At 31.8% G+C, this 53,826-nt stretch overlaps 2 protein-coding genes, 2 long non-coding RNA genes and 1 other non-coding gene across 19 annotated transcripts; 3 read left to right on the top strand and 2 right to left on the bottom strand.

The window, feature by feature from the left end:
* The first annotated feature begins 14,838 nt into the window (after positions 1–14,838).
* On the top strand, positions 14,839–17,168 carry LOC105780736 (uncharacterized). Of its 15 annotated transcripts, none has more exons than XR_008195342.1 (7): positions 14,841–15,108; positions 15,201–15,293; positions 15,411–15,570; positions 16,117–16,208; positions 16,556–16,616; positions 16,725–16,853; positions 16,976–17,168. It is a non-coding gene; the product is annotated as an uncharacterized LOC105780736 (long non-coding RNA). The 15 variants fall into 15 exon arrangements; XR_008195343.1 differs by having other exon boundaries at positions 16,556–16,621; XR_008195344.1 differs by having other exon boundaries at positions 14,843–15,108; positions 16,767–16,853; positions 16,965–17,168.
* Positions 17,169–22,453: 5,285 nt separating this feature from the next.
* LOC105780923 (uncharacterized) lies at positions 22,454–23,290 on the top strand. The gene is made up of 3 exons (XR_008195058.1): positions 22,454–22,573; positions 22,682–22,767; positions 23,227–23,290. It is a non-coding gene; the product is annotated as an uncharacterized LOC105780923 (transcript).
* Positions 23,291–35,282: 11,992 nt separating this feature from the next.
* LOC105781052 (uncharacterized) lies at positions 35,283–36,752 on the top strand. The gene is made up of 5 exons (XM_012605626.2): positions 35,283–35,544; positions 35,840–35,875; positions 36,074–36,275; positions 36,363–36,441; positions 36,518–36,752. Exons 1-5 carry the CDS (start codon positions 35,384–35,386, stop codon positions 36,637–36,639), a joined length of 600 nt encoding a protein of 199 aa, XP_012461080.1. The 5' UTR covers positions 35,283–35,383; the 3' UTR covers positions 36,640–36,752.
* A 114-nt stretch (positions 36,753–36,866) lies between these two features.
* Positions 36,867–37,660, bottom strand: LOC105781053 (uncharacterized). The gene is made up of 2 exons (XR_001129473.2): positions 37,404–37,660; positions 36,867–37,143 (listed from the first exon to the last, which is right to left on the bottom strand). It is a non-coding gene; the product is annotated as an uncharacterized LOC105781053 (long non-coding RNA).
* Positions 37,661–48,729: 11,069 nt separating this feature from the next.
* Positions 48,730–49,038, bottom strand: LOC128040502 (uncharacterized mitochondrial protein AtMg00820-like). Its single transcript, XM_052629271.1, has one exon. The coding sequence runs from the start codon at positions 49,036–49,038 to the stop codon at positions 48,730–48,732; it is 309 nt and encodes a 102-aa protein (XP_052485231.1).
* Between the last annotated feature and the right edge of the window lie 4,788 nt (positions 49,039–53,826).

Raw genomic sequence — 53,826 nt, 5'->3', positions numbered from 1 at the left:
AAAGCCTAAAAATTGGGTTTTTTGGTGTATTTGGATAGCAGGGTGCGAAATCGACACAGGATGGCACATAGGCGTGTGGCTAGCCCGTATGGTTCACACGGGTGTGTGGCCAGCCCGTGTTGAAATTCCCAGGCCGCGTGGATCCTAAAAACATCTCTATTTGTCTGATTTTGGCTCCTTTTTTTATCCTTTCGCTCCCAAATGCTCTCCTAAGTATAGAAACATAAATTTAAAGGATTAGGAGCATCAAATTCACTAATTTGCATAATTAATCATCCAAAAATGCATTAACAATGGGATTAAAATACGTTACTTTTAATGTTTATCAAATATCCCCACACTTAAGCGTTTGTTTGTCCTCAAGCAAAATCCTCAACTCCCATTAAAATTAATATTTCTCAACTTGTAATTCCCATCAATAATGTCTCAAAGTAATTCACAAAGAGTTATGCATTGACAATTTAACCAAAAGAGCACTAAAGTCTCAAACAATCCAAGCTAACATTTTTAAATACGAAAACGTAAGTGTCTCCCATTATTTAAGTAGTTACATTTAATTCAAGATTTACAAGAATCGACATCCTTACTAAAGATTCACTCAAATCACTCAAAGTGTTTAAGGTTCACGAATAAGCACTCAATAGTCAAACAAGAAAGTAATTACCATAGGCTTGCATTAAAATCAAATCTCCACCACTATAAAATGAGATGATACACCAATCAAAAGGTCTTTAAGAGGTTGTAATGGGGCTTAGGTTAAGGGTGTGGAGAAAGGCCAAAAAATATGGTTAAAATCGAGATCGAATGGATAAATTACCAAACTAGAAAACTCACAAGTGCTGAATTTAAAACAAGTGCATAAATCAAGAACTATTCAAGAATAAGAAAATGAGTTTCTTCTCAAAATATGAATTTAACTGTTCAAGCTCAATCATAGAACTAAAATAATAATCAATATATGTATGTATATATATATTTCAATTTTCTTGTTCTTTTTTTATATAATAAGAAATAATTCAACAAATTAAACAAAATAGCATAGTTGGGCAACTAACCAAATCAAATCTTGACAAAAAGAGAGTCAATAAAACAGGAAAAATTCTCAACGAATAAAAAAATGAGTTATGGGTTAATAGTAATGGGTAAATTAAGAAACAGTGTGTTAGGCTCAACGGGGTTCACTAAGGGTTAATTAAAAAGGTAGGCTTTTTATGAGGTAAATAGGTTAAAACCTTAGTGTATTTATCATCTTAGTATATCAAATCAAAGGTGTGGTCTCGACATGTATAATCGAAGCAAGTTCTAGAATAACAAATCAAATTGGCGCACTCATAACCAATAATAAAATGAGTAAGATAAATGTATGCTCTAAAGGCTCAAAATCTCACAAAAATTTATGGATTTTGATGTCAAACTTGCAAATCTCAAATTTCAAGGTAATACTTCAATTTAGGGAAAAAACCTAAAAATTTTAATTTTTGAAAAATAGCTTATCATGTTTGATTCTCTCATGTCTTTAATTTAAAATCAACCAATACACAATGCAAATTCATCTAAAACACATCAAAAAAGTTCCAAATCGACAAAATTTCATTCTAATGGAAGTATAAGAAAACTACTTAAATACAAGACATAATTCAGGGATTTTCTAATAATTATATAAATAACCTCTCCACACTTAAGATGTACATTATCCTCAATGTACAAACATATATAATCATAGTATAAACAAAATATCATAAGAGAGGAGAAAAGCTGAAATATCCACGACTATTGGATGAAATTGTCAAAATGGTGAAAAACAAAATTGTAGACAAATATAGATGTAGTGCATTATTCCGAGCAAACTAATAATAAAATAAACACAAATAGTGAAGAAGATTAAAAGGTTACTAACTCGATTAGAAAAACCATAAAACTAAAAATATAGTTCAAAAGATAAGAAACAAAATAATTTTAAGAAAATAATAATAAAAAGAACTGAAAATAACAATAAACATAAAAATAAAAATAAAAGGAAAAGGAAAACAAATAAACTCAATGGTCCTCGTCATCAGAAGCATCGGTGTCGTGAGTCCTTGGTGCTAACGAAAAGATATGGAGATGCTGACAGATTTGCTGCAATGTCGCGTCAATACTATTGAACCTTTGAAAGCAGTGTTGCTCGAAGCGAGTAAACCGCTCGAAGAGGTCCTCTAATGTAGCAGTAGAAGAAATAGGACGGTGACTCGAAAGTGGAGGATGAGGTGGGTCCCCGTGATGGAAAGGGACATTATCAGTGAAGTCCTCGGGTTCATTCTAAGAGTCAAAATAATATAGTCGGTGCTGAGGAGGATCTACTCCATGAAGCCGTTTGATCATCCTCATATGGGTCATGTTCGATATTCCCTGTGGGGACATTTGGTCGGTGAGTGTAAGCATAGAGAACTGCTCCGGTTTGTTGAGGAGATCGAAGTGTCGAGCTAGTCGAGTCACATAAGGGCCTCAATAGATAGGACCCTTCCTGTTGCAGTCTGTCTGATGGCGAAAGGCAAGGGCGATGAAGTAGGCTAAATAAAAAATATTCTCTGTGGCCATGATCCATGAAAAATATGCATTGATGGTACTGGCGACTTCGGTGCTCTCCCTCCTACCAGTCAATGTGTGAGCTGAGAGAGCATGAATATACCGTAAGGTACAAGGAAGAGAAGTCACCTTCGAGCGACTCGCATCATAAGGTGTCGTACTCGCCTTAAGATCTACCCAACAACTAGATGATGAGTAGTGGATGTGCCGATATAGGCAGAGGAAGTTCTCGGCACTCATAAACTCCTCAATGTATAGTCCCAAAGCAGTGCCGAACTTAGGGACACTCATATGGCGCACCAAGCCACCGAGTCGAAAAGTGATGGTGCCTCGCTCGTCATGAGTCATCATCATATGTTAGAGTGTAAATATAGAGCAGAACTCCAAAGTCAGCTCCGTGTATGTGGGTTCGATGATAGAAAAGAACCGGTCCCACGGGGTTGTGGTAATAAAGGCTTGAACATGATAAGTTAAAAGAACCTGCTCTAAAGCGGTCCAATCAATACATCGGTCTAAGCCAAGTGGTTGCAGTCGAAGTAACTGAAAATCATATTTAGGGTGGCGGGCCTCGGCGAAAGCGCTTGAGGAAGAGGTCGTGCCAGGGGTTTTCTGCTTTTTCAAAGCAGGGACGCCGACCTTAGACTTGCTGCGAGTGATCGTCATGGTGGGCCTGAAAAACAAAAAACAAAGCATTACCAAATACGCAAACAAAGGCCAATAAGGTAAAAATCCAAGTAGTCCAAATAGCAAATTACTCCTAAAACAGTATGTACGAATACCTAAACATGCAAAAACCATATAGTGAAGCTATTATGAATCAAAGTAATGAAAACAATAAAGAATAATAAATAAAATATCAAAATCGAACTTAAAGACAAAGAATGACATACTTAAAATAAGAATAATAACAAAAGTAATAAGAAGAATAAAAGAATAATAAAATATATAGTAACCTAAATAGACTAACCATATTAAAAATAAAAGCAATAAACAATATTATAACAACAATTTAAGGGAGCAGTGAAGAAAAACATAAGCAAACTATAAAAATAAAAATACGAAATGGACTAAATAGTTAACACAAAAAGAAGCAGAATAATAAATAAAATAAATTAAGAAAGAAACTAAAGAAAATAATAATAAAAAATATAAAATAACAAAATAATAATAATAAAGAACTAAAAATGGGAAAATAGGGAGGATCGACAGAGAGTGGTGGTCAAAGTTGCGGGTTGGCAGTTGACGCTGGAGGAGGCACGATGGAGAAGGGTTGGGGAGAGGCTTGTGGCGCCAAGGTGGAACGGTGGTAGAACGAGGGTGAGAGGGGGAAAGATAAGAGAGAAGTGGGGGTGGTTGTATGGTGGTGCAGGGATCAAAGGCTGAGACTATGGGGTTCGGGTGTGATGGAGGAATGTGTGACGATGGAGAGGAGAGGGGAGGGAGGAGAGAAATAAGGGGGAAAAGATAGGGGGTGGCTCGAGTGAGAGTGCTTAACGAGAGAGAAGGGGGAGGATTTCGGTTGGGGCTGAGACGGCAGGAAAAGAACGACAGTCGGAGTAGGGGAAGAAAGTAGGAGCGGCAGCTAAGGGTAGGGGTAGTTGAAGAAGAAGACAAAACAAAGAAAAAGAAAGTGCGTTGGTTTAAAAGGGTACACGGTCGTGTGAGGCCCGTGTTGGGCTACATGGCCGTGTCACACGCCTGAGTGGTTCCTTCTCAGCTCGTGTGCAGGTTTTAAAAACGAGCCTAGTTTTTACACGGCCGTGGACACACCCGTGTGTCCAGGCTGTGTGTGCGTTCCTTCCCTTCTTCCACGCCCGTGTGGCTCGACTGTGTCTTGCATAGGGCCGTGTCTCTAGCCCGTGTAACTCTCTACCTTATAAAAAAATTAAAAAAATTAGCTCTCTAGGCCATGTGCGCCACACAGCCATGTGGACTATTTTAGGCCATGTAACTGTCGAATTTAAAAAAATAAGTCCTAAGATCTAGACGGCCACGAACACGCCCATGTGTCTAGGTCGTGTAGGTCACACGACCATGTCACCAGGCTGTGTAACTCACTATCGAACCCCTTATAGTGCACATGGCCTGGGACATACCCGTGTGTCCAGGCCGTATAGGTCAAAATCATTTTTTTAATTTTGAAAATTAATTAGTTTTAAAAATATGAAATAAAATTAAGAAAATTAGTAGTGTTAACACTTGGGTTGCCTCCTAAGAAGCGCTTATTTAAAGTCTAAGCTCGACTTACCTCGTATTTGCACGGCCACGATGGTTCGCGGAGTCAAAAATCCTCTTTCTCGTTATCAATTCTATTATCAAAATAAGGTTTAAGTCGAGTACTATTTACCTTAAATGTGCCAAATTCAAAATGAGTTACCTCGACTGTACCGTATGGGAAGGAATTCAGTATTGTAAAAGGATTTGATCCATTTGCATCAAGCTCCAAAGTGGCAATTCGAGGATCGGTTTTATCTAGCAATACCTTGTCCCCAACCTTAAATTGGTTCGTTCCATCCATATGCTCATCATGGCGTCGCTTTGGCTCTTCATCGTGCTTTTTCAGTTTGTCCTTGACATGTGTCTGCCATTCATCCAGTTCATCTATTTGTAACATTCGTTTTTCATGATTCGTTCTGTCGTATTGACTGGAACGTGGCTTCATTATGTTTTCCCGAGTTGTTTCCTGCAAAGAAGGTTGAGCTACATTGTTACTAATACTAACAGAACTTGTAAAATTATCTCAATCACTAGATGTCTTAACCGAATCACGAGCTTGGAGAGTAATCGTTTCGTCACCTACATGAAGTATTAACTCACTTGTACCAACATCAATTATAGTTCTAGCAGTTGCTAAAAGGGGTCGACCTAGAATCAAAGGTACATCACTATCCTCATCCATGTCTAAAACAACAAAATTAACTGGGAATATGAATTTATCAATTTTTACAAGAACATCTTCAATAATACCCCTAGAAAATCTAGTGGTTCTATCTGCTAATTGAATACTCATCCTAGTTTGTTTGGATTTCCCAAAGACCTAATTGTATAAACATTTTATAGGGCATGACATTAATACTAGCCCCTAAATCAGCCAAAGCATTATTAATATTCAAACTACCAATTAAACAAGCAATAGTAAAACTCCATGGATCTTTCAATTTGTTAGGTAGTTTATTTTGCAATATGGCCGAGCAAACTTCATTTAGCTCCACATGCGACAAATCATCTAACCTCTTTTTGTTTGCCAAAAGCTCCTTTAAAAATTTAATGGAATTGGTCATCTACGAAAGAGCTTCAATAAACGGTAAGTTAATATGTAATTTTTTTAAAAGTTTAAAATATTTACCAAAATGTTCGTTTGTATGGCCTTTCTTTGTTGCATTAGGATATGGAATTCGAGGTTTATATTCTTTATCAACTGATTTTTGTTCATTCTGGCTTACCTTGACCTTACCGTTACTTACCATAATTTCTTACTTCAGTTTTGGTTCAGATTCAACTAACCCTTCTTCATCTTGCACAATAATTGCATGAAGCTGCTCCCTAGGGTTAGTTTTGGTATTGCTAGGCAAACTACCTTGTGGTCTTTTCAAAATCAGTTAGGCAAGTTGACCGACTTGATTCTCGAGTCCTTGAATTGAGGCTTGCTAATTTTTAAGTGTTACTTCAGTGTTTTGAAAGCGAATTTCTGACACCGAGATAAACTTTGTCAACATCTCCTCGAGATTCGGCTTTTTCTTTTGCTAATAAGGTTGTTGTTGGAAGCCTGGAGGGGGTTGTGCTCTCTGATTTTCTTGACCACCCAAAGAGAAATTGGGATGGTTCCTCCAACCTGCATTATAGGTGTTCCTATAAGGGTTATTTTGAGGCTTATAATTATTACCCATATAATTAATTTGTTCGTTCTTTGTGTCAGGACCGTAGGGTAAACATATGGATTCCTTATTCCCCCTCCATTCGTATCGCATTACATCACCAGATGTACCTACGTAGAAACATATAAACCATCAATTTTCTTATTTAATTTTTCTACCTGATTTGATAACATAGTGACTGCATCTAAATTGAAAACACTGGCTGCTTTCATCGGTTTCGTCATCATAACTTGCACTGATAATTATTCAGTGTCATCTTCTCTATAAATTCATAAGTCGCTTTAGGTGTTTTATTGTTCAGAGTCCACCGGCTGCTGCATCAATCAATTGCCTAGTCCAGGGATTCAAACAGTTGTAGAATGTTTAAACTTGTAACCATAAAGGTAACCCATAGTAAGAGCACCGTCTCAATAAGTCCTTATACCTTTCCCATACATTATATAGTGCCTCTAAGTCGATCTGAACGAAGGAAGAGATATCATTCCTTAACTTAGCTGTCTTAGCCGGTGAGAAGTACTTCAGTAGGAATTTCTTGATAATTTAATCATATGTAGTGATAGCACCTTGTGGTAAAGAATTCAACCATTGTTTAGCTTTGTTCCTCAACGAGAAAGGGAATAACCGTAAACGAATGGCGTCGTTAGAAATGCTTTATCTTGAAAGTATCACAGACTTCTAAAAAATTAGTCAAATGAGTATTTGGATCTTCATCTTGCAAACCATCGAACTGAACAAATTGTTGTACCATCTGAATAATGTTCGGCTTCAGTTCGAAATTATTCGTAGAATGGTGGGTCTCACAATACTCGATTCAGCCCCAGCTAGAGTGGTCTTGGCATAATCGTACATAGTACGAGGAATAGGATTTGGATTTGCAGCAACCGCATGAGGCAGCTGATTATTTTGATTATCACCCATCTCCTCAGTAATAATAATAACATCCTCTTGCTCGTCTACTATACTCTGTCAACTCTGCCTTGCTCATCTATGATTTCTGCGAACTGTACTTTAAATTTCACTATAAAATAATAATGGTCCTGACGGGTTTCTTCTTGTTATAAACTAAAATAACCTGCCAGAAGCAAATAAAAGAAAAAAAATTAGAATATAAAAATTAAACTAAAAACAAAAACAAAAATAAAAATGGCTAATTTAATAAAAATAAAGTGTTCCTAATATTTTAGTCCCCGGTAACGATGCCAAAAACTTGATGGTCACTAAACTAACTATAAATATGACTAAGGCAAGCGCACCTATCAAACAATAGTATAGTTATGGTGAGTAGGAAATATCTTATCCACGAGGACCAAAAGTACTAGTAATTTCTGTTTTTCTATTATTTAGCCGACAAATTGGAATGATTGTTTTTAATCTAAATTTACTAATCTAATTTAACTAAGAACGCAGCAGAGAATGAAATAAGAAAATAATCGAAGATAACCAATGAGAAATACAATATCCAGGAAAGAATCCACCTAGACTTCACCTATTATTCTGAATCTAAATTAAACAATTTATTCACTTGTGTCTTTATCCCTATAAAGCCCTAAATTATGTTAATATCCCTTTCAAGAGTAAGAACAACTGACTCTAGGTTGATTTATTGAAATCTCTTTCTAATTAAAACCCCTATTGCCGCATTAACTCGATCTATGGATTCATCTATTAGATTTGACTCTAATCCGGTAGGTTTATGTTGTCTTATTTCTAGGATTGTATATAACTCCACTTAATTATGCTAGACCTACTCTTAAACAGGGACTTTTGCTCCACTGAAATAAGCACATTAAACATGAATTAATATCCCGAAAATATTAAAACACAAAATGATATACATAATTGAGAACAAGAATCAAGTATTTATTACATAAAAATAGAAATTGAATAATAAGATTTATCATAGGTTTCATCCTCCCTAGTTATCTAAGGAATTTAGCTCATAATCTTGAATAGAAACATCTCAAACTTAGGATAACCACAAGACATAAAGAAACTCAATAAAACTTCAAAAGAGATTAAATTGAGATCTTCGATCTTGAGGGAGATCCTCTTCCTATGGCCATCTTCGAGTGTTTTCTTCGATCTTCTCTAAGTCCCCCTTAGGTCTTTTTCTAATTGGTAGTTATAGACTTTAGAATTCTTAAAAAGCCTAAAAATTGGGTTTTTTCGCGTATTCGGGAAGCAGGGTGCGAAATTGACACGGGCTAGCACATAGGCGTATGGTCAGCCCGCGTGGAAATGCCCAGGTCGTGTGGATCCTAAAAACAGCTCTATTTGTCCTATTTTGGCTCGTTTTTCACTCCTTTCGCTCCAAAATACTCTCTTAAGTATAGAAACATGAATTTAAAGGATTAGGATCATCAAATTCACTAATTTGCATAATTAATCATTCAAAAACACATTAAGAATAGGATTAAAATATGTTACTTTTACAATTTATCAGTGATGATCCAAACCGATAACTTAGAGATGGTCAAAGTTTTCCAAGATAGGCAAGCTGTAAATTCGGATTTAACATTAGTGAGAAGGATTCTTCAAGTTTTACAACTTGTTGGGCATTGGAGATTACGACATGTTCTTAAGGAGGCAAACAGAGTTACAGATTCTCTAATCAAAATGTCTTCTGACAAAAAAGACGATGTTCAGGTATTTGAGGAGATCATTAAAGAATTCATAGCTCTCTTTGAGTTTGATATAGCAAGTGTTGCTTTCATTCCATATTAGTTTGATGTAATGGTTTTGTTTATCGTCACCAAAAAAATCAAAGTTTAATTTCTAACCAACACGTCTTGTAATTTCCGATCCCTTTTTACTCATTTTAAACATTGGCTTTTTTATTTTAATTGGGTTTGTTGGCCCAATAATATATAATTCTAATTTTATTATGAGAAATTAAAGGAAAAAGTGTGTTAAAAGAAAAGAAAAGAAAGAATGTTGTGATTGACGGGACGTGGACCCCGCAATGTGCCACCAACCGCCAGGGATGGGAAAGAAAGCCAAATTTTTGGGGATTTGGCTTTTAAATGGCCAAGGAGGGCAGAAAATTTTGGAAGAAAAAAAAGGAGAAACTTTGATGAGGACTGGGAGCTACTCGGCAAGGGAAAAGAGAAAGGAAAAAAGAAGAAGCTTTTGTTGGTATTGTATCTTTTATCTTATAAGTTTTTATTTTAGTTTTGTTTGTATATTTGATGGAAGTTCATTTTAATGTGAAAAACATGATGATTTTGTTTTGATGTGTTAAATAGTTTGAAACTTTGTTATTTGATTTTATGTTTTGGGAAAAAAATGTTAGATTAAATAAACATTAAAAAAAGACTAAAAATAATTTTAAAAAATAAGAAATGGAGATGCATTTCACGGCAAAAGAAAAAAGGAATATCTAGCTTTAGGTCCTTAAGTATTTTGGGTTTTTGCCAGAATCTTGTTTAATTTAAATTCATACATGTTTTATTTTAATATATTATTAGGCATGTAATTTATTATAATCATCATTTGTTGTATTGTTGGGTATTTATAATTATTTTATTATTTATTATTACCTTTTATAATCATAATCATGTATGTCAGGAGTACAAGCATTCATGAAATGTTTTTAAGTGTTTTTGTGCATGAGGCAACATCCTGAGTTAATATAAATCGTGAATCCATTGCTATGTTGCGTAAAATTTCACCCATATATATTAAAAATAGGATGCAGTTATCAAATCGAGTAAATCGATTTTTTTAATTTCAAAATAAAATCTGATAATTTTGGTATTATTCCAAGATTATTCAACATATTTTGTTTTTAAATAAAATGTAATTTATTTTAATTTATACAATTTTTTGTTTTTTTTTCTGGGTTAAAATTAAATATTGAATTGAGTTTGTATTTTAAAAATTAAGACAACACATGTCTATGGTAAGGTATTAATTTTGAGTGTTATGATGGTACTAAAATTTTAATAATTTTAATATATTCTAATTAAGACCATCGCTAGAATTGGTCATTGTCATTAAAATTCTATTAATCCACAACAGATTGTTGATGTGACATTTTTTTAACTTTTGACTAAAACTAAGAACTTCACTATAATTAGTCTAAAACACTTTTTCTTTTTTGTTTATTTGCAACATAAAAAATCATCAATTCTCAGTGCTACCCAACGCTCACCATGCAAATCACCAATCCTCATCATTTCCCATCCCCTGCTCCCCCATGCACTCCTCACTTCACTGTTTCACACTAGAAGAATTACCTTAAACGTCTGTTTCTCCAACCCGGGTGATGTAGTTATCCAATGAATTTAAGAAATGGATGTAGGTGATGTCTTCAATTACGCCCACCACCATCTTCACTTTTTTATTCTAGTTTTTATTTCAAGGATCAACCATAGATGACCCAAGATTTGCTATTACTCCCTTAATTCGATTTTGATCAAACCTTGGCTTTGATAATGAACCCAACCCTAATCAACATAGTTCTATCATTGATACAAGCAAGAATACTCAAGATTGAACAATGCCGTCATTTTATTGTTTCCTTCTAATCATTTTCAATTTCCCTTATTTCATTTTTGGGAGACAAAAGAAACAGATAGAATCAAATCCCCCAAGGATTAATATTCAAATCTTGTTCATTTTTTATTTAAATATTTTGGAGAAACAGTTACGTAAGGTGGTTTTTATGGTGCGGGGCAACATAGTGAGGAGCGATAGAGATGAGGGAGTAGGGGATGGCAATGATGAAGATGTTTTTATGTTGCAAATAAATAAAAAAGTGGTTTGGACTAATTATAGAGAGATCCTTAACTTTAGTCAAAAGTAAAAAGATGCCACGTTAGCAATTCGTTAGTAGATTAAGAGAATTTTGAATGATATTGACCAGTTCGAGTAATTATCTTAATTAGAGTGATTAAATTGAAAAAAATTAGAATGACTAAAATAAAAATAACGCTATTTTAGAGTGACCCTGGTGACTTTGCTAAAGGGGAAGATTGTTGAGGCAATTTTCGAAAAGTGCCTAAATTAATGTATGGACTAGTGCCAATTAGTAGACTGTCTGCTAAAAAAACACTTTCCATGTTGAAGTTGACAAATTTTGGCAACATATCCTTTGAGATTGGTTTGGATTTAGATTGAAGCAATCAATTTTCTAAGTTTGATAGATCGAATCAAATCGAGAAAAATTAGGAAGTATATCTTGAAGTTTCAAAATTTATCCTGAGATACTTGAAGATATTCTTTATGCATATTATCTTACTTATTTCGAGTGAAGATTAGTTGTAATTGATATAGTATGTTAATAAGTCTTAATTTCATATATATATTGTGGAGACTTGTATAGGTATTGTATTAAATTATGAGCATCGATTTTTGTTCATTTGAAGAACGTTTCTTTGAGTGCATTGAGTGAAATAATTAAGTGTGACTTAATTAATATCCTAAGTTATCTGAGAAAAAACTTAGAAGAGAGTTGTTTAAATCTCACATACAAAATTGAGAAATCTAAAAAAAAAGTGAATGTTAGAGCTTAAAAAAACTTCTACGAGGTGATGAGTGTAAATGTATCGTGTGTTTATCATTTTTGTTGATTATTCATCTTTTGTGTGTGAAGCAGTAGGAAGTGCTCTCAGCACTGCTTATTTCCCAGTTGCAAATATTGATTCGACTTAACATAAACGAAGACAACAATTATGTTGGATTTATTTACAAGATGGTTTATATTCACAAACAAATATAACAATGTATAATAATGGAAAGTAGGTTTTTTTTCTCTTAAAATAAAAATTTTATTAAAAGCCCAAAGGGTAGAACTAAACAAAGTCCCAATGACATCATAAAACACAACTTTTACAAAACAACTAACCACTTATCATTGCAGTACAGAAAACACTATAATAAACGTACCCAAAACCCTTTTACAAAGCAACTAAGCACTTATCACCACGAATTTTTTTCACTTTGCACACACTGATGGCAGTAAAAACGCGATTACGACATAAAGTAAGGCTTATTCATTATTACAGATGATTGTTCCAAGACAAGGTGTATACCTCTGGGAAACTTTTGGCATACAAATTGTATAAACAATAAACATACTCCGAATCTCACATTTTGTATTTGAGGTACTCGTCAACTGTGAGAGGTTTAGGGCCACCAAAGCCGTTGATTATGAATATGTTTTCTATATTGAGTTTGAAAAACTGGAAGTTATGACTGCTAGGCCACCCTGTCCATCAACTGGGTCATCAAAATCAACAGTTAAAAAGAACACAAAATCCAAAATACATTTTCAAAAACAAAATTAAATAACAGGGATTCTTTGTAATAATGAATAAAAAACGTAGAAGAAAATTTATTACTTTAAAACACCCCAGGTATAGTTGGACACCAACCAACGAGCATAACCGGTAACATTGTCTACGCCAGGTTTTGATGAAGCTAACAACCACCTTCCCTCACAACAATCTTGACAACTCAGAAAAAACAAGACCAGAAAACAATAAAAACCTTTTCTTTTCATGTTTTGGTTTCTCTATGACTATGTAAGAAATATGAAGGTGAAGATAAAATGGACAGTATCTGTATTTATACACAAAGATTTGCTGTTTTAAAGACAGGTATGGCAGCAAAGGCAACGGATTTACCGTTTCCTGTTGTGTAAGCTTTCAGGTTATCTTTCTGATTAAAAGTTTTTTTTCCTTTTGTTCGAATCTATCTGAACTTAGATTATGCCGCCATAGAACTGTTTTTTTAAAGATGGGGTGTTGTAGTCCTATGCTGTCAAGAACGTGATATGCTTACGACTCTATTTTTGTTTATCAAAGTCAAAGTACATAATTGTAGAATCATATTTCATATTTATATATAATTAGTTACTCCAATTTCAATATTTTATATTATATAAATATTGGAATATTTGTATATTTATATTATTTTTCTCCTAGATTTATTATATAATTTGGAATCTCGGTTTTAAAATTTTGTTCAATGTGATCATGTACTTGGTAAAAACTATATATTTTGATTTTTAAAGATAATCGTGTTAAATTTTTATATTTAATTTAAGTTTTAAGGTTGATTTAATGAAAGTTAATTTAATATATATTATAATAACAAGATACATACTTGCATGGTATTTGAGCTATCAATATATGTTTTAATATAGTACTTGTACTTTTATAAAACATTTAATACGATACTTGTACTTTGAAAATATCCAATCTAGTATCCAAATTATCAATATGAGTTTTATTATGATATTTAGTGTTAATCCCATTAGTAAATTGCTAAATCAACCAATAAAAATTGACACAGAGAAATTTTTCCCCAAATAATCAGGTTTGCATAGATGATATAACTTTATATGAAAAACTAAATAATAAACATATAGTTAATAAAGAAAAAAGTAAATACTAAACATGCAAACTTGATCATTTACTTAAATGGAGAACTTTACATTTTACTTAGGTAAATTTACCTCTCTTTTTATTAACCATATATTTAGTTAATTTCTTTTCAATTTAATTTAATTTTTATAGTTTTCACATAATGTTTTATAATCCATGGACTTGATTATTTGGAAAAAATAAATTCTACATGTCGAATTTTTATTGGTAAGTTTAGTAATTCACAAACAATGACAACATGTACCATAATAAAACACATATTAATGGTTCAAGTACCACATTAGACATTTTCAATGTACAAATTTCATATTGGACATTTTATGAAAGTACAAGTACCAAGTTTGACATAATTCCTTTAATTTTTCACAAACATTTCTAATTTAAACAGTGGCGAAGCCGGGGTCTGGCAAGCGCCCGCCTCCTAAAAATAGAAAAATTTTCATTTATGCCCTTTATAATTTATAAAATATTAAATTAGTAATGATAAAATTACACTTTGGCCCCCAAAAAGATAAAAATTTAATTTAATCTTTTAAAAATTATAAAGATATAGACTATTAATACATTTTATTATTGAAAAATATACAATTTAATTCCATGTCCTCAAAAAAATTTTCTAAGTCTGCCATTAAATTTAAATGTTGACGTGACTATCTAATTTTTGACACATAAAATAAAATAAGTATAAATAATATTCATTTATTCATACAAATGATGATCATAATAATTATCTAAAATAATTTAGTCTAAACAACAATAAATTAATTTTAAAGTTCAAATTAAATTAATCTTATCTACAACAAATGAATAAAACCAGATAGTTAAATTTTATGTATAAATCATTATTAGTAGCAAATAAATAATTATTAATTAAATAAAATATGCACTATCAATAAATCAGCATTAATTTAAAGGAATATTTAAAAATGTCGAATTATTAAATCTTAAAGCATTTTTATATTAACAACATGTTTGGTTAGCATGAATAGCCATTCCATTTCTTGCCTATTCCGCGTGCTACATTGATTACACGCTTATTCCACTGTTTCGTTCATCGTTTACTATTCCACCGTTTTGCTATTACTTGTTTATTCCCTCAGCAACTGTAATAGATATTCAGGGGTGGGGGCAACGAATTGGTATTCACCGTTTATTGATTTCTTCTCCCCAAAATTTTGAGACCAAAATATCCTGCTTTCTTCTCCCCAAAAATTTTGCTCCAGATTTTATATCCCCAAATCAAGCATCGATTTGCCTTCATCTTCATCTCCCCAAAGGTAAGTTTTCACAATTTCTTGCAGTTCTCGGGTAAGACTAGTTCAGTTCTGTTTAGGGTTTTCACAATTTCTTCATCTTCCGCTTCTTGCAGCGACTGACAAACAATAGAGGGAAGGGAGGTAATCTTTTTTTATAGTCATCAAGCTTCATCCTCTCTGACGTTTCCCTTCCATTGATTGCAAAGGTAATCTTTTTTCTTCATTGTGGTTTGGTTTTGTGCATCCTTGATCCCAACCCACCGCATGAAAAAGTGTTTAAGATCTCTGGGGTTTTCACAATGATGTACGGTGATCTGCAACAGAAACAGCAGTAGCAGAACAAACCGCACCCGCAAGCTGGGGAGTTTCAGAGAGGTCCTCCGCCTCCGCAAATGATGCGGCAGCCGTCTGCTTCTTCCACTACTCTTAACTCGAAGTACCACCACCCTAGTGCTCCTCCTCCTCAGATGCCGCCTTATGACGGTAGAGTAATTATCTCTATTTCTTTTTGTTCGAATTGGTGGGCATTGTAAGAATTCTATCGAAAAATAGTTACTTGGTTCTTAAAATTCAATGTTCAAGTTGGTTCATACTAAGGCACTTCTAGAGATTAGTAGAACACCCGGGGGGGACTGTGCTTAAGGTTGAGAGGCTTCGCGCCTAGGTTTATGGTTGCTTTATAAATTCTTCTGGAAGGCATATTTGCTGCTGGAATTCTAACAAACAAGTTCTTTAGGCTTCAATTAATTTGTGCTTTTGTATAACTTTGTCTGCCTAGTTAATAGTGGGGATATTTGATGTTCTTATACTACAGGCTTTTATTGTAGTTTGCTTCTATTGGCTCTAAGCCTTATGTATTTACACTCTGATGTTTATTTTCTACCATGAGCTTTATCTTTTGGTAACCCCTCTAGGTCTATGGCTGCTCTCAACTGCCTGTTTAGATGAGTTACAATCAAAGAAGTTAGGCTATCTAAATTTTAGTTCTGACAAAATTCTTTTATTTTTTCTATTAAATACTTCTTTCAGCTCATGGTGACAATTTTGCTACGAAAAGAATGAGAAAGCTGACCCAAAGGAGAGCTGTTGATTATACTAGTACTGTTGTGCAATATATGCAGGTATTTTTTTCATGTTTAGTTGTTTTCATAAGCGTTTTTTTTCTATATCTTTCTATAAGTTGTTGCATGGTCAGATTGGTGAATCTGATTAACATGGATGCTTATGTTTGTTCTTAGATAGCTTAAATGTCTCTTCATTATTGTGGTTGTTGGCCTTCTCTTTATCAATATGGGCATTGATTTCTCTATCATAGAAATCAGTTTGCTTTTTTCTTCTGTAGCCTTTTGCTCAAGTTTATTATTCAATGTACTTAGCTGATGTATTTTAAAGTTTATAAAGCTCTGTAGCACTATTATAGCCACAATTGTATCTTTATGATAGCTTAACTTATGGAGTTGTGTTTCAGATTGCTGCTGGAAAATCCATTAATATAGAGGCAAAATGACTTGGTCTTGCTTGCCATTGATGTATGGTATTAAGATGTTCTTTTTTTGCTTCATGGGAAAAATATTAAGTTGATGTCTTTTTATGTCATATTTTTCCTAGTTGCTAAGAGTATCTCCTCTTTATCATAGTTTGGACCAATGCCAATTGACTTTGTGTTCATCACTATTCAGTTCATGATTCATGAGTAGAGCCTATCATTACACCCATAATCCTTGTTCATGCTTAGGGGTGTAATGGTTTATATCCTTAGGAAGAAGGTGAGAAGGTGTTTATTTTGTTTGAATACATGTTCTCCTCTATTGATATTAAACGCAATTTTTTCCCTTTTGAATCTCAAATGATGTTGACGTCCTTATATCTAATAGCAGTGGTTTTACAGAGTCGAATGTCACAGCGGGATTCACGGGACAGGACAACATTGCAAATTCGAATGTTCTAACCTTTTGATGTTGTAAAACTGTATAACATATGGATTATGACATAGAATTTCATGAATTTCATGTAACCTTTTGTTAATATATGAATATTATGTTTATGCAAAATATAATTCTCAAGTTATTTATTACTGCTAATATTTTTTTATTGTAGAATAATTAAATTATTTGTTTCACTAATGATATTTTAGCACATTAAATATGTATTACAGTTTAAAAATAATAAAGTAGATTATATATTATTTTATAGTATTATATATTATGATTTTAGTAAATTCATATAAGAATAATTATATTAAGAATTTTATTAAATTATATATTTTATTAAATTATATTTAATAATAATTATTTTAAATTATATTTTATAGTATTATATATTATGATTTTAGTAAATTCATATAAGAATATTTAATATTAAGAATTTTATTAAATTATATATTTTTATTAAATTATATTTAATAATTATTATTTTAAATTATATTTTATAGTACTATATATTATGATTTTAGTAAATTCATATAAGAATATTTAATATTAAGAATTTTATTAAATTATATATTTTATTAAATTATATTTAATAATTATTATTTTAAATTATATTTTATAGTATTATATACTATGATTTTAGTAAATTCATATAAGAATATTTAATATTAAGAATTTTATTAAATTATATATTTTTATTAAATTATATTTAATAATAATTATGATAAAATATGATTAAATTATGTATTATTTATGTTAATAATCTTATTAAAATTTAATAACAATAACAATAATCATCTACTTAAAAAAATCTGCTAAGGGTATTCTAGTCATTTTAGTTTTTTTCCTTATGCTATTACAACATTATTCCATTCAACCAAACACAAGAATACTATTACAGTTCTATTCCATTCCATTCAACCAAACAATTGAATTACTATTACGCCTCTATTCTATTACAGCTCTATTCCATTACACCTCTATTCCATTACACCTCTATTCCATTATAGCGAACTAAACGTGCCCTAAGAATATTAAGAAACTATTATTAAATATAATAATTTCATACATTGCATGAGTAGAAAAAAGGGTTAATTACCTACATTGTCATTAAATTTTTAATGTGTTTCTGTTTTGGTTGCTCAACTAATAAAATTTCAATTAATCACTACAGTTTTCAAAAAAAAATTAGTCATTCTGTCACTGTAATGGCATGTCATTTCCTTCCTCAAAACCTTGACTCTTTGCTCCCAAAAGTCCTTGTTAGCTCGATTAATCAATCCGTAATTGTTAAAAGGAGGTGAATTGACCTTTTAAAAATTTGTGGAAGCAAAGAGAATAAATAGAGACAATAAACACGATGATATATGATGGTTCGGTCCCAATGCCTACTCCACTACCTTAGCTTTCCACAAATAAGAATTTTCCCAAATTCACTAATTTGACAACCTTTGAGGATAAGGTTTAACCTTACAACTCCCTTAAGATTTCTACCAAAACATTAAGACTCAACCCTCTCAAAAAGAATAACAAATAAGCAAACTAAGAAATAACTCTTACAAGATCAGAGTGTTTGCAAATTAAGCACAAATACAAAGAGAAACACTTGAGCTGAATAAATACAATGAAAGCTCACAAGTGGTATAAAGAAAATTGTTGAGAATTGAAAGCACAAGGTTGTTTTGATTGATCTATAAGCTTGATAATATATCTTATTGTTGTAGGGTCTTTGAAGGATGGTATTTATATCCCCTAATTGATTTCCAACCATTGTGGTTGTTAGAAAAATGAAAAGAGCCATTGGGGATGAAATAACCAATGCATTTAATTCACCTGCAACCATGAGCAATGATATTTGCCAACAAAGTATTGATATTTTTAGCATTTAATGCAAAATTCAGTGACCGTTGGAGCCACAAATATCGATACTAGTAAACTTTTATCAATACCACATGAAAAGTATCGATACTTGATAGATACTTGGCTAAAATGTTTAAGAACCAAAATTTCAATTTGGTATTGATTTTTGGTGAGGTGTCAATACACTATCAATTTGGTCGTGTGTACTCTGATCACAAGAGCCTGAAGGATTTGATGACGCAGAAAGATTTGAGTCTACGCAAAGACGCTAGATAGAACTACTAAAAGATTATAATCTGGATATAGACTATCACTTTGGAAAAGCTAATGTTGTGGCTGATGCTTTAAGCAGAAAAATAGTGGCAACATTAACATCTCTTCGAGCAAGAGTAAGTATGGCTGATGATGGATCATTATTGGCAAAGCTAACTATTAGGCCAATTTTTCTCTCTCAAATTATGGAAGAGTAGATGAAAGATGTGCAGTGTAATATGTATAAGTATTATATGATGTTTTATAATGAAACAAATTTCAGTCTGGGCAAAGTTGGTGAACTGCAATTCATAAGAAGAATGTATATGCCAGCTAAAAATGGCTTAAAGCAAGAATTGCTAAAAGAGACTCATCATGGACCCTTGTCACTTCATCTAAGAGGTGTCAAAATGTATAGAGATTTGAAAATTTTATACTGGTGGCTTGGAATGAAGAGAGAAATTATAGAATATGTTTCAACTTTTCCAACTTCCCAAAGAGTTAAAGTAGAGGATCAAGTTCCTTCTAGTAAGTTGTATCCTTTGGAGATACCAGAGTGGAAATGTAATAGAATTACTATTGATTTTGTATTAAGACTACCTCTCAGTCCTTCAAAGAAGAATTCAATTTGGGTGATAGTAGATCGACTCATTAAGTTAACTCATTTTCTTCCAATACACACCATTTATTCACTGGAAAAGTTAGTTGAGCTATATGTCTCTAAGATAGTACGCCTTCATGGAATTTTATCTTCTATAGTTTTAGACAAAGATCCAAGGTTTACATCAAGATTCTGAAAACAACTACAAGGATAATTGGGAACCAATTTGCAATTCAGTATTATATTTCACCCTCAGACAGATAGTCAGCCTGAAAGAGTTATTCAAGTCTTGGAAGACATGTTAAGAAGTTGTGTGATTGAATTTGGGCTGAACTGGGAAAGGTAACTTTCTCTAGTTGAATTTGCGTATGATAACAGTCATCATGCCAGTCTGGGTATATCCCCATTTGAAGCTCTGTATGAAAGAAAGTGTAGAACGCCCACATTTTGGATGGAGCTTAGTGAAAGAAAATTGGTAGGACCTAAGTTAATACGAGAAACAGAAGAAAAAGTCTTTGTCATCCGTAGTAATCTATAAGTTGCCCAAGATTGCCAGAAAGCTTATGCTAATTTAAAGAGGAAAGAGATTTTTTTAAGTTGGTTATAAAGTATTCTTAAAAGTCTCTTATTGGAAGAAAATTATTTGATTTGATCAGAAATGAAAGTTGAGTCAACAATTTGTAAGGTCATATGAAGTTTTAGAGCAAGTTGGACCAGTGACATATAATTTGGGTTTACCTCCAAGGTTATCAAAGATTCACAGTGTGTTTCATGTGTCTATGTTAAAAAGATATCTCGATCAAATCCAGATCATATTGTGCATATTGAATATTTAGAGGTGGAACCAAATTTTTCATATGAAAAAAAGTCTATTTGTATCTTGGCAAGAGAGGTGAAATAGTTAAGGAATAAGAGGATTCCATTGGTGAAAGTATTATGGAGAAATCATAATACAAAAGAAGCTACTTGGGAAAGAGAAAGTTTAATGAAATAGCAGTATCCTTAGCTATTCACAAGTATGAATTTCGAGGATGAAATTTTCTTAGTGGGAGAGAATTGTAACAGCCCGTCCGACGAAGTCTTTGTATTTGGTTACTATTTGGCGTATAGATGGTAAATTAAAGATATAATTGAGTAAGTAAAGTATTTGTTCTATTTATGTATAGAATTCTGTGTAATACGTCATTTGGTGAAATCTTAGTTTGACGAGCTATAGCACTACACCAAAACAGGCTTTTAGCAGCGTTTTTAGTGGCGTTTGGATAAAAAACGCCGCTAAAAATCAAGCATTAGCGGCACTTTTAAAAAAACGCCGCTAAAGATTAAGTATTAGCGGCGCTTTTTTAAAAACGCCGCAAATGCTTATTTTTAGCGCCGTTTTTCAAAAAGCGTCGCAAAAAATCTAAGCCCAACGACATCGTTTTTTTAGTTTTCGGGGCTTTAGTGGCGTTTTTTAAAAAGCGACGCTAATGCTCATGGTTTTAGCGGCGTTTTTAAAAAAGCGTCGCTAATGATCGGGTCTTTAGCGGCGTTTTTCGGAAAGCGCCGCTAATGATCAGGTCTTTAACGGCGCTTTCTCAAAAGCGCCGCTAATGCTCGGGTCTTTAGCGGCGTTTTTAATGAAGCGTCGCTAATGCTTAGGGCAATAGTGGCATTTTTGTTTCAAACGCCACAAAATTTTTTTGCAAAAGGGCGCCCTTTTTAATTATGAAATGAAAGTCTTTCTTTTTTTCCCCCTTCTTTTTCCCAAAATCGATCCCCCCTCACCCTAAAAATCTCTTCTTCTTTTTTTCCCCATTTTATTTTTCCCAAACCATTTCTCCCCTACCCCAATTCCCTTTATTTTCCCCCCCAATTTCCCCAAATCGGCAGCCCTCACCCTAGAAATCTCTTATTCTTCTTCCTGATTTTTTATTTCCTCAAGTCACTGTATCGACGAAGTGCCCCAAAGGAAAATTTATTTGGGTTTTTATTTTTCGAGAACTTTCTTTGGTTTCTCCATTAAAAATTGTTCATCTTTTTTTTTTACCCTTTTCATTTGCATCGTATCCATTTGTATGTCATCATGCACCTATTTTCCATCTTAGCTAAGATGGTAAGCTTCTCTAAGAAAGCTTTCTTTGAGTTCTGTAAGCCAATATATTATGTTGATGCCTTCTGTAAGTTAACTTGAAGTTTGAAAGTTTCTATTCTTCATTGTGAAGGATGCCATTCTGTTACTTTTAGGGTAATACTTGATATTATACATTAATTTCTTTCAGGCTTTATATGCCTCTGTGGATAAATACCTTCATGGTTTGTTTAGCCTTGCTAATGACCTATGCAGTAAATGCGAAAATTGGTGAATAGTTTCTCCTTTTCTCTTGTATTCTTATTGTATTTATAATCCAACTTTTGCGTGGAATGATCTAATGTAAATATTTCCTAATTTTCCGTAATTTACTATTGAAGCCTATAAAACTTGACATGAATTACTTGTCATTTCGATTTTCGATTTCAGATTTATATTGAATCTGACCTTAGAATCGGACATGCTTTGTCATCTAGTTTTGGTGTTAATGGTTCTTGTCGTTTTCTTCTATAATGAAACTGTTGACATGTTGGATTTGCAAAATATATATCATGTAATTGAATACTATGAAAAGGTCATTTTCGACTCTTTTCATGATTTCATCTATAACATTTCCAATTTTTAATAAAGCTAGTGATGAATTGTAGAAAGCTCTCTCATTTCTTCCAAGTTTGTGCATTGTCAGATCAATGTTTCCTTTTCTTTTTCTTGCCACATGATCAGGTTTGTGCAGCATTTGTTCAGCTAATTGAAGTCCGTCCATCTGTTCTAGAGGTAGGTATTGTAGTATATTGTAACATCTTTAGTTCCATGTCATTCTCTTTTTAAGCCTGTTTACAAATCTACATTTTTTTTCTGATGTCACTTTCCATTATTTAACAGCCAAATATGAAGAATGTAATTGAATATATGTTGCAAGTAAATAAGGACACTGATGATGAGGCGGCACTTGAAGCATGTGAATTTTGGTAACTTTCTTTGTTCATGCCATTTTTAGTTTCTTATTGGATTAAGTATTTTTAAAACTATAATTTTGATAGCTTATGCAGTTTGACAAGCTTCAAACTAATAGTCTTTGGTGGAATGCGATGTCTCTAAAATTAGATCCTTCTTTTTCATTTTTATTTTCAGTTTTTTGCCTCTGCTTGTGTCACAATATATGGGTTGTTAAATATGTTGGAAGCATTTATAGTTTGGTTGCCCATCCTCTAGCTTTGTGTGCTAGTATATTTTAAATTAGACTGTAGGTATCAAGGAATTGAATATTTTTGCCATAATTTTCTAAGTAGTTTCTGTTAGAAATCTAGATTCTTTTTCTTTCTTGCACACGTGGAGAGGTTGAAGGCCATGCGCTTAACTTTACTAGTATTTTATCCCTTCTTGCCCCTGGCTAATGTTTATGTTTCAATGTTGACCTTGGTTTGCAGGTCTGCTTATTGTGATGCGCAGTTACCACCTGAGATTTTGAGAGAATATTTTACCACGTCTAATTCCAGTATGCTAATAGTTTGCTGACTTTTATATTTTTGTTCTTTTTTTCATTTTCCTGCAGAGCCATTTATATGATCTTTAGTTTTCACCTAAAACCTCGATTTCATACTGTACGATTTCATGGTTCTGAGGATGCGAAAGATGATGTAAGTATTTTTTTTCCACTTTTCTATTTTATAGGGATCTTAAACTGTTTCATGTTGTCCATTTAAAGGCGTTTAAGAATTGCATTTGCATTCTTCTATTTTTATTTTACTTTTACTAGATATTGCACGTGGAATTGTTAAAGCCGTAGGACACTTCAAGGGGACCTGGTGAGTGGTAATTTAGTTTTGTCTTCTGTGACCTAATTAATTGGCCCACTGATTAATGGGCGGGAACATACTGTGTAGGTAAAAAATGAGTCTTTGAATAAACTGAATGAGCTTGAGGAAATGCGTGAGAGACTAGAGGCAAGGAAAGTAGTTATGGCAAACATGTCAACTCGTTGCAAAGTTACAATAGAGGATGCTAAAAACAGGAGGAAATGCTTAGTTATTGAAGTAAGATCATTGTTGGTTGCTAGTACCTCTCTTTCTATAGCAAGAAAGCGATTACATGTGAAGCATTTTTATTCTAGCTTAAATTAACTTTGGAATTTCATTTTGATATTATCATGAATGCTGAATTTATGATATATTTGAAGGTTTCTTCTTATTCAACTTTAGTTATTTATTCTCCTCTTAGATCAATAAGACCTCTCTCCTTGCACCTCCACCCCCTGTGAAGGTGGTTGAGGGGCTTAGATGAGATGATTCTCATTCTATGAATTCCTTTGCATAGTCAAGGTGGTTGAGGGGCTTAGATGAGATGTTGTTGGATTTTTTCTTTTTTGGCACATTAAAAAGAGAAAAGGACCCAAAGTATGAAATATGAAAAAAGTAAATTTAATTCTCACTTTAATTGTTTCATTTATAATTACCATCTAGGTGCCACCAAGCATAACTCTGCATAAGTAATAAGGGTTAATGTTGCTTATCCAAAAAGAAACAAAAAGAGTACTTTCTGTTATCTTTGCATCACACTCATCATAATAGCTAAAGACTAATAATATGTGAAAAAGATATATGCTTATTTGGATGGAACAAAATTGGAGGGTTGAATATCATATTTTATGTAAAAGAGTTATCCCTTTAATTTTTCTTATTACTATTTTTCAAATTATTGTTGTAATGATTTATGACTCTTCTTTCAAGATCTTGATCTTTATTCTTGTTTCCTCATGCATTTCTTCTAGGATTGCTATGTTTCTAATTTTCTCATTTATGTCCTAATGCAATATCCAGAGGGTCATGTTTTAAGAAGCATATATGCTCTTTTCAGAATGGTCAGTACACCTTCAAGTAAAGATAACTTATTGGAAGAATTCTTTCCGGATATATGCATAGCAATATGGACTACAACTCAGTGGATCTGCTCCGACCAATGCTTTGGTATGTTTTCTTTGATGTTTCCCTGCATTTGCCTATATCACTATCATACTTGTCCTTTTCAGCTTGTTAGACATGCATCTTACAGAAGTGTCGCATCCTTTCTTTAAGTTGGAATGGTGGTCTGTATTACAATTATGGCACTTTTGGCTTCTTTTTAAAACCTGAGTAGGCATCTTATTTTTGGGCCTTTTGGTAGTATTTTGTCACCATTTAAAAGGTTTAAAGAGAGATTTTGGTACAAATATCCTATTAGGAAAATACGCTTGTAACCTATCTGATGTTTACAATAGTTTGGGACTTTTTTCACTTTTGATGTTGATGTGACTTCCTATCTGCATTTGGTACTAAGTAGACCATGCTGGCATAATCTGTTCTATATGGATTACAGCATCTTATGGGAGAAAAGCTATGTTGTTGTTGTCGTAATTGTAACACATGTCATTGCTATTATTTTTTGTATGGTAGAATTTGTTTAATGAATCTTTACTGCTATTACTCTTATTGATTATGTCCACTCTAAGGAGTATCTAAATAATTTTATGAAAAATTTGATGCCAATTTTTTATCATTACAACAAGTGTTATGTTGAATTTGTTGTATTTTGCATGTAGTTAACTTTTCCTCTGTTGCATTTATTTTCTAAATATTGATTTCATTTCTTGAAAATACCTCCATTGTTTTAAACTTATGACCAGATGGAGAAGTTTACGGAGAAGGAGAGGGAGCTTCGAACTAGTTCACTAACTAGAAAACAACCAAATACTGGGTCAAAAGAAACCAGCTTAGATGAAGTGCTATGTAGGCACAAGGAGAGAAAACCTTTTGCCTATGGACTTTGTAATGAATGTTATGAAGAGGTGAGCACCCATGTACCTACTAGGCGTTCCTATCTTCTTTTGCCCGCTACAATTGTACCATTGGAAACTGTTCTATCATTGAAGCTCAAGTTCATGTTTATTCTTGGTTGGTGCAGTTCATAAAGGTTTCGGGAGGGCTCGATGGAGGATCAAATCCACCAAAGATTCCAAAGGTTTGAGAAAGAGAGACTGGCAAAATTATCTATTCAGGAAAATGCTAAAGTATGTTCTGTAATCATACTTTCTAAAGGTTTAAGGACAATGAAAGGTTGAAAATCCTAATTGTAATCACTTGATATATTTTACTTTGCCAATGTCATGTGGGCACTCAAGTTATTCTCTTACAATCTACTTCTCTCCCTTCCTAATGTGCTAACTAAATTCATTAATTTTTATGTTTAGTTTTAAAGTTAAAATTTTCATAGAAAATTTAATTTAAATAATATTTTTATTTATACTTAAAAAGTATATTTAAAGTTCAAATTTAAAAAATAAAACATAATATAATATTTATCATAAAAATAAATATTATTTGATTAAAATAATTTTTTTAAAGATTATGTTTTTAGCGGCGTTTTTGCTAGAAGTGCCGCTAAAGGTTTGTTCTTTAGTGGCGTTTTTGATAAAAGTGCCGCTAAAGGTTTGTTCTTTAGTGGCGTTTTTGATAAAAGTGCCGCTAAAGGTCATGGTCTATAGCGGCATTTGTGGGAAAAGCGTCGCTAAAGTTCCTGGTCTTTAGCGGCGTTTGTGGGAAAAGCGCCGCTAAAGGTCCTGGTCTTAGTGGCGTTTGTGTGAAAAGCACCGCTAAAGGTCTTGGTCTTTAGCGGCGTTTGTGGGAAAGCGCCGCTAAAGGTCTTGGTCTTTAGCGGCGTTTGTGGGAAAAGCGCCGCTAAAGGTCTTGGTCTTTAGCGGCGTTTTTTCTAAAAACGCCACTAAAGTTAGCAACGCGTTCTTTAGCGGCGTTTTTTCCGGCGCTTCTCAAAGCGCCGCAAATACTTTTAGCGGCGCTAAAAAGTGCCGCTAAAGGCCTAAAAAAGCACCGCTAAAAGCCTGTATTGGTGTAGTGGCTTTAAGGTTTGGCAGACTCTTTTGTTAATTATCCACCCAACCAAGATGCTTTGGGCGAACTCGTTAAGTTCGCAGTTGTTTATATTTGTTTATTATTTTGGTATGATGATTTAGTTAGTCAAGTTGAGGTCTTGTTAGAACAAAATTGGACTACTGTAGATGAGAATACCTAAATTTTGTTAAGTGTACTTAATCCTTGTCTCTATGCTTAAGTATATAAGGATAGCGGTAGTCTTTCTAAACACCTTTACGCATTCTTCTTCTTTCTTGATTTCTTTTGAAACTTTCTGAAAACCTAACTTTAGAGAACTTCTTCAAACTGAAGGTTCGTAGTATCTAGCTAACTTATACATTAGTATCAGCTCACTGATAATTACTGATGAACCTTTAAGTTGTCATTGAAGTAAATTACGTGCTTTTTGTATTGCATGCATAAATATTAGAATGGTATGTGAGGAAGGAAAATTCCTGATTCAGGATTAAGCATTGTTGATTCTTGCATGCATGTTCAGATTTGATAGATTGATGATATGATATGTATAAATATCTTTCTTTTAGCTCAAAAAGCTAACAAAGGTCTAAGTGATAAAGGCAAAGGACCTGATTTGTATATTGTGCTAGAATTTCTAGTGAGTTTCTTCTTACTTCCATGTGTTGTAAATTTCTTGTTTATGTAATTCGTATAAGATAAGTAATCATCCTCTATAATAGATGAAAAATGTATATGTGGATAATGATTATCCAAAGTCATCAGTCTGAGTTCAGTCTGTTTGTGAAACGAAGTAAGTGCCATTCTTCATGCTTAAACCACTATCATCTACTTTTGATATGTATGGTATGATCTGATAAGCGGTGGTGGAGATAAAGAGATATGTTTGTGTATCCTCCGGTAGGAAAACTATATTGCAAACCAGATTGGCGGATCATGATAAAACATGCTATTCTGAATGAAAATGATACAAGGTGTTAAGGGGGTAAATGTATGAAAATGAGAATGTATGATATGCTTCTGATTTTGAATTTTGGGTACGTGGCCAGTATGAAGATGAGTTGTCTAATTTATGTTAAGTTGGCTTATAGTATACACCCATGTGTTAAGTAAGTTGGCGTACTTATTCTGTCTGTGTTCTGTATATGCCATTGGGCGTACTATGTTCATTGTGTATAAGTATCATTGAAAGGTTATGTTGTGTTGTAAGTAATGTTATATATGAATTCTTTTTGGAACTCACTAAGTTCTTTTGAACTTACTCTGTAACACCCAAATTTACAGTAGTGTCGGAAACAATGGTTTGAGACCACTAAATCCAACAAGTGAGTTTGAAAATTTTATTATTTAGTATTTATGAGTTAAATGTGATTTTAGGAAGACTTTTAAAATAGTGATTTGTGTTTTAGAAGAAAGTACTAAGTGGTTTCAAAAATGAGGTATCGAGACCTCGATTTTATAAACCGAGCCGTAAATATTTTTATAAATATTTACGGAGTTTCATTGAGTTAGTAGTAAATTTCGTTAGAAAATTTTAACGTTTTGATAGTTAATTAAACAAAAAAGACTAAATTGAAAAAGGTGCAAAATTTGTTAGTTAAAAGAAATAGTGATTAAATAGCTTAAATAGTAAATGAGGGAGGATAAAAAAAAGGCAATTAAATACTTATTAGAAGTCTGAAACGGCATGTGCAGAGAAAAATCTAGAAATTGGATGAATTAGGGGCAAAATGGTCATTTAGAAATTAATGTAAAAGTTAAAACAATGACTAAATTGAAAATCTAGACATTTCTTCATCAATTTTCAGCCAAAAACACCATAGAAGAGTCTCCAAAAGCTGGTTTTTCATATTTTTACATCATGTGAGTTTAATTCTTGCTCTTTTCTTGAAATTTTTGTGTTTTTAAAACTTTTACAACTAGGTCCAATTATCCATTTTATTAGTTTTTATTTTATGAGTAACTTTAAAAGTTACCATTGATGAGTGTTGGATTTTGTGATGAATTAATAAGGATTTAGGGCTTTAATTTTGTTATATGATGATTTTATAAACCTGAATTTGATAGATATTGATTTTAGGACTAAATTGTGAAGAATTTAAGAATTAGGGTTTGCTATTAAATATTTATGTATCAAAGGCTGTAAGATAGCCTAGAATACTTAGATAAATTGTCAATTGAGAAAAATTAATTCATTTGGTAGACTAATTAGTAAGGGACTAAATTGCAAAAATTATAAAAGTTGGGGTAATTGTGTAATTTTAAAATTTGAAGGGTACTGATTGTAAAGTGAATTGAAACTGAAATATATGCTAATGCATGAATAATTTTATATTTTAGATTAAGAACCCGTAGATAATCGTGAAATAGGAAAATTAGCAGAATAGTTCCTGAATTACTACAAATTCTACAATGTAACCCAGGTAAGTTCGTATGGTTAAAGTTTATTAATTATACTGAATTTATGAATGATATTATGTATTTAGTATATCGTTAAAAAATGAAATATTATTAAATTGTGAATTGAAATAATTATTCGGCTAAAGTGGAATGCGGGATTGAGTACGATCGTTATGTGGCAAAGGAAGAATTGACGACAATTTACCCAAGTAAACCGAGGTTCAAAATTTGTTACGAACTTTTGTGTTTACTTTTCGTTTAGCTCTCATGAGCTTCAGTTAACTCATATGAGTTTCAGTTTAACCCTAATTGGTTTCCGTTCAGCTCTTTTGAGCTTCAGTTTTAACCCTTTTGGTTTTCTGTTTAGCACTTATGTGCTTCTATGTAGCCTTCAGGCTTTTGAATACGATGTACTCATTTCCGTAAACCGTTCTCCGATTTGGTAAAGCTTGATAAAAGACTTATGTGACTGGAATTGAAAGATATGTAGTTATCATTGATATTGATCTGAAATAAGTGTGATCATCAATTTATGTTGTGTTTGACAAGGAGAATATGTGATTAATTTACTATTTGATTTATTAAATTAAGTTTTGTAGGATTTATGTTTAAAACCATCAAACTTACTAAGCTTCATTAAGCTTACTTGTTTGTTTAATGTCTTTGTAGATTAACTTGAAATCGGAGGATTAGATCAACACATCGGGCCATACTATCCAGTTTGTTCCGGTAGATTTTGTTATTCATATTATTGTTTATATGGCATGTAAAGGGTTGGTATGGATATGAAATACTTTGAAAAATAGTGTGAATGATATAGGCTTGTATGTATGTAATGTAGTAATAGATTTTGATAAATCAATGAGATGGATTAAATAGGTGAGTTTAAGAGATTGAGTATTTGTGATGTTAGGTCATGCTTAAAACATGATTTTGGCTTGATTTAATTGCTTATTTGGGATGTATTGGAGTATTGAAATGTTGTGTATAGGTTGATAGCAAAATGGGTGAGAAAAGAGGCCATAAAATGGCCTATTTTCGTCCACATGGGCGTGTCTCTCGGCCGTGTGTGACACATGGCCTAGCACATGGGCATGTGGTTTGGCCGTGTGTCCCCTACACCTTAAAATTTCAAAACAAAATACCTAGGTTTTTGCATACAGCCTAGCACACAGGCGTGTGGCTTGGCCGTGTGACCGCTGCACCTTCTACACGACCTAGCATACGAGCGTGTGACTTGTTCATGTGACCTAAGTCAGAGAGTTACGCGGGTATGGACATGGGTTGGGGCACGACCATGTGCCTCACATCGAATGCCCACGCGGCTTAAGACACGGGCGTGTCTCCTCACACGACCTGGCCACACAGGCGTGTGTCCCCTACTCTCAAGAAAATTTTAAAATTTTGTGAAAAATTCTCTGAGTTTCTTATTTAGTCCCGATTCACTTCTAATGTGCATATTGGGCCTCAACGGCTCATACAAGGGACAATATAAATATTTTATGAATGGTTTCTGACATGTTTATTAAATATTATAAAATATTCTTATTTATTCTGTAAAGTTCGATAATGCTTCGTAACCCTGTTCCAGCGGCGGATAAGGGTTATGGGTGTTAACATTTTCCTTCTTAAGCTTGTTGACTAAAGGAAATCTTTATTAGAAGGACTATGCCAGAATGCTGCTACTATTGTGAATTGACTATTTTGTTTTGTATCATGCATGACTTTTAGGGGTGGCATAAAAATGTGTATTGGAAATGATCTATACAAAAAAAAAGCTATTATTTTTATAAGACTATTTTTTACAAGATTTCTATTAAGTATAATTGTCTAGATTTGAATTATTGTAATTTGTTTAATGAAGTTATTATATTTAAACTTATACGCCAAATGGTTTGAACGTTATTTCAAACTATTAATGATTTCATTCAAACTTCAGTAAAACCACAACTATCATATGTTTATATGTATAACTTTGGAATAATTTTATAAAGCTTCCACAAAAATGTTTTGCTTTAAGCTAGTCCGATTTTGAGTAGTGACACATCAAACTCGGATCCTATCATAGGGTCAGGTTTGGCGTGTTACATGACATGCAAACTTCAAAGCTAAAAATCTCAAAATAAGTTATGACCAGCCTCGAGACATAGAATTCCTTATCTCGAGAAATGAGTTTAAAATTTGACATTTGAGTTTGGATTGAGTCCTAACTCTACATTTGACCTTTCCTAACTATGTATAACAATGAATTTAAAACTTATTCATTACAAATGATTAACTGTGAATATGATTGATGTTTAATTTGGTTTGAAAGTTAAAGTATGATTTAAATTGTGTGATAATGAAATGGATTAGCTTGAGTTGCTACGACAACGTAATGTGACATCACATTCTTGGATCTGACGATCGGGTCGAGTATGGGGTGTTACAATGTTTTTATTTTGTTCACGGAACAATAGAAACTTCCAATTTTGTCACTAGTGTTATTGTTCGATTTCGTATTGGTTACAATATGTTAAATTATTAACGAAATTGCTAAAGCGACATTTTTCTAAGTGGTATAATAACACATGTAGTCCGCAAACACTTACACATTCTTTCAATTTGGTCCTAATTCTAAATAATTCAACAAATTTAACCATTCATATTTAAAAACAGAGTAAACTACAGTAGTGACCCAACTATTGGTAAGTTTCTTGTTTGGTCACCCAATAATGAAAAGTTACAACATGGTCACTCAACTATTCGATTTTACCTTTTTTGGTTCCTAGTTGTTAAATGGCTAACAGAAAGAGGATGTGACAATTTTTATATTGGCATAATAGTAACTTTAACCCTTAACGTTTACGCATTGTGTAATTTGGTGTTTTTTCTTAGTTTTATTTTTCTCATGCTTTTAAAATTAACCATCAATGTCACTAACAAAAACAAAACTACAAAACACAATGTGTAAATGTTGAGGGTTAATTTTATTAGAATCAAGACTAAATTGACACAATGTATAAATATTGACGATTAAAGTTATTATTATGCCAATTTTAAAAGTTACCAAGTTATCTTTTGTGAGTAATTTAATGCCTGGTGACTAAAATCAGAAAAATTTAAATAATTAAATTATTATTTTGTAACTTTTCATAATAATGGTTTGATTACCACCGGTGGAGGTTAACTTTAAAAATTCTATCAATTTCGTTGTTAACTTTTATCCTTACGAATTGTTGCTGTTTTGAATCTTTCCATGCATTAAGTAGTAGCAAGCGCCCAAAAAATAAAATAAAATAACCCATATTTTCCCGAGAAAACTCCATTGTTTTTCTCAGCAATTCAACAACTTTTCCTCTCAAATATCCAAATCTTCTTTCCCATTAAAGTTTGAAACATTTCAAGTTGGTTCACAAAACCCAAAAAACTAATTTCATCGTAACACATTTCATCTCCTCAACACCCAAAAATCTGCAACACATTTCATCTTTCAAGTTCTTTCAAAAAAACCAAAAAACTAATTTCCTTAACAATTTGGTTCCTCCCCTAGTTTAAGTTTTTTCGAACTTCCAAATCAAGTAACATGTTAAAAGAATATTTCTATGAAAAATTGAAGCAAATGATAATTAACATTAACAATTCCACCAAATATCTAACGTATTAACAGTATATGGCATGTAGAAACAAAAGGTTTACTTGCTTTGTAAAAAGAAACTGTGGGTGCAATACTACTTCCAATTATATTTACAGTTTCAACCACGAAATTAAAAGTGCGTAAAAATAAATATCAACATTGGGAGATTGAATTTTTTAAATGTAGAAAATTGAAATATTTAAAATAAACTATATTGAAGCAAGAAGGAAAATTTCAATTGAATAACATATTAATAAAAATATTAGTTTAATTTCATTTGGAAGTTCGAATTTTAAACTAAAATATGTGAAAAATATTATGATATTTTAAATAATTGGTTTTTATATTTGGAAAATTTTAAGAACATTTTTATTTATTGTCATTGGAATATTCTAATTTAAGATTTTTTCTAAATGATTTAGTTTTAATAAATAATACTTTTGTTATCAATAATATTGAGTGTAATGATAATACACATTGCGCCTCAAGAGAAAACTCAAGTTCACCTCCTGAAAATAACATTGTTAGGAGGATACCTTAATTACACAAAAAAATTATTACTTCGGTTTTTCAAGCATAAAAAATGTATAATATTCTTTATTTTTAGTAAATGTATAAAATATCTTATGAGCTTAAGGCTAAATTTTCATAGTTACATACATTTAGCATTAAATTATATCCAAATTGAAAGATTGATTTTAAAGGTTTTATCATAAATAATACTTAAATTATCAATGGTCCCAACTTATTTAAAAACAACATCAACCAATAAAATATATATTAAATTTACACTTTTTACAAAAAATACTTTAAATATTAATTTGAAAATCAAGATCTGATTTAGGGTCAATTTTCCACTACACTAAAAATTTATTACTAAAATTTACTATAAAATACTGCTATAAAAATTAAAGAATTATACAAATAAACTAAATAGAAAGAAAGATAAACATTCTCGTGTATTCTTAATATTTTCTATTGAGACATTAATTGAATCTTTTATACCCAAATCTTAGTCTCACTGTATCAGTTCTCTTCTAAATATATTTTAATTACTTAATTTAAATTAAATAATTAAAATTACTATTATTTTCTTACAAAATGTTTTAAAATATAATCAAACCACTGGACACCATTATATAGGTCAGACTTGGATTGTTGTTTTATTTTGAATTATTATTTCATTAATAAAAATATAGAATTTAATGATAAATACTTTTAGGATATTAAAATAGCAAAATAAAATTTTGAATTTGATGGATAAACCATTTTATAATTTGAATTGGATCCGAAGTAAATCGAACAAATATGTTTTAAACTCTCCTCTTTGCCTACTTCTGTGTCAGTTATAACCATATAATATGATGACGTACACAATATAACCCACAAGCAAGCAGTTTGGTGGATTTAGGATGATTTACCTGACTCTAACAATATGTTGAAACCGAAAGGTTAAATATGAAATTCATTAGATTTGATTAGTGACGGTACGTGGAAATTATATGTAATATTTTATAGTTGAATCGGTATTATTGTCTGTGTAGGAAGATGTGGGTTCCAGTGTGTTAAAAGTGATGGGAAAAGGTTATGGGTAGTTTTAGGCATTGTATCAAAAATAGCAGATATGATAAGAACTTATAGTGAAATTAAGTTTACTTAACATACGATCAAAATGTTATCACGTGGATGAAAGGAAAATTCAATGTTAAAAATATTGATATAAATCATAAATAGAGCGCTAACCTACTTATAAAAACCCTCAGCAATAGACATTAGGTAACATTTAATAATAATAAAAACAAAACCATCGCGAAAATATTATTTATTACTTTCTTAAAAATAATTTTATAATAATTTCAATGATTAAGTTGGTCCTGAGTTGAATTACAACACCAACCACATTTATCTATACTAGTAATTTTATCACATGCTTATCATTTAAATAAATAATGAAATATATAAGTAGTTTAAATTAAAATAAAAATAATTTATGTGTGATAAATAATGAAATATATTATTTGAAACTAATAACAATAACATTCAAAATTAAAATAAAACAAGTAGTTTAAATTGTGAGTAAAATAAATTTAAATTCAAATCTCATTATCGATTCGACTCATGACACCAATTCACCACACACTTAAATAATAGTAAGAAAAATACATAGCGCCTAATATGGGTGAAAATAAATTTATGTGAAAATTCATATATAAAAAAATAGGTTTTAGTTAAAATGGTAAACTTAACGATTTAAATTAGTTCAAATCTCTTTGTATTTTTTAAGTTTATTTAAGGGATGAAAATACAAAACACCCTTTACGTAATATCTAATAATGATTTAAAATTTGGTTTTTTGATATTTTTCTTGATCGACTTGGTGTTGCATTGACTTGTACCACAAACTTTGTCACGCGCTTAAAATAATAGTATAGAAGCATAGATATAACTACCAACGATTTGATTGAAAATATTTTTATGTAATAATATTAAAATATACTAAAAAAATAACAACAAAAAAGATAACTTGAAAGTTTACACAAACAGAAACGTTGAATTACTTGCCTTTGCCCGATACCTGTCTTTAAAATAGCAATTTTTTATGCATAATTACAGATATTCTGTCCAGTTGAGTTGAGTTCATCTTCATCTTCATCTTCATCTTTCTTACAGAGTCATACAGAAACAAAGAGCATGAAAAGTAAATGCTTTTACTGTTTCTTGTTCTTGATTTTTCTGGGTTTTCAAGATTGTTGTGAGGGAAGGTGGTTGTTAGCTTCACCAAAACCTGACAGAGATAATGCTGCTGGTTATGCTCGTTGGTTGGTCTCCCAGAGTAGCTGGGGGATTTTAAGGTTATAATTTTTCTACGAAAATCTTTATTTCGAAATGCTGAGATAAATCCATCAGTTCAATTTCTTGTTTTATTACTGAATTAAGTTTTAGTTTATACACTTCATTTTCCTTAAAATGGTAAAATACTTATCTTTAATATTCGAATCAGACATATATAGTTCAAACTATTAATACATGAACATCTTTAAAGACAAAATCAAACACACCTATGTTGTATTTTCACTACCAAAGTGGAGTAACATACGAAAATATTGTTGTGTAGGATTGGCTTATTTTTCATTTTAAATTTTGCAGTACAATATCAATGGAATTGGGAGGATCACCATTTGGGTAAGTTTTCATAACCTACATTTTATTCTTTGTTAATGAATTGAAGATATTCCTCATGTTTAAGCTCGGCTTTATTACTTTCAAGACCTTATGCTTGTCCATCACCTGATCTATTATGGGTATTTGCAATGTCCGAACATGTCGTGATACTCTGTTATGGCCCTTCATTTTCCCCTACTTCATCAACTCGTGCTGCAGGAATGTTGTTTCATTTAGCGATGGGGTAGTGGACAAAAGCACTGGCATCCCCTATTTCTACTTGACAACCCTCGATCCCACCGCAAGAAATGCATTGAAAGACCATCGGTCCTCCCTCACAATCAGTGAGAATCCGCTCGGAACTTGTGGAAATGCGGATCCAGAGAACCCTGTTTGTGCAAAAATCACACTCACAGGAAAGGTACATTTGCTATAAATACCAGTCACACACACATCGACTTTTGTAATGAAACTTGAACCGAATTGGGTTGTGTTTTTGATGTTTTAGTTGGTACTGCTTGATGCAAACTCCAAAGAGTCGAAATTTGCTCAAACTGCCTTGTTCACAAAGCATCCAGAGATGAAAGGTAATTCTTAACCCAAACCCAAAATGAATATCATTTACTTGGTGTAGCGACCAAAGTTGCATTCGTTGATCAACAGGGTGGCCTCAGAGTCATAACTTCCGGATCTTCAAACTTAAGATCGAAAACATATTCATGATTAACTGGTTTGGCGGCCCTAAACCTCTCACTGTTGGTCAATACCTCAAATACGAAATGTGAGTATCAAAGCTCTATATTGTGTTCACAATTTGTATGTCAAAAGTTCCTAAAGGTATACACTGTGTACTGAAAAATCATCTGTGATAATGAATAAGCCTTACTTCATATCGTAATCGCATTTTTAATGTTTGGAAATTAAATCTTTTCGTCACGGAAAAAAATAAAATTCAAATCTGAACTCCATTATTGTACTTCGTTATATTTGTTTATGAATATGAACTAGGATGTAAATAAATCCAACATAATCCTTCCTGTTGTTTACATTTATATGATTCAGAATATTGTATTTTGAAGCAATAAAACGATATTAACGTGGAAAACGTGAAGTTGTATGATGTTTGTAATAGCCCAATTTTGGCCCGGCTAAAAAAACTAATTTTAAAATTAACACCTAAACCCTAGCCCAACAAAAAACTAAAAACTAAGAAACCCTAGGAGCAAAGTCCTTCGCCGCCGCACATCTCGGAACCGGCCTTCTCCACGCGCGCCGTACTCCACGTTCACCTGCAAAACAGATTCAAAGAATCCAAACAGTGTAAAACAACGAAAAATAGGGAAAGAAGTTGTTCCCAGGCTATAAAACGGCCAATATTTTGTTTTGAAAAAGGGGAGGGGGATTTCAAAAAAATCAATAGAAAAATTTTAAGGTTTAAATCCATTTCTGCTTTACTCTTTTTCGGCATTTTTTAGTCTACTGTTATTGTTTATTTCCTACACTATTTACATATACCAAAAAACAAAACAAAAGAAGGGTTTTCACTTACCTCGGTCGCCGAAAGGAAGAGAAAACCTCGTTTTTGGCCTGATTGTTGCCAAAATCTCGGTGTTTTTGACCCAAATCTGGGCTCTCCTCGAAAAAAGGAGTGAAAAGAGGGGGTTTTGAATTTTCCGACAACAGCGCAAGGCGACGCCGTTGCCGGTCACCGGCGGCCGGCGAGGCGGCGGACGACCGGACCTTGGCCGGAGCTAGACCGGTGCCTGGAGGGGGGAGAGGTTATGAGAGAAATTTTTGTTTTTTTTAAGAAAGGAAGTGGAAATGAAGTTTTTTTAAAAAAATTTATTTATATAGCAGGGTTAGACGACGTCGTTTTAGCCTGTGTGCATAGGTCCCAAAACGGCGCCGTTTTAACCTGGATCGAACCGACCCGACCTGAACCGCCTAGGATCCGCGTGTTTTTGGACACAAGGGGTTATTTCGGCCCCTAGTCCTTTCGATTTTGAGACTGTTTACAATTTGGTTCTCTTCCTCATTTTATTCCCATTTCTCCCTTAAAATTTTGTTTTATTTTCAATTTAGCCCTTTTTTTTTTGTTATTTTAGTTATTTTCTTATTAAAGTAAATAAATTTATTATTATTATTATTATTATTATTATTATTATTATTATTATTACTCTTATTTATTTATTTACTACTATTATTCGTTTATTAATGTATGATTATTTATTATTATTCTTAGTTATTATTATTATCACTACGTAATTATATATACTTTTTGATCCCAAGCTTCATTATATGTATATACTTTTAATTGTTATATAAAGTTTTTTTATAAATACATACATTTTTACAAAACATATATATCATTTATCTTTTAATTCCAAAGACATTTTACTTTATTTTTGTAAATATGCACATATATACATACTTTTATATATACGTTTTTTATATTATTTTGTTTTCATAATTTTTACGTTCATATATATATACCTATATACATACATATTTTAATTTTTATATATACATATTTCTATATTTTTTTCTTTCATATATTTTATAAGTTTTATACATATCTGTATAAATCTAAATACATTTTTTAATTTTCATAAATATATATACATATTTTCATAGTTTACTTATATATTATACTTGTAGGAAATGTGGAGGATAGGAGGTTAGGGGATGAAGTGGTTGTGGACTCAAAACTTGAAATTGGGGAGGATAACTACACGATTAGTACTGAAGGCGAGTATCTTGAGATTACTTTTTCTGAGCGGACTCATGAATGGATTGATAGGAGCATGGCTAAGACAGTTGTAGTGCTAAGACAATTGTAGCGCGTCTCTTTGGAGAAAAAAAATTGGCTACAAAGTTGTGGTAGGTCATCTACAGTCATTATGGGGTTTAACTAGGAGATTCCAGGTGGTTGACCTTGATAAAAAATTCTTCCTGGTTAAACTCAGTAATCAAATGGACTATGATAATGCTCTGATGGAAAGGTAATGGATGATTTATGGACATTATCTTGTGGTACAACCACAGACCCGAGATTTCACAACAAGTGAAAGTTATCCTTCAAATATGGTAGCCTGCGTAAGGTAGCCTGCACTCCCATATCACTACTATACTAAAGGTTTGTTGAGAATCATCTTCCAAGTGGTGGGAAAGATTATAAAAGTTTATTATAACACGATAGAAGCGAAGAGGGGTCGCTTTGCTCGCCTGGTCATGTTCAATATGTGGAGTACAGCGGCTTGCTTGTTATCTGTAACAAGTGTGGCTACTATAGGCACACTAAGAAGAGTTTTTCGAAATAGCAAGGGAATGAGGAAAATGTGGACTTAACGGAGCCAACGATGGTGCTGATTATTGATATTGTGACGACTACAACTACAGGTGCTACGAAGGATTTGGTTTCTCTCTACGGACCTTAGATGCAAGCTTTGACCCGTAGACAATGACCAAATATTTCAGAAAAGTCTACAATGAAAGGAAAACAATATCAACTGTTAGTTGAAGGAGTGAGCAAATCACGCTTCCAAATCTTGGAAGATAATGGTGATGAGAATGAAGTTCTTTTTGATAAGGAAACTGAATATTATCAAATGAAAAATAAGGAAACTAAATATTTTCAAATGAAAGATAAGGTGAATTTGAAAGGGAAATAATCAAGGCGGGAGATTTTATAGGGATCAAATTTTGAAAGGTTGGTGAAGGATTCACGTGAAGGAAAAATTAATGGTGGGCCAGTCACAAAGGCTAATGAGAAAAGGCCACAATCTACCTTTGAGAAAGACTGATCCAAGGAGGTGAGGTAGGAGAAAGTAAGGGAAACGGGCATCGGATCCTACCTAGTTTCAATCCAGTCATGATTAATGCTACTACCTTACCAGAATCGAGTCACACAGCTGTGATCATTGAAGACAACAAGACCTTAATGGGTAAGGCTTGTTAAAGTTGAATGTCGATAATGGCAATATAGAATGACCACAAAGCAATAAGAAAGAAAAAACACTTATGTGGAAACCCTTTCGGGAAAAAACTACGGCATAGGATAAGAAAATTCAATAATGTTGAAAATCAAATGATACAATAGAAGTTTCGACTACATCTATTTAAAGGTTAAAAAATCATATTCTAATCAATGTCAAATAGAAGAAGTGTAGTTCTATACAGATCATCTAGTTTTTCCACAGTATTTTATTTTAACAAGGACTAGGGTCACACAACTCTAACAATCTCCACCTTGACATGAATTCTCAATGAACAAGTTCTTCACCATGAACTCTCAACGAACAAGTTCTCCATCTCTTCCACGAAACCCCTAAAGGGGTATTCTTCAATAATGAACACCAAGTCCAAGCAATGCTCAAACTTAGTTATAGGAAGTGGCTTAGTCATCATATCTGCAGGATTATCATGAGTTCTAACTTTGCTCACAACAATATCACCACAAGCAATAATATCACGTAAAAAACAATAACGAACATTAATGTGTTTTATTTTCTCATAAAATATTTGATCATTCGTAAGGAATATGGCATTCTAACTATCACAAAACACTGTACTAATATAAAGGTCTTTACTGAGCTCAATAAAGAGTCCCTTTAACTAAATAATTTTTTTACAAGCCTTAGTAATTGTCATGTACTCAACTTCAATAGTGGACAAAGCAACTATAGTTTGCGAAGTGGCTTTCCAACTAATTGCACAACCCTCAATAGTAAAGACATACCATGTGAGAGATATTCTTTTATCAACGTCTCCAACAAAATCAGAATCAACATACCCAATAACTCAATCTCTAGTTCTTTCAAACTATAAGCAAACTTTAGTGGTACCTCGTAAGTATCTTAAAATCCACTAAACTGTTTTCCAGTGTTCTTTACCGGGATTTGTCATGTATCTACTAATTGTACTAATTATACATGATAAATTTAGACATGAGCAAACCGTAACATATATGAGAGATCCCACTACACTAGAATATAGAGCACGTGACATGTAGTCAAACTCATCATCTGATTGAAAAAACAAAGCCGATGAAAGTCTAAAGTGAGCTGCTAATAGAGTACTAACAGGCTTGGCACTCTGCATATTGAATCTACAAATAACTTTATCAATGTACCCTTTCTAACTTAGGTACAATTTACATGTGTTTTTATATCTGGGAATCTTCATCCCAAGTATCTGCTTTGTTACTCCCAAATCTTTCATTTCAAATTCTTCACTAAGTTGGGCTTTGACCTTTCTTATCTCTCTTTTATCTTTGGTTTCTATCAACATATCATCAATATAAAGGAGTAGATATACAAATAAACTATTACTATTTTTCTTAAAATAAATACAACTGTCAAAGTTGCTTCTTTTGAAATCATAAGTAGTTATAAATGAATCAAACCTCTTGTACCAATGCATTGGTGACTGTTTTAAGCCATAAAGGGACTTTTTAGTAAACAAACATAGTCCTTCTTTTCTGAGACTATAAAACCCTCTAGTTGTTGCATATAAATATATTCCTCAAGTTCTTCATGTAAGAACATTGTTTTTACATCTAACTGCTCAAGCTCTAAATCATACATGTCCACAATACCAAGTAAGGTTCGAATCGAACTATGCTTCACAATTGGAGAAATCACATCTGTGAAGCCTACATCTAGAATCTGGCTATAACCTTTTGCAACCAACATTGTTTTATATATGGGTTCTTCAACTCCTAGGATCCCTTCTTTCTTCTTGAGCACCCATTTACAACGAACAACCTTTTTACCTTTAGGAAGCTTCACTATGTCCCATGTTCTATTCTTATAGAGTGATTTCATCTTTTCTTACATGAAAAACATTCACTTTCCTGAATCTTCACAACTAACTATCTCAGAATAAGTAGATGGCTCTTGATTTGCATCTATATCTTCAGTCAAGTTTAAAGTATAAGCAACTAGGTCAGCCTCGGCGAACCTCTTTGGAGGTTTAATTTCTCTTCTAGGTCTGTTATTGGCAATAGAATATTGTGGTGAAGAACCAACTCTACTCTAAGTTTCTGTAATAACTTGAGGAGTAGACTCTATTGTAGGTCATGGATCAATCTGAAGCTCCGCTTGATTTGAACTTTGTTGGTTTTTATTGGAAGAGTCTTTAAGAGGTAAGTTAGGCAACATAGAAATTTCATCAAAAATAACATCTCTACTAATTACAACTTTCCTCGTTTTAGGACACCATAATTTATAACATTTAACACCAGCCTTATAACCAAGAAAAACACACTTAATAGATCTAGGTTCTAATTTCCCATTATCAATATGAGCATACGTAGGACACATAAGAATCTTTAAATCAGAATAATCAGCATGATTACCAGACCATACCTCTTGTGAAGTCTTTTTCTCAATGGCAATGGACGGAGACCGGTTAATCAGAAAACAAATAGTAGAGGATGTTTCAGCCCAGAACGACTTTGGTAAACAAACATTTGACAACATACATCGAACCTTTTCCATGATTATTCTATTCATTCATTCTACAACGTTGTTCTGCTGTGGAGTATGACCAACTATCAAGTGTCTCAGGATCCGTTATAATTTGCACAATTCATTAAACTCATCAGAACAGAATTCCAAACAATTATCTGTGTGAGGGTGTTTTATCTATTTTCCTATTTGTTTCTCTATTATAGTTTTCTAATCCTTAAATGTGAAAAACACATAACTTTTCAGCTTTAGAAAGAATACCTAAACTTTTTCTAGAAAAATCAACAATGATCGTTAACATATAATTAACGCCACCTCTTGAAGCCACTCTAGATGGTCCCCAAAAATAAAAAAGAATATAATTTAACGTTTTCTTTGTGTTATGAATTCCTTTGGTGAATCAAACTCTCTTTTGCTTCCCAAAAACATAGTGCTTACAGAACTTTAGTTTGCTAATACCTTGTCCATCAAGAAGTTCTCTTTTGCTTAATTCTGCCATGTCGTTCTCACTCATATGCCCTAGATGCATATGCCAAAATCTAGTAACATCATCATCTGACAAGGAAGAGGAAGCAACAACTGCATCACCAATAACAGTTGAATCATTCAAAACATATAACTTGACAGTCTTTCTCTGCCCTTTCATCACAACGAGGGAACCTTTGTTAATTTTTAGAACCACGCTTTCAGCTATGTACTTGAACCCTTTTGAATCAAGATTACTCAACGAAATCAAGTTACTCTTCAATTTTGGTACATGTCGTACGCTACTAAATGTTCTGACGACTCCATTGAACATTTTAATTTTGATCGTGTCAATACATACGATTATACATAAAGCATTATTTTCCATCAAAACAACACATTTAGAAACTATTTCATATGCTGTAAACTAATCTCGATTGGGACTTATTTGGAGGGTGCAACCAGAATCGATGATTCACTTCTTACTTACTTTAGAGTTGTCAGCAGAAGCAACTAAGAGTTTACCATCACTGTAATCTCCCATAACATCAGTTTCACCGGATTGTTCTAGTTTTTTTCCTTTTTGATTCGCCGCCTTTCTTTTGATTTTATTCTACAACTTATAGCACTAAGACTTAATGTGCCCTTTCTTCTTACAAAAGTTATAGGTTTTATCTTTATTTAAAGATCTCGATCTACCTTTAGATTTACTGCGAGGATTTCGTCCTTGTGTCCTCTCAAGATTATCATTAGTATTTCGTTCTTGTCTCCCACGAATAATGAGAACCTCTCCCTGAGAGTTAGATCCAGGCACAAGATGCTTCATCTTATCATACAATGCTAATGAAGGCTAAGGAAGCATAGACTTCATCAACTATGAGAGATTCGCAACTATACAAAATTGTATCTCTAAAAATTGAATAAAACAAGGGCAACGAACAAAGTAGAATTAACCCTAAATCTTCTTTATCATATTGAACATTCATGACCTCTAGGTCTAAGAGAATTTCTTTAAACACATTTAAGTGTTCGTGCAAAGACGCACATTCCTCCAAAAGATAAGCATAAAGACGTTGTTTCATATGCAACTTGCTAGTTAGGGTTTCGACATGCATAACTGCTGTAGCTTTGCCTATAATGCAGTAGTGGTTTTCTCCTTCAACACGTCCTGTAGAATTTCATTCGATAGATACAGTTGTAATTGTGTTAAAACCTTTCGATCTTTACGCTTCTTCTCTTCATTTGTCAATTTTGAAATTATATTATCTAACCTTAGAAGGGCATCCTTCAAATCCATCTGCGTAAGAACTATCTGTATCTTTACCTGCCAATCTAGTGTTGCAGTCAAACAGCGAAATATCATACTTCATTGTTGCCATTATCGTGATCGAGAAAAGTAACCTAAAAAGTTCTGATACCAATTTGTTAAAATTAAACATCGATAATGGTAATATAGAATGATTGCAAAGTAATAAGAAAGAAAAATAAAACACAGATTTTACATGGAAACCCTTTTGGGAAAAAATCACTGGCAAAGGAGAAGAAAATTCACTAATTTTGAAAATCGAATGATACAAAAGGAGTTTCGACTATATCTATTTAAAGGTTGAAAAACCTTATTCTAAACAATGTCAAATAGAATAATTGTACTTCTATACAGATTATACTTATGCAACATAGTCTATACACAAATCCCCAAGTTTTGCCATTGTATTTTAATTTAACAAGGATTCGGGTCACACAAATCTAACAAGGCCCATCACATGGGCCATTGTATTACTTCTTCTTCAAAACATCCCATGTATGCAATGAGGAGGGTTGGTACGCCTATGCATGAAATAACCAAGTGTGGGTTTAAAGTACAAAAATAAACAAGGTCATGCCAAATCTTCAAGGTTGTTGCTGTCTGAATAGATTGATTCAATGACTCGTCAGTTGGATAATCTTGATAATGTTTCGGGATAATTCATGGTTGCCGTGATGTGTTATTAGAAATAGATTATTTGGAAGCGTTGCATCATATTAAGGGTACTCTAATGATACAACAGTCGAATTTTTATGTCATTCATGCCATCTGAGACCTGTTGCGTCGAGATTGGCTATTAGTATTAGGCATGTGTGTCGAGAATGCGATAGGATGGCTGATTGCTTAGCAAAGGCTGCAGAAGGAATGGTTATTGACTTTTACTCTTGGTCCTAACCTCCTAATTTTACTTTGAATGTGTTGTATGAGGATATTACTAGTTTATCTTTTCCTAGATTGATTGATATGTAATAGCTTTTACCTTCCTTAATAAAAAAAAGTTCAATTCAGCAATTTTTATAAAACCAGATCAACACGTGATTAGCTAGGAGATGTATCTTTAATCTAACAGGATTGTGTTTCCGCCTTTTTATCCTTCATTTGATTAACATTAAATATTATTATTGGATTTTAATAATATCACATTATTGAATCTCAAATTGTACGTGATCTATGAATAGGATTTTTTTTAAGAATAATTTAAATTTAAATCATCATTTTAAAAAATAACATTGTATTATTCAATCATCTCATGTCAATTATGTATTTATGAAATATAGGCCCTTTAGACTATTAGGCTTGAAACCTAAATTCCAACTGGTTAACGAATGGAATCCAACGATTTGTATCAATAAAAAGATTGCAACCTTTTCTCAAGTTTTTCGATGGTCGAATGAAAATTTTGCAAACCCAAAACTTGGATATTCACTCTTTACGGAGTTAAAGTGAGAAAATCCAATTATTACACTATTTGAACATTGAAAAAAAAAAGTACCCTCAAGAACAATGTTTGAATGTAAGCCCCTCCATTCCCTAATCACAGACATTTTAATTTTAAACAATATTAATATTTTCATTGATTGCAACCTATCTGCAGTATAATTCATGTTATAAAGTAAAAGTGGAACAGTTGATGTTTGATGGGATCATTTGATTTTCACTCTGTACCAAAACAATATCCGACATTACGATTATTCTTGGTTTGTCTGCATTTAATTGAATGAGAAGGACAAGGATGGACAATATCACCCATAATTACACAAGCAAGTTTGGAGGTCATCAAAGTCATTTAATGTTTTTATTTGTTAATTTTGAGCTCTGTCATTATTAGACGTATTCCTCATTTGTTACTGAATAAAAATTCATGAAATATTCAATAAAATTTTAGAAACCGTAATAAAAATTTTGACTGCTTGACCAAAATAACTTTTGATACTTACCAAAAATTGAAGATATTTAAAGAGATTTCAAGAGAGCTGTTAACATTTTTTCTATGGTCCAAGCAAATGATAACTCCGTTCAAAGAATGATTGTGTAGTTAAAATAATTTGTTTGTTTTAATCTACCAAAAATTAAATTTATCTAAAATATATTTTTTATTAATATTTTTAAAGGATGTGAATAAAATGGATTTTTATTATTAAAATATTGTTTTTTAATATCAAAATATTTTGTTTGGAATTATTTCTTAAAATATACTTTAGAGGAATCTGGTCTCATGAGGGTGTTAATTCCAATTGAATTTTGTAAAGCACGACCTACAAAAGTATAAAACGCGTTTCCTTGACGTGTCATTTTTCTTGGTCGGATTAAAATGCTCACTCGATTTTCTTTGTTTTTCTTTTTCATCCATATTGCTTTCAACCTATTTTTTATTATTTCTAATTAATTAATTGTTTTCGAGTTTTTAAATTTTATTTTAATTCACATTTTAATTAATAAAATTTTCGTTTATATAAACAAAAGAATAAATACGTAATGAAAATATATGTTTTATATATGGTTATGTTAAATATATTTTATTTTTCAAAAGCATCAACTAATTTTCTTGTAATATTTTTCTTCATATATAATTTTATACGTTAAATATTTGAAATAATTATATAACGAAATATAATTTATATATTTTTGGGTATGATAAATTCTAATATTATAAAATTAAATAATTATTTGAAATATTTCACATTTAAAATAATTATATTTTATGTATAAAAATTATTTAAAATATCATTTTTATTCACCTACATTTTGGCTATTGTAAATTTTAATATTATAAAATCAATTAATCATATCAAATGTTATTATTTTTATATGTGAAATATTTTAAATAATTATTTCAGATACACATACATAATATATAATACTAAAATATTTATAAAATCAAATAACTATTTTGAAATATTTCACATATAAAATAACTATTTCAAATATCATTACTTTTAGTAATTATAATTTTATATGTAAAATATTTACTTTTTTCATTCATATCATGAGTGTGGCAAATTTTAGTATGATATATTTTTGTATGTGCAGTTGAAATAATTATTTGAAATACTTTAAATATAAAAATTATAATATTTGAAATAATTATTTTATAATATTAAAATTTACCATGCCCACAATGGAGGTGAAAATAATGATATTTGAAATAAGGATAAACTACACCCAAGATTACTAAACTATTAGTACGTTTAAGTTTTAATCACTCAATTTTAAAAAGTTATAAAATGGTCATTGAATTTGTTATTAAACTTAGGAAAAGAAAGGAATGAATTTCAGTATATCTATTGTTGTACAAGTACTAGATATTTATACTAGTACTTAGAAACTATACATGGAAACTAACTAGTCAAGATCCTAAGTTATAGCCTAATTTGCAGACTAAAAATACAAATTTACATTAACATAGTTAAAATCCTAAGTTATAGCCTAATTTACATGGTAAAATACAGATTTACATTAGCATCCCCCTTCAAACTCAAGGTGGTGTTGTGGACCATAACTTGAGTTTGGAAACTAAGTTATGAAATCTGATTGGAAGATGCGTCTTTGTGAAAATATTTGCGATCTGGGCTAATGAGATGACAGAAGCAAGGTGTAGAGTGCCCTGAGTAGCATGATGTCATACAAAATGACAGTAAATCTCTATGTGTTTTTACCTTCATGAAACACATCATTATGGACGATCTGAATTGCACTATGATTCTCACAATGCAGAACAGTAGTAGGAGGAGACAAGAGTCCCATATCTTCAAGCAGTAGACTTAGCCAAAGTAACTCCAAATTTGTATCAACAATAGCACGATATTCATATTTGATGCTAGAGCAAGCAATAATAGCATGTTTCTTACATTGCCAAGAAATAAAGGAATCATTAAAAAGAAACAATAACCAGTGGTTGAGCATCAGTCTGTAAGATCTTCTGCCCAGTCAGCATTAGAATATCCAGCAAGAACCAATGAGGAGTGAGTAGAGAAATGAAGACCATAAAAAAGTGTACCCTTGACATATCAAAGAATACGAAGAACTGTTAAAAAATGAGATGACCTGGGAGATGTCAAGAACTAACTAACCATATGAATTGCATGAGTGATATTAGGTCGAGTCACTATAAAATAAACTAGGCTGCCAACAAGTTATACGAAGTAGGGTCAAAAAGATGAGTGTCATCTAACGGAGCAATTTTGGCATTTAGTTCCAAGGGAGTAAGAACAATCTTACTGTCAGTAATATTGGCATAAGAAAGTAAATCAGAAGCATATTTTTCCTAATAAAGATAGTAGCCTTCGTCGTCAAAGGAAACTTCAATACCCAAAAAATAACTAAAAGACCCAAGATCCTTCATCTCAAATGTTGACTAAGGTACTGTTGTAGTTCAATAATCTCCTTTGTGTCATCCTCTGTGATAATCATATCATCCATATAGAGAGTAAGATCATACTCGGATCAGAGCGTCGAGTAAATAATGCAAAATCATGAAGACTTTATACAAAACCAAATGCAGATACAATAGAGCTGAATTTAGCAAACCAAGCTTGAGGGGCTTATTTCAAACCATATAGTGCATGTTGAAGTTTACACACTTGATTGAGAGAATGAGAATACCCTGGTGAGGGATACATGTAGATTTCCTCCTATTAATCACCATTGAAAAAGGAATTCTCGGCATCCATCTGATGCAATTTCCAACATTTAGCTGTAAATATGGCCAACAGACTATGAACAGAAGTGAGACGTGCCACAGGAGAAAACGTTTCATCATAGTCAATACCATACTCCTTCATGTACCATTTGCCTGCAAATCGAGATTTATAGTGCTCAATAGATCCATCAGAACGGGTCTTGATTTTGTACACCCATTTACAGCCAATCAGTATCTTTTTAGGAGGAAGATCAACCAGATCCCAAGTATGAGTTTTCTCTAATGCCTGAAGTTCGTCAAACATTACTTGCTGCCAAGAAGGATTGGTACTAGCCTTACGATAGGATTGAGGCTCATGGAGGGTGACAATGGCATAAAAATAATGATAATTTTTTAAGTGAGAATGTGGTTCTCTTACCCGATTAGACAGACGAATAACAGAAGTAGGAACAAGATCTTTAACTGGTTCAGATTAGTGGATGTAGAAATGGAAAATGGAAGAGAATTGAGCTCATCTGATGCATCAAAACAAGGGAACAACTCAACATAAGCATTTGTGAAAAAATAGAGAAGAGGACAAGGAAGAATAAAATGTGTAAAAACAAAACTTAACATCTTCCCAGAAGATAACATGCTGAGAGATACACAATTTATTGGATATTGGATCCCAACAACGGTAGCTTTTATGCTCAATATCGTACCCAAGAAAATAGAAAAGATGAACACGAGGTTCAAGTTTAGTATGTTCATGAGGTTGAAGGATACAAATCAAGCACATCCACAGGTTTTGAGAACTGAATAATATGGAGAGTTGTGAAAAAAAGTGCTCATGTGGAGAGAGATCATTAATAACTTTAATGGGTGTATGGTTGATTGTATGGGCAGTGATTAAAGCAACTACCCCAGAATTTTTCAGGGCATTTGGCTAAAAGAATGAGGGCCCTAATGGAATCCAAGATGTGTCTATGTTTACGCTCAGCTTTGTAACGACCCGAAAGTCAGTAGTGTTGAAAACAGTGGTTTTAGAACCCCATCTCTAATGTCTGAGCTCGTAAATATTATTATTTGATATTTACAAGTCTGATTTAAAGGTATATTGAGTTTTTGTCCCATAATTTTATTTAATTTATGGTTAATTAAGATTTAAGGACTACATTGTAAAAGTGATAAAAATTAATCGTTGTTGATTTTTATTAGTTAAAATGGTTAACTGGTATTTAACCCAGGTTTTAAATGGAAAATAGGCCATTTGTAATTATCTTGGACAGTTAGTGTATATTTCTTTGCTTTTATATTAAAATAATTTGTTTAATTAAATAAATATTATAGGTTTAAAATATGAAAACAAAATCATCATCTTTATCTTTCTTTATTCTTGCCCGAAACACCAAAAACAAAATCTTGGAAGCCATTTTTGGAAGCTTCATCTTTTGTTCAAGCTTTCATCTTTGCATGGTGAGTAAATTTTAGTTCATTTTTTGTAAATTTTATGTTTTTGATATCATTGTAGCTCGATTTAGCTAACATGTATGTCAATCTTTGAAATTGCTAAAGTTTATAAATGATGTCATTAATGAATACTTGAATTTTTAATGTTAAATTGTTAGTTTGTAAGTTTAGAAGTGAAAAATGACTAATTTGTAAAGTAAAATTGGTTAGTTTTGAACATATGGACTAAAGTGTAAATATTTCTAAGTTTATATGTAAGTTATATAATTATAGATATTATAGGGTTGTATAAGGATAAAATTGAGATTGGTTTCGAAATCGAGGCTCAAATTTGGAAGTTATGACTATTTCGGTTTTAGGGACTAAATTGGATAAAATGCAAAATATTAGGGGACATCCATAAAATGAATTTGAATTGATATATGTTTATAATAGGTTGTTATAAAATGTTTGGAATTGATAAATTGAAATAAATTATTATAGCTCGGGAATTGAATTAATCGAAGGATAATCATGAAAAAGGAAAAAAAATTACATATTAGTCCTTAACACATTGTTTGTAACACCCCATACTCGGCCTATACTTGGCCTAGAAGTTACGTTCGGATCATGGAGATTACATCTAACGCGCGAAAAATTCAACTGAATAATTTATTTTTGAAGAACACAGTGATTTTTTTCCGAAATCGCAGTTTAATTGTGTTAAAATGTCAAGGGGTAGATTGTTGGAGTTTTGGACACTGTTAGTTCCATATTTTGTTAGAACAAAAACAAATTTTCTATTTGGGCCATGGGATATTTTCTGCCTCATGGACGTTTGACATTTTTGGCCTATAGAGTAGTGGCATGTTTGACAAAACAACATGTGATTTTCACCCAAGACTCTCTAACTCTTCAATTAATCCTTTTAATGAAGCTATGAGTCTACTGAATAAGGATTAAGTTCCTATCATTATCACCTTTTTTGGATGAAGGGTTGATTAAAGGATTTTTATCAGATTTATCCAAGGAAATTTCCAAGAAAATTATTTGCTACTTTATTGAAGATTATCTTGTGATATCAAGTTGCTAATTGACACTATAAATAGGTGTCACTTTCTCTTGGGCTACAAGACTTGGAGAGTTGGAAATTTCACAAATTCTCAAGTACTTTTTATAACCAACCTTTGCTTATTTTTCTTGTGTTGTGCATTTCGATTATTTGGTTGATTGTTGGTAAACACTCTTGAGCGGAGTTGAATGTTACTATTGGTGTATGTTGATTGAAATATTGTTCTCCATTAGAGTTGCATGAACTTAGCTTGTAAAGGGGTTATGGGTTTTAACTGATAAAGACGAATTGTTACGGTTATTTGATTCAGTGATTGAATAAGAGTATATCCTGAGTAAGGCTTCGTAGACGTAGAGTCGTTGTGTCTAAACTGCATTAACAAAGATTGATTTTTGTCATTTCTTCTTCCTCTTTCTTATTTCTTTACAAGTTCTATTTATCGTTGCAACAAAATCTGAGCATAGTAGAATTCATCATATTTGCGAACTAATATTATTTCAAATTTGATCCTAAATCTAAAAAATTCAAGAAATTTAACCCTCAATGTTCACAATTTTCATTTTAGTCTTAATTAAAATATTTTAAAATCTTAAAACTTTAAAACTAAATATAAATTTTAAAAATAAATTAAGTAAATATAAAATATTTTTAAGATTTTGTACCCAAAATGACTTTCAACGATATCTTACACTTTGTTCTTTCTTTCATTCAATTGGTGAAGTTGAAATTCATTTTGGGTACAAAATCTAAAAATATTTTATATTTCTTTGAAAACTTTTAAATTTTTATAAATTATATTTATTTTTATAATTTTAATATTTTTATAATTAGGATTAAAATGACAAATCTTGTGAATTAAGTGTTAAATTTGTTTTTCTTAGATTTAAGATAAAATTGATAAAATTTGTAAACATTGGAGAGCTAAATTTATTGTTAGGTCAATAAAACAAAGCTTCCGTTAGACTTCCATTAAGCAAACTAAGGAAAAGTGACTAAAATATTTAATTTTGAAAAGTCGATTGACTAAAACAAAAAATTAATAGTTAAGTGACTAAAATAGAACTAATTAAATAATTGGATGAATATTGTTATAGTTTACCAAATTTTTGACTTTTTTAAAATATAATTAGTATATTTGGTCATATGTTTAAATGTTAGTGATTTTGTCCTTTAGTCATAGATTTGATTTCTCTCCACTCACATTTGTATTTTTTATTTCAGTTGGTTTAAGCTTTTTATTATTTTTAATTAATAAATATATTATTTTCAATTTTTTATTTTCATTTCATCTTTTAATTAATATCTCTTTTAATCATAAAATCAAATAATAAATATGTAATTATATAATAAATATATATTTTACATATATCATTATGTTAAAAATATTTGAAATTAATAACTCCTTTATATATAATATAAACATCAGTTAATTTTTTAATATATTTTTCTTTATAATATTTAGGGTAAATTACACCCATGGTCACTTTATTTACCTTAGGTTACGTTTTAGTCACTTATGTTTGAAATGTTACGTTTTAGTCACTTATGTTATCGTGTTGTAATATTTTAGTCATTGAGCCATTAATTGTCGTTAACGGTATAACAATAAGTTAATGTGGCGCGTTAAATCATCATTTCAAACAAAAAAATTAGGTTAAATTATACAATTGGTCCCCATATTTTTCATTTTGAGCAATTTAATTTTTTCTTTTACGTTTTTTTAACTTTTTTTTTCATTATTTTCCATTATTTTCTGCTTTTCCCTCTATTTTCCTACCTTCTCCATTTCTTTCAACATATCAGGAAGTCGAATTGGCAGTGAAGAAAAAAGCATGGTATGGGTTTAATGGGTTTTGGTTATAGGCAATGATGGTTTTCGACTTCCTACTTATTTCTTCACTGCCAATTCGACTTCTTGATATGTTAAAAGAAATGGAGAATGTAATAAAATATAAGGAGAAACATAAAATAATGGGAAATAATTAAAATTAAAAAATTAAATATGAACATAAAAAATTAAATTGCTCAAAATGAAAAATATGAGGATCGATTGTATAATTTACCTAAAATTTTGTTTGAAATGATGATTTAACGTGCCACGTCAACTTACCGTTACACGGTTAGCAACAATTAATAGCTCAGTGACTAAAATGTTACAACACGATAACATAAGTAACAAAAACGTAACATTTCAAACATAAGTGACTAAAATGTAACCTAAGGTAAACAAAAGTGACCATGGGTGTAGTTTATCCTAATACTTATATGTCAAATATTTATTTTCTCCACGTATATTGTGGGTATGATGATTTCTAATATTATAAAATAAAATAATTATTTCAAATATAATTATTAATTTTATATGTAAAATATTTCAAATATCATTGTTTTTCATCTACATTGTGGGTATGATATTTCAAATATTTTTATATGTGAAATATTTTAAATACACATATAAAAATATATAATATTAAAATTTACTACACTCATGATATCGATTAAAAATAAATATTACACATATAAAAATTATATTTACTAAAAATAATAATATTTGTAATAATTATTTGATTTTGTAAATAAAAGAGATATTAA

The sequence above is a fragment of the Gossypium raimondii genome, chromosome 4 (assembly GCF_025698545.1).
Source record: "Gossypium raimondii isolate GPD5lz chromosome 4, ASM2569854v1, whole genome shotgun sequence".
Lineage (NCBI taxonomy): Eukaryota > Viridiplantae > Streptophyta > Magnoliopsida > Malvales > Malvaceae > Gossypium > Gossypium raimondii.
Note: the sequence above shows the minus strand (reverse complement) of the source record. Positions and strands in the feature narration are given on the sequence as shown.

Excerpts from the sequence above, each read along its gene's own strand:
- LOC105781052 (XM_012605626.2), top strand. The coding sequence starts at position 35,384 with ATGAAAAGTAAATGCTTTTACTGTTTCTTGTTCTTGATTTTTCTGGGT. Across the intron at positions 35,876-36,073 it reads TTGGGAGGATCACCATTTGG|GAATGTTGTTTCATTTAGCG; the intron begins GTAAGTTTTCAT and ends CTCGTGCTGCAG. Across the intron at positions 36,442-36,517 it reads AAAGCATCCAGAGATGAAAG|GGTGGCCTCAGAGTCATAAC; the intron begins GTAATTCTTAAC and ends GTTGATCAACAG.
- LOC128040502 (XM_052629271.1), bottom strand. The coding sequence starts at position 49,038 with ATGTTTGACGAACTTCAGGCATTAGAGAAAACTCATACTTGGGATCTG.